Genomic DNA, 55857 nt, shown 5'->3' on the forward strand with positions numbered 1-55857 from the left:
AACAGTGCTCAGAGAGGGGTGAGACAGCCTGGGTTTTCTCCCCTGGGACATCTCATCCCCCATAACCTCCTATTAAGCAGACCCTACAATCTGGCCGTCACGGAGGAACATGAAAGCCAGTGAGGTTACTTCTTCATTCTGGATAATAACACCGCAAGAGGGAATGTTCACATTAAAATAATATAAGGCCAGTAGCTTTCAAAGTTCAATGCTCATAAGTGTTTCTTAGATGAGCTTACCTTAAATGAAGATTCCTGGTCTCCAAACCCTGACATTCTTATTCAGTAAGGCAAGAATCTGCATTTTTATCAAGAGCCCCAGGATCCTGAGAGAGGTAGTCCTGTGGCCCATGAGTTTCCATACATGGCCTGCAAGAATGTACAGGACCTTGAAATAAGAGTCCTGCTTAAGAATTGACATTCATTTTAAAAAGCTGTTTGGCCTCAGGCAACTCAAGAATCCCAGAAAAGGGGTATGTTCACAAAGTGGAATACTGGATTTATGAAACATGATATAGAAGATTGAATGATATGTTATTTGTTATACATTGCATTAAGAAAGGTTACTAGATTTGCGTGCTTTCTTGTACCATGTCGTATGTCGATGAAAAGTTTTATAGAAAAGAAAATTATCAAATAAATGTGACAGCATCCTGCCTTATCTGCATGTATTTATTAATATATATTTACATGTAAATGTGTAGCTAAATAAAACGAATGAAGAACACTAAAATATACTCAGGGCTTACTATTACCTGACAGATTCATGGAGAATTCTTAAATTTTCTTCTTTTACCTTGATTTTTCCCTGAATTTTGGGCAATTAACATGTGCTATGTTTGTAAAAAATAATGAACAATTTGAGGCAATACCTGATAAAGATCAGTCTTGAAAGATAAGCCCAACCAGTAGTCATTTCACCATATAAATGAAGTCTTAGGAAAAGATTCCATTTGGTAGCTTTTTACAAAATTCCGTGTTTTCTCATTGCATGTATAAATGAATACTATTTGTGTTCCATATACTTGTATGATTACTGTAAAATTGAAGACATTAGCTGTCAGGTTGTCTTCTAGGCTGGGAGCTCCTTCAGGGAGTTTTGGCCTACTGGGCACTGACAAGGTGCACCTTGTGTCTCGATGCCACTGAACCTGATGGAGGTGAGGAAGGTGCCGCTGCTCCAAGTTGTAGGGACACGAGCAGGGCAGGGAATTGCCTCCAGTTCATGGGACATCAAAGCCCAGGGGTGGACCGGAGGGCCCCAAGCAGATCTGAAACCTAAGAGGTACTATAAAACAATACTTGCTGCCTTAATAAATAAATGGAACTGCACCCAACCCAAGCTTTTCTTCTGTTGAAGATGGATAGAGTTAATGTGCACTGATTGACCGTTTCAAAGGAGACATCTGAGGATGTGAATGTATTTTTACATTTATATATTTTATATTTACAATACATATATTTTCTAGAAAGTGAAAGCATCTTTTAAAGACACCCCCACCCCTAAAAGCGTTTTGGCTTGTCTGGCTTCTGGCAAGTGCCAACACAGCCTTCCATTGGGGAGGCTTTCCTTTGCTAAGGGTCCCATCTGGCTATATCACTGGGTAGTTCCTAGTATACTGGGAAGACCACAGCAGGGCTGGATCTGGGTCTGGCTTGTGTGGTTTTGGGGCACTTTGTGACCAACCGAGACACTTCATCAAGCGTTCACAAGTGAAGCCAACAGGAGACGCCCTCAGCTGAGCGACCTGGAAGGACACTGCCAGGACACTGCCCTCTGTATCCCCGTCAGGCCTCCGAAGCTCCTCATCTGAAAAAAAGAAAAAAAAGTGGGAAGAACAACTCTATTTCCTTCACAAGGTTTTTGTAAACCTTACAGGAAATAATTCATGTGAAGTGCTGAGCATACACTTGACTCAGGAGAGGTGCAATTAATGTTTTGTTAATGCTGCTGCCGAAAATATGTTATCAGTGAATAAATGAATAAAACAGAGGAAATGTTTGATCAAAGGACTTTGCCAGAAGATTTAGGCCCTGTGGTTGTCTAGCCGCTGGGTCCTAAGGGACCAGGGAGGGGAAAGTATTTGGGCAGTGCTAGCCCACAACTTCTGGTCTCATTCCATGCCTTTCCCAGCCCATGTCTTCTCTCAGTGGGCTCCCCACAAAACCTGGTGGGCTGATTTTGCAAAGCCTACCAGCAGGTTCTAGCATCAACTCCCATTTTAGCTTTCTCTTCCCCCTCTCTAGTTTGTGTCACCCCCTACTTGCTGGGCAGGATTCCCCTGTAGGCCAGGATCAAAGATTGTGGGAAAGGGGCTTTGATGTTCACAGGTGGACCTACACCCCATCTGGCAGGCGATGTGGAAAAGTCAGTGGTGTGTGAATGGCAAACAGAGCTGGGGAGAAGAGGAAAAGGAACCCCCACTATCCTCCCGCAGCGAAGGGAACTGGCAAAGCACATGTGAACCTCACAGGGCCACAGAAGCTGATGTACTGGAATTACCTCAGGACAAAACAAACATAAAGAAAAAAGGAAAGAACTGTGTAAAAGTGACTAAGCTATGTCAGTCACGGCACAACTGGGAGAAAAATTCTAGGTTTTCTGATTTTAAAAAAAGAAAAGTAACTATTCCTTCCATTCTGCGCTGAGGGAGGTTGCATTTCATTTACCAACGAATACAAAAATAAACTTTAAAGAAAAAAAAAGGCACTCTAGAAGCATGAATGAGGTCAAGCCCCACTTCCAAGGGAAGCCCTTCCTCACTGCAGAGCCGAGAGACAGTGGTGGCTAAGATGGATTCCCCACCATGAGAGAGGAGGGTCCTTCTGAGAGGCGGTTGGCTCTTCTCTGCTCAGTCAAGAGGCCTTTGCTCCAAGAAAGCAGGGCCAATCCCTTAATGCAGAAAAGTTTCAGTGGTGGAGAACTAAAGCGAAGGAAATAGCATCTTATAGAAAGATGTGTTCTGTTGGCACAAGCCAGAATACTGTGATTGAGAGATCCTCAGGCAGCTTTAGACATTAGTGAAATCATTAACCTGAAAGAAAAATTTATCTAAGAGGTCCTGTTTCCAGGGAAGTATCCTCCCCTCACAGACAGGTTTCCACACATTTCTGACATTTAAGTTTCAGAAATCTGTTTTTTCTTGTTTTTAGGAAACAGTTCTGCTGTAGGTTGAATTGTGCACTCTCTCCCCCAAAAACGATATCATGAAGTCCTAACCTCTGGCACTTCAGAATGTGACCTTAACTGGAAACAGGGCCTTTACAGATGTTATCAAGTTACAATGAGGTCATGCGGGTAGCAAATCCACTATGACTGGTATTGCTATAAAAGGGGAGATTTGGACACAGACGTGCACCAAGGAGGACGCCACATGAAGATGAAGGTGGAGATTGGGGTGATGGATCTACAAGCCAAAGAACGCCCAAGACTGCCAGCAAACCACCAGAAGCTAGGGGAGAGGCTGGCCCAGATCCTCCCTCACGGTCCTTAGAAAGGACCAGTCTTGCTTGTCTTGACCTTGGGCTTCCAGCCTCTAGAACCGGAAGACAACGGTCTGTGAGAGTGATACTTTGTTCTTGCAGGCCTAGGAAACCAATACAACTTCGTTCAACTTTTGCTGTTGTAACAATAATGTACGCTCTTCGTAAAACATTTCAGAAAATGAGAAAAAGTACAGGGGAGAAAAATGAACATTACCAAGGCTCCCATCATCACGGAGATAGTCAGGTGAGGGGCTACACCCCAGAGCAAGGCGTAAGGCAACACCTGTGCTCCGAGAGCCAGCAACAAGCAGAGAAGTCAATCAATAAACATGCAGCAAAAAGCCAGGGTGTGGTCGATGTTGTGCGGAAAAATAAAATAAGAGTGGGAATAGATTACTGGCTATGGCAGTAACAGTTTAGCTTGGTAGTTCAGGAAAGGTTTCTCTGGAGAAATGCCATTTGAGGGAGGAAACTTGAAGGAAAGGAGAGGATGAGCTATGTGAGGTTTTTTGTTTTTTGGTTTTTTTTAGATTTTATTTATTTATTTGACACACACAGAGAGAGAGAGAGAGCTGGAGAGGGAACACAAGCATGGGGAGTGGGAGAGGGAGAAGCAGGCTTCCCGCAGAGCAGGGAGCCAGATGCAGGGCTCGATCCCAGGATCCTGGGATCATGAGCTGAGCCAAAGGCAGATGCTTAACGACTGAGCCACCCAGGTGCCCCGAGCCATGTGAATTTTTGAGAGAAAAGCATCAAGGGTGAAGATTGCCTTGGCGTGTTCAAGAAACAGCGAGAACTCCTGTCCTGGAAAGAACAGAAGGGAGGTCACTGAGGTAGGTGAGGTCACATTTTGTTCTCTTTGTGACAAGAAGTCACTGGAATGTGAGGAAGGGACTGAGGGGTCCTGGCTACCAAGGCTCCCCCTGGCTGCTGGAGGAGAACAAGCTGGGCGGTGAAGGGGGTCCCCAGGAGACACAGCAGGAGGTGCTACGAAGACAGTACAGACAAGAAGAGATGCCCACAGAGCTGGAACTGCCCACTCTCTGGATAAACAGGTTAAAAGACTGGGGCACCCTTATCCCTTAATATTTGGTACACAAATGGTCTTCTAGAAGTATATCATTTTAATTATCTTTTTTAGAAACAAAAATTGGGGTTCCTACTATATATGCAGGATCATGTTATGTGGTTTATTTGGTTTGGGTTTGGGCTGGTATGACTTTTTTGGTGCCTGCTTCCTTGCTTCTGACGATCTTGCCTTCCTTTTCCTTTCCTTTCCTTCCTTCCTTCTTTCCTTCCTTCTTCCTCTCCTCCTTCTCCTCCTTCTTCTTTACTTTTTCTTGTTTATTAGTAAAACGTACACACAGTAAAGTTCTTAAATTTTGAGTACGTCGCTCAGTGTGGGCTTACCTCTGTGTCCACCTGTTTAGTCACTATCCAGGCCAACACATTAAACATTTCCATCACCCAGTGGCTTCCCGTGTGCCTCACCCGGCCCCACCCAGCTTCTGTGTCTTGATTTGTTGAGATTTAGGAATAGATCGCAAATATCTCTCAGGTCAGTCCATACAGACCTCCAAAATTATTTTCAGTTTTTGTATGGTATTCCATTTTATTTAATGGATGTTTCACCATTTCCATACCTGCTGGTATATTTAGATTCTTTCCAATTTTTAAGGTTTTGTAAATCACCCTGTAATGGCCATTCTCACAAATACATCTTATCTCAATTGTCTATTCCCTCCAGGAGGTAGGATTGCTGAATCAAAGGAAGGCACACTTTTTCAAAAAAAAAAAAAAGATTTTATTTATTTATTTGAGCACAAGCAGGGGGGACAGCAGAGGGAGAAGCAGACTCCCTGCTGAGCAGGGAGCAGGATGCAGGACTCCATCCCAGGATCATGACCTGCGTGGAAGGCAGATGTTTAACCGATTAAGCCACCCAGGTTTCCCTAATATTTTTGAAAGGAGGTTTGAGAGTCCTTTAGAGAGAGCATTTCAAAGAGACTGCTAGACAGATGAAGGGAGAGAAAGCACCACCTGCTCTTGTGGAGGGGCTCTTCAGATAGGGAGCGCAGGCTGAAGGAGCCACAGTGATAGCAGGCCTTTACACAGACACTTGTGAAACAAGCAACATTGTCATTGTCATTCCTATTATTGTTCCTGGTATTATTATCCTCATAGACAAATGAGAAAAAATTTAAAAGGGATAGAATTAGAGTTGACCAGTTGTCTCAAATGAAATACTCTGCCATTTACAGAGTCAGCACTTAAACCCAGATAGTCTGACTTGTGCCCCAGAGCTTTTTCCAGTTAAGCTGAGGGCCTTTGTTCACTTTTTATTTGTTTCCTCCTTTCTTCCCTGGTCTGTGATTTATTAGGTTCTAGGGTGAGTGGGTGTGAATGAACCTGGATTATCTTCCTGAGACAAGAAGGAAGACTTGGCTTGACTTCTCCAGTTAAGTCAGAAAAGTTCCCTATGGAAGTGAAAGTTCCCATCGACCAAAAGATGGTTTGAGTAACAAGGAATCTTATAGCATTGGATGGAAACACTTTAAAACTGTCTACATCTACAAATTCAAAAGGATACTAAAAACAGCAATGATAACACCGTTGTTGGTCACCTTCAGAGCTAGGGACCCACATTTTATTGTCAAGATTAGCAAATAAAAGAAAGAATTGGGTATTTATTTTTCCATTCCAGTATGAACTATTGTACTGGGTAACCAGAGAGGGACAAGCGGAGGCTTCTATTTACAAAGTATTCCAGCTAATAAATGAAGAAAACAAGGTAGAATATTAGCACTGTGTGACCCTTATATGGGCTCTAGTTAAGAAGTGTCAATGGCTGATAAATAAACAAAAAATAAGCAGACAGTGTGAACGTACACACCACCACCTGTGAAGTATTCTTGCCCAAAATGTAAAGCTTAAATTTGATCCCACATCGAAATCTAACCACTGATTTTCTGAAAGTATAGGGGAAAGGGGAAACTTGCTAAGTGACATTACGTGGGGCAGCCGTGAGAAACGTTACCGGCTTTCTTCACCAAAAATTTGCAAAAAGAAAAAGAAATGGAAGGGAAGTTTATGGATTAAAAGAAAAATAAGTTGGTGAGTTTTATGTTGTACAAGTTATACCTCAATCACGCTGCTCTAAAAAACGAATTAAGAAGTTTATCAGCCAAGAGACATATAGATCTTTTTTGGATCCTAATTTGAAGAAGAAACTGCACAAAAAAAAATTACAGTTCTGTGAGACAATCAAGAATTTGAACACTGTTCATTTGATAATATTAGGAAATTAATGTTTAAAATGATTTTAGGTGTAATGTTGGTATTACAGTTATATTTTAAAAGAAGAATCTTATCTCTTAGTGACACATACTTGAAATATTTATGGATGAAATGATATTATTTTTAGGATTTGCTTCAGTATAATTGGGAGGGGAAGTAGGTGGGGTATAAATGGAACAAGACCTGCTCCTGGATGGTAATTGAAGAATTTGGATTTAATACATGGACAGTCATTGTACTATTCTGTGTTTGCGTATTTGAACATTTCATGATAAAAACTTTTTAAAAGTCAGTATTTAGGTATGCAAATATTTAAAAGAACACTTACCCAACTTTGTTTAAAAATTTTTTTTTAAAGATTTTATTTATTTATTTGACAGAGTGAGACAAAGAGAAAGTGTGGGCAGAGGGAGAGAGAGAAGCAGATCCCCTGCTGAGCACAGAGCCCAGTGTGGGTCTCGATCCCAGGACCCTGAGATCATGACCTGAGCTGAAGGCAGACATTTAACCAGCTGAGCCACCCAGGGGCCCCTGTTTTTAAAATGTTTTTAAAAATTAGAGAAAACCTAAGTGCAGAAAAGTTGATAGTCTTGGTGTCTCTGTGGGATGTAATACTGTGCTTCCGTTACAAATGGAGATGTTCACAATATGTCGTACATGATAAAGCAGCTTATTATAAAGGTAGTTGTAAATTTTTTTTATCATTTTGTTTTTTTCATCATGGTAAGTTTGATCTTTCATTCTCATCCTCTAGCTCCTCCTCCCCTCTCCCCTCTTGTAACCATCAGTTTGTTCCCTATAGTTAAGAGTCTGTGTCTTAGTTTGCCTCTGTCTCTCCTTTTTTGCTCCTTTTCTCATTTCTTTTGTTTCTTAAATTTCACATATGAATGTGATCATATGATATGATCAGTCTTTCCCTGACTGACTTATTTCTCTTTGCATAATACTCTCTAGCTTCATCCATGTCATTGTAAATGGCAAGATTTTATTCTTTTATATGGCTAAGTAATATTCATATATAGATAGATAGATAGATAGACTTATCCATATATGTGCCATCTCTTCTTTAACCATTTATCATCTTTTAACCAGTCCCTATTGATGGACATTTAGGTTTTTATGATTTTTCAGTATTATAAAAAATGCTGTGGTGAGCCTGGGTGGTTTAGTCAGTTAAGCATTTGACTCTTGATTTCAGTTCAGGTCATGATCTCAGGGTAATGTGATCAAGCCCCATGTCAGGCTCTGCACCGAGCGTGGGGACTGCTTAAGATTATCTCTCTCTCCCTCTACCTGTTCCCCCTCTCTTTGTCTCTAAAAACAACAACAACAAAACACTGTAAAACATCTTTATGCATTCATTTTTACTTTGTGTTGTAAGTATTTCTGTAGGATAAATCCCTGGAAATGGGATTCCTGTGCATGCGACCTCATGTCATTGTAAAGTGTCTGTGCATTTGTTCTGTCTGTATAGAGATAGTATTTTGACATATAAACTCATTCTCATTAGTTCCTTTTTATCCCACATTCCCTTCCATCATTAAATCCAGACCATGAGATATGCTTACTGCCTTTGAGAGGGCCGCAACTCAAAAGAGTTGAACGTACTGAGTCGTCAGTTAATTTCATAAAGAAATGAATCACCAAAATGGACTTTTGATGCTCATGACCGAGACAGAAGCTTTGAAAGAAAATTCTTTCTGAGTTACCAAAACGTAGTATGAGCGCCAAACTTTCAAAGTTTATGCCATAAATAAATGATTCAGGAAAATTTGATGGTGATGTAAAAGCAAGTTGTTCTACCCAAGAGGAGATTAAAGGTCACTGGGTGAGGATGAACTTCAGAGAGATGAAGATAAGAATCATGGAGACACACTTTGATGGTGTCTCTGAAAAGCAGCCTCGTTCAGCCTGGATGAAAGCTAATAGTAGCCCTGGAAAACACTGAGGGGATGCCACAGCCCAGGGAAGCCATAAGGCTCTTTGTAGAGCCCCAAGCCCCAGGCCTCTTGAGTCACGAGAGCCTGGATGGGTGAGGCTCCTGAGCAGATGGCCTGAGGATAGCCTCATGTCATCCGGCACATCACAGCACATGAAAGGAATGTGGAGGTGGCTGAGAGAAGAGCCTTAACACAGCGACAAGGAGGACTCCAAAAACACGAACACTTGACCAATGACCACGTGGGACCAGGGCCATCTGTGCTAAGGGCTAGGAATAGAACAGTGAACAAGACTTACACAGGCCTTCCCTTCACAGAACTTGCAGACATCCATGGATGACACAAAATTGCTGGATAATTGTTACATGGGAATGTAACATAATATATTGGAATGTACAGTTTCCTAGAGTAAATGGAAGACTTTATTTTTTTTTCAAAGATTGCATTTATCCATTTGACAGAGAGAAAGAGAAAGTGAGAGAGGCACACAAGCAGGGGGAGTGGCAGAGGGAGAAGCAGGCTCCCCACCCAGCACGAAGTCCGACGCGGGACTCGATTCCGGGACCCCGGGACCATGACCTGAGCCAAAGGCAGCGCCTAACAACTGAGCCACCCAGGCGCCTCTACACTGAGACTTTAAAAGGGAATAGAAACCTGGTGGGTACAAGGTGTGTAGGATGGTCTTCAAGCTGAGTGAACATTGTGCAAAGGCTCAGAGACAGGAGATAGAATATTTAGGAGCCTGGCTAGAGAGGCGAGTTATGACTGGTAGGTAGAAGGAACCAGTTTCCAAGAACCTAGACCACATTCATCAATTTGTATTTTGTCCTGAAGACACTGGGGAGCCATTGGGAGATAATCTATCTATTTTTATCATCTATTTTTTTGAAGTTCCCTGCTTTATTAATTAACTAAATCTATAGCTAATTTTCTAATGAAAACTGTAAGATATAAAGTAATTATAAAATGTGGGGAACAGACAGCACCATGAGTTATTGTTAAAGCAAGAACCTCACATCATTTAAACTAAAACCCCCAAACCAATCAATTATTTAGGATACGATAATAATAATGTCACTGAGAGTTTAAGATGACTAAGAGGCACCAAATGGTTTGTAGCAGGGAGTGCTATCATTAGTTCTGTGTATTAAACAGAGCACTTGGGGATGCCTGGGTAGTTCAGTCAGTTAAGCACCTGCCTCTAGCTCGTGTTATGACCCCCGGGGTCCTGGGATCGGGTTTCCCATCAAGTTCCCTGCATTTCCCTCTACCCCTTCCCCCTGCTTGTGATCTCTCTCTCTCTTTATCTCTCTCTCTTTCTCTCTCTCAAATAAATAAAATGTTTATTAAAAAAACAAACAAACAGCGGGTGCCTGGGTGGCTCAGTGGGTTGAGCCGCTGCCTTCGGCTCAGGTCATGATCTCAGGGTCCTGGGATCGAGTCCCGCATCGGGCTCTCTGCTCAGCAGGGAGCCTGCTTCCTCCTCTCTCTCTCTGCCTACTTGTAATCTCTCTCTGTCAAATAAATAAATAAAATCTTAAAAAAAAAAAAAAAAGCATACTTGGGCTGTTGTGTGGAGAATGGAACGTAGGGGTCCAACCTGGAAACAGGCAGAACAGGCAGGAGGGCCAGAGACCCAAACCAGGCTAGAAACTAGAGTAACCCTAGAGCCTTATTACCCAGTCCCTGATTTGCCTAAAACCTACCCAAGTTTGTGACTATTGTCATCTCTTGCCATCTGTTGGGGTGCCTTTCACTCTCAAACACAACCTGGTTTGGAGGCTCCAACAGTGGCAGTGGAGTTGGAGAGAAACCAGCTGGGATTTGAGAGCTCTTTGGGACATAGATTAAGCGTGGTGATGGGTCAGATGTAGGGGTGAGGCATGTTGTCTCCCAGGGCTGTGGCATGAGCAGTGCTGGAGACACACAGTGCTTTTCAGAATATAAGGAGCACCTTGTACAGTGCTGGCTCCAAATCTCTTGGATTTGGTACTTCAGCAGCTTCCCACCTAAAGGGATGAGTAAGGGTTGTCTTTGGAGGGAAAGGGAGAGTTTTCCAGCAGAGAGAACAAATACAATAATACAGAGACAAAAGGCAAAATGTCACCTTTAGGGGCAAGTGCAAATATTTCGTTTTACAGTGGTAGGAGGTTCCTTGGTGTGAAGGGGAAGAGGATGGGATAGTCGGGCTCTGGAGGATTTTAGCAAGGGTCTGGGCGTGCGGCCTGAGACTTGCCCATGACTCACTGTGGCTCTGTGTTAGATTCTCACACTGGACTGTAATTGGGAGGGTCATGTACAGTATCTTTAAAAAAAAAAAAACCAGAGGAGGACTTCCCCTATCTCTTTTCTTCTTTTCTTTAGTAGGAAAACATCAACAACCAGAACCTTCACCAAATATAGGATGACAGAGCTGTCCCACAAGCCTGGACCACTATACCTGGATTATTATATGAAAAAGAAAGGAACTTCTGTATTATTCAGGGCTTTGTTTTTCCAAATCTTTTCATTAGAGCAATCTAACCTGTGTACTAAAAAGCAATAGGTATTAATAAACTCATTTAGACATGTTGAATAGAGGTCCCTGCTCTCTGCTGATACGGTACCCTTGAATAATTTTAATCTCTCAGTTCCCAAAGTCCTGGACCCCCAGCTGAAAGCCTGGACTTTTGCTAAACAGTCTAGGGGGTGAGTTCCCCATTGAGAGCTCAGGGAAACCAGGAAACAGAAGGAAGAATCTAATGCTGAGAACTGGCTTGGAGGCCAGAATCAGTCAAATGGGGACCACCCTTCTAAGTGTCTACGGGTTTGCTGAGCCACATTGGGGGAGCCACTGTGGAAAACTGCTCAAGTTTGGGCCTCCCTGTTAAATTCAAAAGACAAATAATTATTAAGTAATGAATGGTGAATGGGCTTCAGGGAGCTCAGGAGAAAAGCACAGATACTCACAGATACCCACTCAGGGTATGTCCCTCCTGCGATGAAAGCCTCGGGGAATAAGAATTTTCTTAAGGGCCCCAACTAGGTATACTCTATTTACTGGGCACAAACTGGATGCCTGGCAATGGATCAGGTATGAAGAAGTACAAAGTTGAATAAAACAATGCCCCTACCATCGAATAGCTAACATCACAGTGGGAAAACAGATGAAGAACCATAATGTGATCCCTAGGAAACTCCACATCTAGGGACAGCCCTTTCATTCCTCCTGATGCACTGATGGAAAGCATCTACTAATGGAATCCCACTCTTGCCTGGAAGGTTACCTACTGGGCTTGTGTGGGACTCAAAGATGAGATCACTACCCCACTCTGTACAGAAAAACCCACTTTTAGTGACAGTGCAGCTCATCTCTCAAATCCAAAGGAACATTACACACAGTCAATACTGGTAGATATGTTGGCTCTGACTTCAGAGAGTTGTGTAAACAAACCCCTGCTCAATTGGAAACTAACCCTCTAATCTTTCCCTGCCCTTCTAACTCATTCAAGTATCAATTCTCAGAGTCTGAGTGTCTCACAAAAATACCTTCTAATGGATCTATCCCATGGTTTTGTTTACTTTGTTTATCAGAAGAACCTCCAATGGTATATTTTTATCCTTAATAGGTCTCCTTTAAGGCAGGTCAATCTTTCAATTCATTTTGGCTTACAGAATTTTTTCTTTTTTCAGAAGGTAGCCAGCCAGTTCGAAAGGCCAAGTTTCTGAGCATGGGGTGTAATTTGTATGGGTCACACCCAGGAGCAGCCTACATTACCAACGCTATGCTTCCATCCTTGGTACCTCCAACCATCAAGGTAAAAGATGTGAAATGCATTAAAAGACCATTTTCTCCCCTTCACTTGTAATGGATAACTAAGAAGTGTAAAAAGGAGAAGGAGGATGCTTATAGAATTTTATGGATATATGTGCATAAAATGTATACATAGAAATAAATACATATACATAAAATGTGTATTTATATACATAGTCTGGCTTTGGTTTCAGAACAATGTCAGCTTCATAATATGAATTGGGAAGTGTTCTATTTGCTGGAAAATTCATCTAGAGTTGACCTTATTTCTTCCTTAAATGGATGAAAGAATGCACAGGTGAAACCATATAGGCCAAGTAGACCTACAGTTTACTGTATGTATTAAAAACATCTCTTCTCTTTTAAGAGGTTTTTATAACCTCCCAAGTGAGTATGGTATTCATCTGCTTACTTAAACATTGACTGAGCTAGAAGTGCTGTGTGCTTTGGGTACACAATGAAGATCTCCAACCTAACAGAACCCAACTGAAGTGACATGTGCTTAACTTCTGAGTCACCTTAAAAAGCTCTTTGGTCTTCAGATTGTTTGTTTTGGGGATGTCTTTGTTATGTAGTTTTATAAATGACATGCAGATTGGCTGAAAGCAGCTATAATTTGACACTCTATAATAGTTTAAAACCAGATGCCTGGCCAAAAAGCACATTAAGAGATGCTCAACATAGCTAATCATTAGGGAAATGCAAACCAAAACCACAGTAAGCTATCACTTCACATCTATTCAGATGGTCACTATTAACCAAATAAGTAAATAAATAAAAACAAAAACAGAAAAGCCTGAGGAGCAGGTTTCAGACTTAGCAGGTGTCTAATGGCCTACAGACCTGTTCTCAAGGAATATAGGCTATAGACACCATCTTGGCACTTTTCTTCTGCCTTTCTCTTTTGGTATCTCCCAAAAAAGAGGTTATACACTCACACAAGGGCCCCAATTTTGTAATTGCAACCCAGAGGACACCTATATATCTCCTGGCTCTGGTGGCCAGTGGGGCTAATGATTGTTATAACTTCAAGACTGTATATATTTGTACACATTTAAAAGCTGATGACTAAGGGTCTTGCTTCCAATCAGCCTCAGTCTAGGTGCTAAGATCTTCCCCTTTGGGAAATTGACAAGTCTGTGTACATATGTAACTACATGGAACTACTAAAAATATAATAGACCGCTTGGACAAAAACAAAGGTTTGAGAGACAAGACAGACCTGGGGGAGGGTTGAACACAAGGTATATCTCCTGCACAAGGGCACTCCTTCATGATTGGGACAGAAATCGCAATACCATAGAAATCAATACAGAGAGTCAAGCAAAATGAAAAAAAATAGAGGAATATGTGCTAAGGGGGGGGGAGAGAAAACTTAAGGAAAAAATAAAAACACCTTAATGAAACAGAGATAATTTATCTGATAAAGACTTCAGAGTCATGGTTATAAAGATGCTCACCAAAATGGGGAGAAGAATAGATGAACAGAGTGAGGACTTCAACAAAGAGATAAAATATAAGAAAGTGCCAAAGAGAGGTCACAGAGTTGAAGAACACAATAACCAAAATGAAAAGTACAGTAGAGGGGTTCAACAGCAGACTAAATGAGGCAGAAGAAAGGATCAGTGAATGTAAAGACAAGGCAGTGGAACTCACCTGATCAGAGCAGCAAATAGGAAAAAGGATGGAAAAGGAAAAAAAAAAAAAAAAAAAAGAAGAAGAAGATAGCCCAAGGAACTTATGGGACAGCATAAAACAGACTAAATTTGTATTATAGTGCTCCCAGAAGGAGAAGTAGAAAAGTGGGAAGAAATTTTATCTGAAGAAATAGTGGCTAAAAACTTCCCTAACCTGGTGGAGGAAAAAGACATCCAGAATGAGGAAGTCTAAAGAATTCCAACAAGAAAATCCACACCAAGACACATTATAGTTAAAATGTCAAAATGTCAAAAATTAAAGAAAAAGAATCCTAAAAGCAGCAAAAGAAAAAAATAAATTGTTAACATACAAAGGAACTCCAATAAAACTATCAGCAAATTTTCTAGCAGAAACCATGAAGGCAGAGGGGATTGGCATGATACAGTCAAAGTGCTGAAAGAAAACACTTCCAACCAAAAAAACTTCCAACCTAGCCTACCTGGCAAACATCATTTAGAATTGAAGGAGAGATAAATAATTTTACAGACAAGCAAAAGGTAAAGGACTAAATCAGGCTTACAAGAAATGTTAAAGAGAATTCTTTAAGCTGAAAAGAAAATATGATAGTAACAAGAGCAGAGAAGAGAATAAGTCTTACTGAACAGGTAAATATATATAAAGTAGCGTACTAACCACATATAAAGCTAGGATGAAAGTCAAAAAATGAAGTAGTAAAAATAAGTATGATTATAATAACTAGTTTCAGGATACAAGAGAAAAAGAGGTAAAATCTGACATTAAAAACAGAAAACGTGGGGAGAAATAGAGTAAAAATTTTGAGCTTTAGGGATATTTGTGGAAAATGGTCCCCTTTGAGATGGCATGGAAGCTTGGAGACCTCTTCCCATACCTTGCCCCATGCATCTCTTCCATCTGGCTGTTCCCGAGTTATCTCCTTTTATAATAGACCCATGATCCAATTGGTTATGTTATGGTGAGCTTCCTAGGAAAAGGTCATGAAGTATTGTAATGAAGCTTCCTTGTGTCTCCACAGTATGTCCAAATTGACCACTTGGAAAGCCCCAAAGGTTCTGACTCCTGACAGCTTCCAAGTGTCAGATTGGCAAAAGCTCTCCTCCATCTGGTGACTCAGGTATCTAGGTTCCTTCCATTTGTCATCTCAACTTTTGTAATATAGCATATCTGGATAGTCACCAACTTCTTGTACCCCAGAATTGCCTACTCTGGGACAAGGCTACTGCAGTGACTCTTGATGCCACACCATGTATCCCCCTCAGTCCACCTGGACTCACCTACAGTTTCTACCTGCATCTCTCTTTACTGCCCAAGGGTTTCTTCTGGTACCGAGGAGAACGGTGTCAGATGTTAACACCCAAGGCCAAACCCTCAACTACTGTGGCAGGAAAATCTCGAATAAATGGTCCAGCCTTCTTAACCTCCAGAGAGACCATTTAGAGATTTTATTTATTTATTTGAGAGAGTGAGTGAGTGACAGCACAAACAAAGGCAGAGGGAAAAGCAGATTCCCCACTGAGCAGGGAACCCAAGATGTGGCTTAACGCAGGGACTCTGAGATCACAACCTAAGTAGAAGACAGACACTTAACCAACTGAGCAACCAGACACCCTGATGCTCTGGCAGTCCATAAGTAAATGTGTTTATCTTGAAAGCACCTGGCAGAGGTGGCATGGACGGAGCTGAGCTGCTAGAAAGACCCTATTTCTCAAACTCAGCTTTCTACATGGGAATTACTCCAAAGGAACCCTTATCAAGCAGACTTCCAGCTCTGGTGTAATCCTTATTCTAAAGTGCCTAATGTTTCCATCATGAATCACCCCTTAGGAATGAAACATGGATATGCCAATGCCTTTGCCAAGAAGGGAACAAACTCTGTAATGTTCACCAATATCCTAGAAAGGAGCTGCTAGTAATAATCCTTCAGAATGTCCTACTGTATGTCAGATATTTGTGTGTGGACATTGTCACTTGTGCCTCATCACACTTCTATATCAAGAACAACAGTTGATATTCTCATATTTCAGAAGATAAACTGAGTTTGAGAGATTTTGACTTGGCTGGACAACTAAGGAGCAGAGGGCGTGAATACAGGACTCAACATAATGACTCTCAGAATCTTAGATGAAAAGTTGATTTACTTCTGAATAGGAGTGCATTAAAATTTTTTTCTTAAGATTTATTTATTTATTTGAGAGAGAGAACACAACGGGGAGGGGCAGAGGGAGAGGGAGAGAGAATCTGAAGCAGACTCCACACTGAGTGTGGAACATAACATGGGGTTATGACCCATGATCTCTTATGACCCTGAGATCACCACCTGAGCTTAACCAAGACTCAGCCACTCAACTGACTGAACCACCCAGGTGCCCTACATTTGAAAAATTAGATTTTGATTATACAGTGGTAAATTTTCATTGTGGAAAAATTAGAAAATGTAAAAGAGCCAGAGAGGAAACTAAACATTGGTTAGACATAATCCCACAAGGCAAAGAGGAATTTATTTTCAATTTTGGATGTATTCTTCTTCTTTTCCATTAGCATTATGGATTTTTAACAAAAATGAGTGAGAATATGTAAAATTTTGTTATGTGAATATATTATTATTTATTTAACAAAAAAATTTTGAGCTTTAGAATATGATCAAAATTAAGTTGTTACCAACTTAAATTATTATAAATATAAGTTCTTACATAAGCCTCATGATAACCACAAGGTAAAGACATATAGTAAACACACAAAAGATAAAGAGAAAGGAATCTAAACACACCACTAAAGAAAGTCATTGAGGGACACCTGGGTGTCTCAGTTGGTTAAATGGCTGACTTTGGCTCAGATCATAATCCCAGAGTCCTGGGATTGAGCACCATGTCTGCTCACTGGGGAGTCTGATTCTTTCTCTCCCTCTGCCTGCCGCTCTGCCTGCTTGTGCTCTCTCTATTAAATAAATAAATAAAATCTTTAAAAGAAAAAAAGTCATTGAGCCACAAAGTAAGGAAGCAAAAGAAGACCAGAGAGGAACTACAAAAACAGTCAGAAAACAATGAACAGAACGGCAAGAAATACATACCTATCAAAAAATGTTATATAAATGGACTAAAGTCTTCAATCAGAATACATAGATTGTTTAGGCATTCATTGCCAGCAACAAATTCACTCTTTTTTTTTTTTTTTAAATTGAAGTCTAGGGGTGCCTGGGTGGCTCAGCCTTCAAGCGTATGCTTTTGGCTTGGGCCCTGATCCCAGGGTCTTAGTAGTCCCTCATTGGGGTCCCTGCTTAGCTGGAGGCCTGCTTCTTCCCACTCCTCCTGTTTGTGTTCCCTCTCTTGCTGTCTCTCTCTGTCAAATACATAAATAAAATCTTTAAAAAAAAAAAAAGAAAAGAAAAGAAATCTTCCTTTTGTTGCTAATTTGGTAAGCATAGCAAAATGTTTACTAACAAACACAAGCGAGTCTCTAAATTTCTCTCTGACTACAATCCTGGACATTTCTCAAGATATATTTTTTAACTAGAAAATAAATAAATGTGATGCTTTAATATGATTTAGAAATTATAAAATGTGATGGGTCAAATTTGATTTCGAACATAAAGAAATGTGGTGTTTAGGCATGACTCCTTCTGGTTGCATGTTACAAAAAGCAAACCAGTAAAAGACCCCAGATCTAGTCACTTACAGACCTATAAAGGTACAGAATGAGGAGGATACATTTTAACCCGTTTCCTGAAGAAAGGGTCCTTGTAGGAGAAAGCTGACAAAAGTAATAAGGCCCAAGTATGTGAGACCAACCAGACCTCAGATTACACTTGGGTATGCTAACAGCCATAATGGGCTTGTCTGTGTGTACTCAGAGTGACAAATCACGTGAGAGTCTAAAATACTTGTAAACTTCCTGATTTATCCAAAGTATGCAGCAAGACATGGTCTGTGATGGGCGGGCTGCAGAGATGTGAGTGGCTGGCCACAACAGCCAGGGCCATCCCCAGCAGGTGGTCAAGCACAGGGGTGCGTTCACATCCAACAGCCTGGGAAGCTGGCACACTGCGTCCCGAAGCCCCTCCATAGTTCCTGAAGCTTCTGCCCCAACAGCCAAGGCTCCTCGCTGGTCAATCACCTTTACGCAATAGGAGGAAAGGGAGCTTTCCTCCAGATCCCTTACCGCCCCCTGCAGGAAAACCATCACAGTCACTGTACTATTTCGGGACAATTACCAGGAGCACAGAGACCAGAGGAGGGGTGCAGAGCTGGGTTTGTGCCATGTGAGCAATTTTATGTTGTCTCTGCAGAGCTTTGACTCTGCAATTAATTATCCCAAAACACCCAAATCTTGCCATTTTGACAGACTGACATCGTACAAGACAGTGGATCTTTCTATTCAACAACATGTTATTAAAGCTGATAAAAAGTCAAAACCATGCTCCCAAAACCGGACCCCCACGACCTTCATGCCAAACACGTATCACTTACAAGCACTCACTAAGTGGCAGACACTGTTGTACGTGCTTTACCAATATCAAGTCATTAAATTTAGTCCTCTTGACAATCTCACAAGGCTGGGACAGAGTTGAAGCATCACATTCAGAACCTGAGGCGAGATGAAAACGACAACGAACATCTGGCAGCCAAGATGGAACTGTGCAGGGGTTCCAAACAGGAAGTGCACCTTGGGTCTTCTCTTTCAGGATGTGGCAGGGTTGAGTGCTGGAGCTTAGAGCCCCTGAGTGAAGACATGCTCTGTGACAGCTCCTGTTGAACCATGTTGCTCCTTTTCTTCTTCTCAATAATCTTGAGAGTTTTATTATCCCAGTATAAGGGTGGGAAAGATTAGTTTTGAAGAGGGCGGGTAATTGGCCAGATTTACACGAGTGGTAGTGATGAAGTGATGCCTCCTGAATGGGCCGCCAGATGCCACACCTAAGGCTTCCATGTGTCCTTGTGTGTGGGGGAGAAGGGGTGAAGGTGAGAAGGACCTGATGTTCACAGCAAAAGCAGAAATTATGGTGCTATTTAACCGTCGTCACTGTTTTCTTTTTTCCACTTCACTCATTGCTGAATTTCTTTTCATTCCCACGTAGTGAATATCATGATCTTGATATAAGGATCATAAACAGATATATTTGTTCAAGTTTATTTAAGTCAATGCAAATAATGTTGAAAGAAGGAAGAATGGGAGCAAAATTAAAATGCCTGGGAATCTCATGTTTGCATTACCTGGATTTGGAGGACAGAGTATGGGAAATGAGCATCATATTTATTCACAGGCTAAAGATCTGAAAAATGCCACATTTGGCATTTCCTGTCACTGCCATGTCACTAAACTCAGCCCTGACCTGCTGGGACCACCACTTACTCTAGGAATGGAGATTATTGGCTGAACTTCCTGTTGGGAAGCAGAGCCCCTGCACCTGGCAGCTGCTCCTCAGGGCTGAGCCCTCCCCATATTTTTAGCGAGGGAATTCCAGCCTTGCCTTAACTCCATGGCAGGCCACCGGAGTGAATCTGGACTGAGGTCAAGACAGAGTCAAATGTTACTGAATATCTGTAATTACTGCTTGTCCCTTTAAATTACCTTTTCTTTTTTTTAAAAAGATTTTATTTATTTGTTTGACAGACAGATCACAAGTAGACAGAGAGGCAGGCAGAGAGAGGAAGGGAAGCAGGTTCCCCGCTGAGCAGAGACCCCCCCTCCCCCCCACCATGCAGGGCTCAATCCCAGGGTCCTGGGATCATGACCTGAGCCGAAGGCAGAGGCCTTAACCCACTTAGCCACCCAAGCGCCCCTTGAACTACCCTTTTAAACAGTAGCATATCTTTTATAGAAAATCCAAACCTAGAGTGGAACCCTCTGAAGATTCCCATTGGAGGTCATTCTATTTCTAAGGTTCTGATGACATCCTGGACTTAGCAATGACAGGTCATGTGTACGTGAAATTTGGAATGTAGACCAAATTCAGGGGATTTTCTACTTTGCTCCTAGTACAAAATGCATCTACAATAACCACCTTTGCTTTATATTTATTTTCCCATATGTTCTTAAATGTATTAGACAGGGCCAATTTGTCCTCACTCACTCATTCATACACACATAACTTCAACCAGCGTTTATTGAATGTTAGAACTCAGGTGCAAGCTGGGCCCTGGGACACAAGGGAAAAATACAGACCTACTGTCTTGGAAGAAGAAAGAAGAGAAATAACACTGGATAAATGTGAGTCAACTCTGTGTTACCGAGTTGGAAAGATAGAAGTGGTAACAAATAATTAAAATAGAATTTGTAAGATTAGAAGAGTAAAGACTTGGGGCTTGGAGAGGCTAACCAGAGCCTCTGTGACTTAAGATTCTGTGGGTGCAGGAGGAAGGGGGAATGAAGTGTCCTTCAGATGGAGGCATCAGCTGGTACCTGCAAACATAGGCAATAGGTTCTCTTTTCTTTCTTTTAATTTGTTAAAAGATTTTTATTTACTTATGTGAGAGAGAGAGGGAGAAAGCACGAGGAGGGAGAGGGGAAAAGGGAGAAGCCGGCTCCTTGCTGAGCAAGGACCCTGATGTGAGACTCCATCCCAGGACCCTGGGATCATGACCTGAGCTGAAGGCAGATTCTTAACAGACTGAGCCGCCCAGGCACCCCAATAGGTTCTCTTTTCTAACTTTGCCTCTGCCATGTGCTCTGATACTATTCTTCCCTCCAATACACAGGTATCTCTCAAGTGTGAGGTGACTATTAACACAAATGACAAACAATTGAGCTAAATCTCAAGTAGAGTCTCAGTTTACTCAGTGAGCTTTGTTTTGCTTGTTTATCTAAAAATTTATTCATTTCTTGGGTGGCTAATGATTCATGTTAACAGGAGTTTGGGAGAGGTTGGTTCCCACCGTCCGGGAGGACTTGGAAGGGTTCAGGGCATCTGTGGAGGCAGTCACTGGAGAGGTGGTGGAAACAGCAAGAGAACTGGAGTTAGAAGTGGGGCGGGAAGATGGGCCCGCACGGCTGCCGTCTCCTGGTCAGACTTGGACGGACGAGGAGCTGCTTCTCGTGGATGAGCCAGGAAAGTGGATTTTTGAGCTGGAAACTGCTCCCGATGGAGATGCCGTGAAGACTATTGAAATGACCACAAAGGATTTAGAATCTTACATCAACTTAGTGAGAAAGCAGCAGCAGGGTTCGAGAGGACGGACTCCAATTTTGAAAGAAGTTTTACTAAGGGTGAACTACTATCAAACAGCATCGCACGGTACAGAGAAATAGTTCACGAAAGGAAGATTCTATCAGTGTGGCAAACCTCATGGTTCTCTTACCTCAAGAAACTGCCGCAGCCACCCCAGCCTTCAGCAAACCCCACCCCAGTCAGTCAGCAGCCATCAACATGGAAGCAGGACCCTCCACTGCAAAAAAATCAGGACTTACTGAAAACTCTCAGGTGATGCTTAGCATTCCTTATCAATACAGTATTTTAAAATTAAGATACATATGTAATTTTTTTAGACATAATGCTATTGCACACTTAACAGACTATAATATAATATAAACATAACTTTTTTTTTTAAGATTTTATTTATTTATTTGACAGAGAGAGATCACAAGTAGGCAGAGAGGCAGGCAGAGAGAGAGGAGGAAGCAGGCTCCCTGCTGAGCAGAGAGCCCGATGCGGGACTCAATCCCAGGACCCTGAGATCATGACCTGAGCTGAAGGCAGCGGCTTAACCCACTGAGCCACCCAGGCACCCTAAACATAACTTTTATATGCACTGGGAAGCCAAAAGAATTTTTGACTCAACTGATATGTGCTTTATTATAGTGGTCTGGAACTGAACCTGTAATATCTCGGAGGTCTGCCCATATATTCACTTGTTTGTTACCATTTCTTCCTTCAAAAGACCATAAAAGTGACTGGAACAGACTTTTTTTTTTTTTCTGGTTTATTGAACACTCAGCCTGTACAGAGCCTGAAACTCAATAAATGTTCATTAATGTTTATTGATAAACCTAATTTTTTTTCTATCAGAATTTTTGTCTTTTTTTTTATGAGTTCTTCACATAGTTAAGATATTAGCCTTTTGTCAATATGCTTTAAGTATTTTCTTAGAATACTTGTCTCCAGTTTTCTTTATGCATTTTCTTACGCTATTGATAATATATTTTGCATACTACATTATAGACTTTCCCAGCTTGTCATGACCATAAACGTTTTCTCGTATCTTTAAAAAATGCTTTAAAATCAGGGCTCCCGGTTGGTAGAAGCTGAAATCTGCTATGTCTGGGCATGTCTTCTGACCCAGAACAATGTGCTGGATGATATGTATGAGAGAGAGGGAACTTCCTTTGAAACAGGGAAATCTGGGGGCGCCTGACTGGCTCAGTGAGTGGAACGTGCAACTCTTGATCTCAGGGTTGTGATTTTGAGCTTCACATTGGGCATAGAGATCATTTAAATAAATACAACTTTAAAACAAAACAAAGAATTCTGAGGAGAGGAGCCAGGTCCAAGGAGCTTGATTTACTATTTTTCACTCATTCTAAGGCATATTTCTTTTCTTTCATTTTAACACTCTGGATCAGGATGTATCTTACAATTGCTGGCATCTTACAATTACAGTTGGCAATGTTTTCCCTGTTAGTGGCCCATAGAATAACAATGTGCCTCACACCCGGTAAGTCTTAGGTTTGAGGAAATACTAAAGGAAGTCTGCGTCGCCTAAGGAGAGTGAGATTGACACCAGAGCAAGCAGTTCTTCCCTCTCTCCCAGCTAACTAATAGCAAAATGGCCATGGACTCATTTTTAATTCAACGGTGAGCAGGGGATGGGGGATAAGAAGTAAAAATGAAGGGCATATTCCAAGTATGAGGGGACGACTGGCACACAAGAGGGATTGTGTGGATTTCCTTATACCATGGTGTGACATTTAGGGGGCTAGGGCAGGATGCACCTTGGCCTGGAACCTTCCTATACATTGGCCTACAGGCAGTCAGGATTATTGGTGATGCTTGGCCAAGCAGACCTCCTCATGGGAGTGTTGGAGACATTCTCTGGAAAGACTTGGGAGGTTGTAAATGGTACAGGTTCCCACCACCATCTTGCAGTCCCCTCAGTGACTAGGTCTCTCTTCTAGAGATTTGAACCTGGGTCACATTTGAACCTGATCCCTGGGGGCTGCTGACTTTGATTACAGTCTGGAAAAAATGAGATGGGTTAGATCTCGAGGAGAATCTACACTCCCTTAAAATGTATTAGCTCAAGAAGAGATTATTCAGGGCATCAAGCAAGGTGGAGTGAGTCTCCTCAGACATATAGGAAAGGCTGCTTCTCCTGGCAAGAAGTAATCAGTGGGGCTGATAGGTTCAGAGCATTCACATCCATCCAAATGCACCCAAATGCCCTCAGTACAATGCACAGGGTACTTCCCTTCAGCCATCAAGTCCCCCAAATTTATAGACCACGGCTGTGGATTCAATGTGTGTTGTAATTCTGAAATCCACAGGTTTGACCTTTGGGCCTTTTGGGGGTAGTTTACTGGTCCTGCAGCCATAAAAAACAAGTTTCTGTTAGAGCGGTTATTGAAAATCTCTGGTTTCCTGACTGTGACTTCAGTTGAAAATGACAAGTCCTAAGCATGAGATTTGAAGCTTTATTTGTTTATTTCAGAAAAAAGAGAGAAAGGCGGGAGAGGGAGAAAGGAAATCTCAAGCAGACTCACCCCTGAGCACAGAATCTGACGTGGTGTTCTATCCTACAGCCGAGACCATGACCTGAGCCGAAATCAAGGGTCACCTGACTGACTGAGCCACCTCAGAACCCCTGAAGTTTTTTCTTTTTTTAAAAAAATTTTCTATATTTATTTGACACAGAGAGATGGTGAGAGAGCGAGCACAAGCAGGGGGAGCAGCAGAGGGAGAGGGAGAAGCAGGTTCCTTGCCAAGCATGGAGCCCAGTGTGGGACTCAATTCCAGGACCCTGCATCATGACCTGAGCTGAAGGCAGACGCTTAACTGACAGAGCCACCCAGACATCCCTGTTTTTTTTTTTTTTTTTTTTTAATAAGCATTCCACGCAGCCACTCTGCAGCCCTTGTAAAGCACCATTCCCACCACTGTGCCCCTCTCAGGGGCCACTGGCACTCAAAGCATTATCTTCATGCCTGACACCCAGGGATATTGGCTGAATTACCCCCTGCAGGTACAGAGTACCCGTGACCACTGAAATGAGGCCATCACCACCTTCCAACCCACTTAGCTTGGACAATGACTCCCAGATCCCCACCTTTGAGGGTCATTTCCTGGAGCAACGTCTGGCACCAAATACTTCATCAGTCAGTGTTTTATCGAAAAAACAGACACTATTCCAGATATTTTTTTGAAAAATTTATTTATTTCTTTTGGAGAGAGTGAGCACATACCAGCAGCGGGGCAGCGGGGGAGGGAGCTGGAGGGAGCAGAGGAGAGGCAGAGGGAGAGAATCTCAAGCAGACTCTCTACCGAGCATGGAGTCCAATGTGGGGCTCCATCTCAACCTGAGATTGTGACCCAAGCCAAAATCAAGAGTCTGATGTTTAATCAACTGAGCTACCCAGGCGCCCCCATCACAGGTATTTTAAGCAAAAAGGGATTTGATTTATGGAATCACATACTAAAAAAGATGATGGAAATTCTAAGAGAGCAAAAGTCAAGGGAAACAAACATTCGTTTTCAGATTCGTCCTGCCAGCGGTGGGGCAGAGACTTGGGAATCTGTGGCTGTTTGTTTCCTGATTAGGGAACTCCACCTAAGGTTAGGTTGGAGACCTAGCCGCAGCAGGAGGGGGCCTCCCTAAGGAACCTTGTGGCCATGCAGAGCCTTGGCTGTCAGGATCCACACATCAGCCCACTGCTTCTGGGTCCCTTTGCCTTTCAAGTAGTGCATGAGTGCCTGTTGTGGGAGGATATAAACCCTAGAATGCAGAAGGCTAGGGTTTCTGGGATGTATGGTTTCCAGGCTTCTATGGAAGGTGCTAGTGATAAACAAGGATTGAAGATAAAAAGAGGGAGAGAAAGCTTCACTACGGCTTGCATACCCCGTAAAAATAACCTTTTTTATAATCAGGAACTCAGCTCTCTTAATTAGACTCTCTTCCTGTGGAAAGCTCCTGCCCGGCCCATGACCACTGCTTCTCAATGACTGACCCACAGGCCAACTGCTTCAGGTCAACCAGGGAGCTCCTTGAGCCCCACACAAACCTACTAAGACATACTCCCTGGAAGTGAACTTTCTAGAAGCCTTAGGTATATTTACTGCTAACGCTGGGGGTGGTGGGTGCCCTCTGAGAGTCTTTTGTTTTCCTTCTAGCTGGGAAACCAAGATTTTGAGAGTTTATAACTTTTGAAGAGTCCACAGGACTCACTGACCATGTGTCTGTCCAGGTCCCAAGAGCACTCCGCTTACCCAGAGTGGGCATGGGCTCTGTCCAGAGCCCTGCTGTCCATGGACAGCTTGTGTTGTCAGAAGCAACTGGGGACAGTACAGGCCCTAGTCATCCCAGACTGGCCCAGCCTCCCTGGAAGCCCCAGGGCATGTGTCTGAGTACAAAACAGGAAGTTCCCTTTGTCCTGAAGAATGACAAGTAGTCCACTGTAGGGTTCCGGTTGCTACCCAATCTCACCCAACCCATATCCTCAGTCGATATTATAAATTTACAGTTTCATACTTTTATACCTTAGCAGAGAATAAAATTAGGCTGACCTACAAACCAGATGGATATTAAAATTCTAAAGATGATGGGTATAAAGACAAATATACCATTATAAATGCTCAAGACTTAGCCATTTTTTCTTTTAAGCACAGACAATTAAGCTTTAAGTCCGTAAAGAACAACAACAACAAAAACGGAGGCAAGTTATCTGGTCTACCAAAGTAGATGAAGCAAAAATTAGACCTGGGACTATGTCTTAGAAGTTCTTTGAACTTAGAACTATAGAAATAATGAAGAAGAGGCACCTGAGACACCGGTCACCTTGCAAAGAAATTCTCCAGCCTCTTGAATTCCAAATCTCCTGCTTCCCGAGTCAGAAGCATGAAGCCTGAGTAGTGATTCTCAGTCCTGGCTGCACATAGAAATCCCTTGGGAGCTCTTAGAGGTGCTGAGACCCAGGACTTTCCCTGGAGATTTTGGTTTCAGTGTGTGTACGTCTGGGTGCGTGTGTGTGTGTGTGTGTGTGTGTGTGTGTGTGTTTAAGTTTTCCAAGTGACTCTAATGTGTAGCCAGGATTGGAAACTTCCAATCTGGAGGTTTAAAAAAATACCACCTCCATGTAACACACCCATCACCATTGTTGAAATGATCCAGACGTCTCAATTGTTTTCCTGGTACTACTCTACTGTTACAGCACAGCCAGAAACATCCTGCTATTTCCTGACCCACAATGGTATCATCCTGGACGGATGCCAGGGAAAGTTTTCTTCACCTGGCCTGTCACTGACTCCCTGCTTGCCTCCTTTCGGAAGCCCGGGATTACGGCTGATCCTTGTTCCTGAAAGGCAGTGACTTTCCCTGGGCAAAGCCGTGTGTACACACTCATTCCTGTCTTCTCTTTTGACCAGCCATTTTGAAATGCCTTCTGCATACAAGACAAGCCTACTCATTTGCCTTTTCTCTCTTTTCCTTGTTCAGAATTCAGGATTTTGAAAGAAACTGACTAATATATATATTCTCAGGAACTTGAATCCGTTGCCAAGAATGTGAGTCACACCCCCCATGAGAAGGATTCTCAGTGAGGGGAAAAATTTGCTCCTTCCACCATGACATCCTTTAACAGAGAACATTACCATTGCAATAGGTAAGCAAATGCTTCTATTTTGAGTGTTATGCCTCAATCCGGGACATCTCATATTTTGTAGTATGTCCTAACATTTAGTCTTGGAGTAAGACAATGTTATAACCAACCGTGTGATATTTGTGACATGGGCATGAACAAGAACACCCAGAGCTGTTTTCTTTCTTGCTCAGAAGGAAGAATATGAAGTGGATAATTAACTCAGGGTGTTAGGGAGTTATGCGGGCCTAGTGAAGTTGGGGTCAATGCTTAAAATGCCCCAGGGGTACACTTAAGCAGACACTACCTTTTTGGCAGCCCTATTTTTGGAGCCTCTCTCTTTATTTCCCTCCATGCCAGGCTACCAAAGGAGCTAGAGGACACCAGTGGACACTGGTCTGGGGCTGCAGGTGGTGTGGAGGCAGGCCTGCTGGGTCCACTCTGGCAGCTGCAGCTGTGGTCCCCCACACCAGTGTTGGGAGATGGTCCTGCCTACTCTGCCCGCCTCACTGAGCAGCTGCCCGTTTTCCAAACCTGACTCATCGGGCTTATTGGGGGTGGTCCTGGGAGTTTTCTTTTTTTTTTTTCTTTTTTTATTTTAAAGAGTTTATTTATTTATTTGACAGATAGAGATCACAAGTAGGCAGAGAGGCAGGCAGAGAGAGAGGAAGGGAAGCAGCCTCCCCGCTGAGCAGAGAGCCCTATTTGGGACTCCATCCTAGGACCCTGGGATCATGACCTGAGCCGAAGGCAGAGGCTTTAACCCACTGAGCCACTCAGGCATCCCCTGGGAGTTTTCCAAATTCTTTTCAGTCAATTCCTTTTCTTCAATTGACTGGAGTCTTTTTTTTTTTTTTTTTTTAGTTGCATAAGGCTCCCAACCACTGCAGTTTCCCATTCCAGTCAAAATAAAGTGGAAACTCTTGCGGTAGCCTCCAACAGGTGACTCGGCTCCTGCCCCCCTCCTCGGCCTCATGGGACTCCTTCCTCTGCTCTGTCCTCCCTGCTCCAGCCATCCTGGCTGCTTTCCGTTCTCAGCCCCATGCCGGAGCTCATCTGCCTGGAACCCCATTTTCCAGAACTGCATATCGCTGCTCCTCTTGCCTCTATCAGTAGAACTCAAGAACCTACCGTCCCATGTATTCCTCTGTGAAGGTGTGTGTGTGAGTGCGTGTACGTGCGTCTTCGTTGGTATTCACTTATTTTCGGTCTCCTCTGCCTTATGGTCCCTGTCCACGAAGGCAGGGAAGTCATCCTTCACCGCTGTATGCTCAGTACCTAGGAGAGTGGTAAGTGTATCATGCAGTGAGTGCTCAGTAAATGATTGTTTACATTAGTGAATTGGTTTCCAGCGTCACATTACTTTTATTTGATTTTCACAATAATCCTGTGAAGGAAATGTGTGTCCTAGCGTATCCATTTTTTAGGGAGACCATGAGCCTTGGCTACAATCAGCAACAAAAAGGGGGAACTACTATGCTCCTATTAATTTAGATTTCATTACTTTTATATACCCTTATGGAAAACATCTGATCTTCTTTACACCATAACATACTTTACAAACATTTAAAAGACCCAGTGAAAAGATACTACTTTTTCCTTCAAAATGGAAACTTCTTAGCAAAATACCTAAGCACTCATCCTAATGTAAATAAAAACAATGCCATTTGTATAAGCCATATGTTTTGGGACCTGCCCATTCATTAGATTAAAATAATGACAGCAGAGGGGCGCCTGGGTGGCTCAGGGGGTTAAGCCGCTGCCTTCGGCTCGGGTCATGATCTCAGGGTCCCGCATCGGGTTCTCTGCTCCGCAGGGAGCCTGCTTCCCTCTCTCTCTCTCTCTCTGCCTGCCTCTCTGCCTACTTGTGATCTCTGTCTGTCAAATAAATAAATAAAAATCTTTAAAAAAATAATGACAGCAGATATGGAAGGAAGTAAAGGGATTTGAAAACGAAGGGCAGGACCAGCATGGCTTGCTGATACATTGCACACAGAAGATGAAACATGAAAGGGAGGCATCCAGGCAGTCCTAACTAGGAGAGTTAGTACCTGCACCTTGGCAGTAATTTGGGACTTTGGTCTGAATCATGACTTGGCGGATTCTTGGTTTTTGTTTGTTTGTTTTTTCATAACAGCAGGTAAGTTCTGAAGACCATCAAAACTCTCAGCTCTTGCCTTTGTGATCCTAATACTTTCCGTGTGGAAGAGATCTCATGTCAAATGCTTAGTTGCAAAAACAAGTAAGTGAAGGCTTTATATTAAAGCAATGGAATATTTTTTGCCCGATGATTTCAGATTGTAATGGTATTGACCTCACTTTAAACTGAGTGTCCTTATACTGGCATTATGATTATATAGGAGATCAAATAAATTTTGAGATACTTGTAACATTTAAAAAATACATGTATGTAAGTCACAGTAAACATGCAGTAAACATGTAAACAGTAAAAATTTTGGGGGCTCCTGTGTGGTTCAGTGGGTTAAGGCCTCTGCCTTCAGCTCAGGTCATGGTCCTGGAGTCCTGGGATCGAGCCCCACGTCGGGACTCAGTGTGGAGCCTGCTTCCCTTCCTTTCTCTCTGCCTGCCTCTCTGCCTACTTGTGATCTCTGTCAAATAAATAAATAAAATCTTAAAAAAAAAATTCTTACTGTACAATTCTTGTCTTAAAACCCAAAGTGGAATCATGATAAGTACTAGCAGTTAAAGTTCACAATTAATTAATTATTAAAGATTTTATTTATTTATTTGGCAGAGAGAGAGAGCACAAGCAGGCAGAGCAGCAGAGGGAGAGGGAGAAGGAGGCTCCCCACTGAGCAGAGAGCCTGATGCTGCAAGGTCCCAGAACCCTGGGATCATAACCTGAGCCGAAGGCAGCCACTTAATCACCTGAGCCACCCAGGTGCCCCAAAGTTCACAATTTAGTGAAATTCACAATACAAATTATACTTTGTGTAATATTTAGCAAAGAAATTTGATTCAGCACATATACTGGTGAATAACCTGAATGCTTATGATTTCTTCCCCCTTATAAAATTGAACTGCTTTGAAAGATATAAAATGAGCCGTTTCTGTTTCAGTATTTTATATAAGTTTCATAAAAAATTTCTTTAGAAATTTTCTGCCCTTGGGGAACCTGGCAGGCTCAGTCAGTACAGCATGCAACTCTTGATCTTGGAGTTGTCTGTGGAATACCTAAAAACAGCTGCAACACTTAAACAGGTGTGTTTTATAGAGAGAATGACAATCCACATCAGTGAATTCCAGTTGCAAATTCTGGCCACAAGTCTTAATTTTATAACTTTGTAATTCTTGGTTTGTCAGCCTACCAGGAAAAAGCATTCAGTAGTTTGCCTGATCATGTGATTTTAAGGTATGATATTGAATCTGCCTTTTGTGGACTTTGAGGTCCAGCATGAGGTTCTCCATGAGAGAATTAGGCAATTAGTGCTATGACTGCTTTGAGCTATTGGAGACTATTTAGGAACCATTTAGTAAACTGTATAAAGGTAAAACATTGAGATGTTTTGCCTAGACATCTAATTAATTACCAGGATCTAGATCAGACATCAAGTAGAACTTAGTCAGTTTAGGGTTTTGTGAAAGTAGAACAAAATAAAACTAGAGTAAAAAATAGAGATTTACTTTTTAAAATGTAGTTATAATTTTTATTAATCACTTTTGGTTTTTTTTCCAGGGAGTTGAGGACTCTTGATCTGAATAATAACTATATTAGTTTAAGAAACAATAAGTGACCAAATATAAAATTTTCTACAAGGGGCCCTTACCAGTTTGCAGGATGTTTACCATTAGTGAAATTATCAGGGTAAGATCCGAGATGTTCCACATCAGAATGGTGAAAAATGGGGAAAATAGTGAGATAAGAAAATTATCAGATATACACGATGATGAACACATAAATGAAAATACAACCTGAAGGGAATAATGTAAAGACTAACTTTTCATCCAAAGATGAGAGTCACAACTTTGAAAATCTCACTAAACATTTTTTAATAGACTTCATTTTTTAGAGTAATTTTAGGTTCACTTCACAATTGAGCAGAAAATACAGAGTATCCTTATTTCCCCCATCCCCAGCTATGCATAACCTCCTCCACTGTCAACATCCCCCACCATAGTGGTATGTTTGTTATGACTGAGGAACCTACATTGACATGACCTAATCACCCAAAGTCTATGGGTTTCATGGGGGTTCACTCTTGGGTGTTGTACATTCTATGGGTTCAGACAAATTTATAATAGAATATATCCACCCTATAGCATCATACAGAATAGTCTCACTATCCTAAATATCCTTTGTGATGTGCCTTTTCATCACTTCCTTCTCCCAATCCCTGACAACCATTGACCTTTTCTTGCCTCCTTAGTTTTGCCTTTTCTAGAATTTCATATAGGTGAAATCATATGATATGTAGCTTTTCCAAATTGGCTTCTTGCACTTTGCAATATGTATTTAAGTTTTCTCCATGGCTTTTCATGGTTTGATAGCTAGCAATGAGTAATAGTTCATTGCCTGAATTTACGCATCCATCTACTGAAGGACATCGTGTTTTTCCCCAAGTTTTGGCAATTATGAATAGAACTGCTATAAATATCCATGAGTAGGTTTTTGTGTGGACATAAGTTTTTAAGTCCTATGAGCATTATTACTGGATCCTCTGTAAAGAATATGTTTCATTTTGTGAGAGACTTCCAAACTGTGTTTCAAAGTAACTGTATTGTTTTGCATTCCCACCAGCAGCGAATGACCATTCTAATTGCTCCACACCCTTGTCAGCATTTGGTGTTGTCAGTATTTTGGATTTATCTACATAACCAATTATGTCATCTATGAACTAGAACAGTTCTATTTCTTCCATCCCAATCTGTATGTCTATAACTTCCTTTTCTTGTCTTGTTGCATTAGTTAGGACTTCCAGTATGAAGCTGAGTAAGAGTGGTGAGAGGGAACAATCGTGGTTTTTTCCTGATCTTAGTAAAGCTTTGATTTTCTCACCATTATAATATTTATAATATAATATTTATAATATTTCTCACCAGTATAGTAGTAGCTGTAAGTTTTTTGTAGATGTTCTTTATCAGATTCAGAAGTTCCCCTCTAATCTAGCTTTTTAAGGGTCATTACCATAAATGGGTATTGGATCTTGATAAATGCTTTTACTGCATCTATTGATATGATCATATGATCTTTCTTCTTTAGCCTGATGATGTGATGGATTACATTAATTAAAATTTTAAATGTTAATTTTTAAATGTTGAACCAGCCTTGTTTGCCTGGGACAAACCCCACTTGATCATAGTTTATGACTCTTTTTATACATTGTTGGATTTGATTTGCTAATATTTGTTGAGAATTTTTACATCCAATGCATGAAAAATATCAGTTTGTAGTTTACAATTCTTGAAATTTCTTTGGCTGGTTTGGATATTAGAGAAATGCTGGGCTCAGAGAGTGAGTTAAGAAGTATTCTCTCTGCTTCTACTTTCTTGAAGAGGTTGTAGAGATTTGTTATGATTTCTTCCTTAAATCTTTGGTAGAATTCACCAGTAAACTCATGTGGGTCTGTTGCTTGTGTTCTGAGAAGTTATTTATTACTGGCTCCACTCCTTTGATAGATATAGGGCTATTCAGATAATCTATATCTTCTTGTGTGAGGTTTGCTAGATTTACCTTTTTCATTTTTTAGTTTTTTTAATGATTTATTTATTTGAGAGAGAGAAAGAGGTGTGAGAGGGGCAGAAGGAAAGAGAGAGAATCTCAAGCACACTCCCCACTGAGTATGGAGCCCAAAGTGGGGCTCGATCTTACAACCCTGCAATCATGACCAAAATCAAGAATCAGATGCCCAACTAACTGAGCCACCCAGGCGCCCCAGAGATTTACTTTTTAAAACATTACTTTTAATTTCTGAAAGTAAATATATACTTACTATGAAAAATGTAGAAAATACAAGAAATAGGAATCACAGTTATTCATTATCTTCTAACTCAGAGAATGTTATTAATATTTGTTAGTATTGCCCTCCAGGATGCTTGCATGTGTGTACATGTTTTTTAAAAATATAATGGAATTATTTTATAATATTCTGTCATTCTTTTAAACATAACATTCCATTATTAGCATGACTTTACTCACTAATTCCTTCATTATAAATGTTAAATTACATATCTGTTCAGTTTTCTCATTTGTTTTTTTTTTTTTTTTTTAAAGATTTTATTTATTTATTTGACAAAGAGAGATCACAAGTAGGCAGAGAGGCAGGCAGAGAGAGAGAGAGGAGGAAGCAGGCTCCCTGCCGAGCAGAGAGCCCGATGTGGGACTCGATCCCAGGACCCTGAGATCATGACCTGAGCCGAAGGCAGCGGCTTAACCCACTGAGCCACCCAGGCGCCCCGAGTTTTCTCATTTGTAAGGTGGGTTTCATTCATTCCAAAGAATGTTGTGAAATTAAAAAATGCATGCAAAATATATAGCAAAGTGCCTAGCAATGTAGATTGTAAAAAACAAAAACAAACAGCCACAAATTCCTTACTAATGTGCATGCCCCTTTGTAGGGTGTCTTGGCCACAACTCTGACCAAGAAGTGAAGTCTATTTCTCTACTTTCTTCATTCTTGGCATAGCCTTGTGACTTGCTTTGACCAAGAGAATGTGGCCAAAGTGAAGTAGTGTAGCTCATAAGCCAACTCTTCGAGATGGCTGGAAGCTTCTGCTCTCACTCTTTTGGAATCTTGAGGCTATAATTAGCCTGGATTAGCCTGGTAAAGACACATGACCCAGCCCACAGCCAGCATCATCACCTACAGAGGAGGCAAAGTCATCTTAGAGCATCCTAACCCCTTACCTCCAAGTTGAGTGATCAGATAACTCCAGTTGCTTGAGGGAAGCCAGGTGAGACCCAAGACACTGCCCAGTTGAGTTCAGCCCTAATAAAAGGCATGTTGTCTTAAGCTTCTTAGTTTTCAGGTGGTTGTTACACAGCACTAAAAAGGTAACTGACACAGTGAGCAACAGATCTAAACTGATATTATTACCTTATGAATCTAAAAGGTGATAATATGATAATGAGATGTTACCTAAGCACTTTACAATGTATTTAATCATACATATTTTAGTCTTAGACATACAGAAAGGAGGATGTTAAATTTTATTTATGCTATGATGGTCTCAGTACCACAAGGACATCTATTAAATGCATTTCCTAATTTCAAAGAACTAGTAAGTTATCAAAGATCCTTCTTCATGTACCACCTTGGAATCAGGGCCAGAAGAGCCACCCTGAGTCTCCCAAAATACCAATCATTCCAGATTTGATAGTTAAATACCTAAGCCAAATAACTTTCTTAGCTGCTCTTTTATTTTCAGGTGAATAAACACACTCTCAGTTTTTTGCAGTGATTAGTACATAACTATTTGAATGTACATGATAATGAGTTGGCGAAGATTTATAATTAAAGAATCATGACAGCAATGCTGTTTTTTCCATTGAAATTTTCATAGAATCTGCTACCCTTCAAAATTGAGGGAAATTGACAGGGAATTAGCCTCTTAATCTGCCCCCTTGCCTCCTTGCAAAAGGAGATGCAGTCTACGAGATGATGATTTTAAGTGGCTCACATTCATTGAGCAGACACTGTGCCAACAGTTTTAGTTATATTTATTCCTTATAAGGGAATGTTTGATATTTTATTATCCTAATTTATGGATTGGGACTCTGTAGTTCAGAACAATTAAGTGATTCAAGATTAACCAGCTAGCAAGTGCTAAGGTAAAGTTTAAATTTAAAATCCATCTAAATTCAAAGCCCAAGATTTTTCAACCATTAATTAAACTTTTTGGTTGCCCTCTATAGCTTGCTTCTGGGGAATATGTTGGTGGCACTGCAGACTCTTGAAGAAGAGGATGTCTTTAAAAACCATTATCAAGGGGCGCCTGGGTGGTTCAGTGGGTTAAGCCGCTGCCTTCGGCTCAGGTCATGATCTCAGGGTCCTGGGATCGAGCCGCATCGGGCTCTCTGCTCAGCAGGGAGCCTGCTTCCCTCTCTCTCTCTCTCTCGATGCCTGCCTCTCCATCTACTTGTGATTTCTCTCTGTCAAATAAATAAATAAATAAATCTTTAAAAAAAAAAACCATTATCAATCTAATTATTTAAATGCATAAAATAGGGGTCGAAAGTGAGAGATATTTCCATTCTCTGAAAAACCAGTGTGTCCTCATTCTGTTCCAATGGCTTAAAATGTACTGTAAATGAGTTGTTCTCAGAACAACCCGAGAAGCTGGTTAAAAAGTGGATTCCTGGGGCACCGGGCTGGCTCAGTCAGTGGAGCATGTGACTCTTGATCTCAGGGTTCAAAACCCACCCTGGGTGTAGAGATTACTTAAAAAACCTTTAATTTAAAAAAAAAAAGTTGATTCCCAGAACCATACCTTAGAGAACATTTTAGTGGGAGCAGCCTTTAAAAACACTGCTTCTCTGGCTATAGTGTGAGGAAGGGGTAACACAAAGAGACCAGTTGGGAGCATCAGGATTGGCTCACAGCAGCATTGCTTTCAGTGCTAATGCCGAACAGGCATGTATGCTCACTTGTAAAAATACAGTTCTTACGGTAATATAAAGCAATGTATCTTCTAAGTAGTAATTATATTGTCTCTAGGCTTAACTTTTCTAGGAATGATTATGGAAATACACATTTTTCTACTCTTGGTAATAAGCAGATGCTTAAATGAGAGTATTTACATACACTATTTTTTGAAAAAAGAACCCATAATATTGTGCTTATAAATGCTGTACACCTAGTCTCCCACAGATACATCTGAAAGAATTTGAAAAGGTTTAAAAACCTCCCAAAATATCCAAATTTACAACCCACAACTTTTGTAAAAGGAATCACAAAATTCTACAAATAATACATTCTATTAAACCTTTTCCAGAAACACAGTTTGTACATGTTTATGAATATGTTTTCTTGCCATGAGAAAGCTGTCTTTCTGAACCTCAGAAGAAAAAAACAAAAAACATGCACTTGCAGTGACTGACTGAGGCATATTTTGTAAAACTTCACATTACATATTTCTGATTTTTTAATTAGGGCAATCTACTTTCCCCAATTCAAAATGCCATAGGATTCAAATGATTCAGAATGCCAGAACATCTTAAAGAGAGAGAAAATAGCAGGTAGAGAGAGTTTGATGAGATATTTTCAGAGTTCACATACTTCAAATGTTCATTCATTTTAAAAATGTTTATTGTGGGGGCACTTGGGTGGCTCAGTCGGTTAAGCCTCTGTCTTCAGCACAGGTCATGATCCCAGGATCCTGGGATCCAGCCCCACATCAGGTTCCCTGCTCAGCGGGGAGCCTGCTTCTTCCCCTCCCTGCCCCCCACTTGTGGTCTCTCTTGTACTCTCTCTCCAATAAATAAATTTAAAATATCCTTAAAAAATAAAAAATAGGGGCACCTGCTTGGCTCAGTGGGTTAAGCCTCTGTCTTCAGCTCAGGTCATGATCTTAGGGTTCTGGGATAGAGCCCCGCATCAGGCTCTCTGCTCAGCGGGGAGTCTGCATCCCTGCCCCTCTCTTCCTGCCTGCCTCTCTGCCTGCTTGTGATCTCTCTCTCTCTGTCAAATAAATAAATAAAATCTTTGAAAAATAAAAAATAAAAATAAATAAAAATATTTATTGTGGTAAAATATATATAACATGAAATTTATCATTTCAACCATTCTTAGGTTTAAAATTCAGGGACATTAAGTATATTCACAATTTGTGCAATCATTACCATTGTTCATCTCCAGAATTTTTTCATTGGCACAGATAGGAACTCCGTATCATGAAACAATAATTCCGCATTCCTTTCTCTGTCCCCAGGCCCAGGTAACCTCTTTTATTTTTTTTTTTTTAGGAATTTATTTATTATTTGACAGAGACAGAGAGATTGCAAGTAGGCAGAGAGACAGGCAGAGAAAGAGGGAGAATTAGGCTCCCTGCCAAGCAGAGAGCCTGATGCAGGGATGCAGGGCTTGATCCCAAGACCCTGAGACCATAGCCTGAGCTGCAGGCAGAGGTTTAACCCACTGAACTACCCAGCAACCCCCCCCCCCAGGTAACCTCTTTTCTACTTTCTGTCTCTCTGAATTTGCCTATTATAAGTGCCTCATATGAGTGGAATCATACGATGTTTGCTCTGTTGTGTCTGGCTTATTTCATTTGGCAGAATGTTTTCAAGGTTTGTCCTTGTTGGCGTGTATAGGTACTTCATTATTTTTTAAGTCTGAATAAAATTTCATTATAGGTATATCAATTCACTAGTTGAGAGACAGTTGGTAGTTTTCGCTTTTTGACTACTATGACTAATGCTGATATGAACATTGGTGTTCAAATACCTGTTGGACGGATGAATGGATAAGGAAGATGTGGTCCATACACTATGGAGTATTATGCCTCCATCAGAAAGGATGAATACCCAACTTTTGTAGCAACATGGATGGGACTGGAAGAGATTATGCTGAGTGAAATAAGTTAAGCAGAGAGAGTCAATTATCATATGGTTTCACTGATTTGTGGAGCATAACAAATAGCATGGAGGACAGGGGGTGTTAGAGAGGAGAATGGAGTTAGGAGAAATTGGAAGGGGAGGTGAATCATGAGAGACTATGGACTCTGAAAAACAATCTGAGGGGTTTGAAGTGGCGGGGGGGGTGGGAGGTCGGGATACCAGGTGGTGGGTATTATAGAGGGCACGGATTGCACGGAGCACTGGGTGTGGTGAAAAAATAATGATACTGTTATGCTGAAAATAAATAAATGAAAACAAAAAACAAAAAACAAAAAACAAATACCTGTTGGAGTCCCTGCTTTCAGTTCTCTGGGGAATATACCTACAAGTGTAATATTCATGTGTGTAAATTCTAAAGGATGCATATACTTAAATATTATAATTTGTGTTCAGGGCTGGACCTAGAAGCCCAGGTACATGGACTGAGGGATGCTGAAGATCTACCTTAACTATGCAGTTCCACTGCCTCAGGGTATTGGAAAACTCTGTTTTGATTAAAGCTTGTCATTTGTAAAGCTCCAAAGGACAGCTTATGTGTAAGAAACGAAACCTCCCCAATAATAGCAATAACACACTGTGAAGTTCTTCATTTTCCCAGTTTCAATGTTGTCCCTTTAACTGATTGGTTAGAGTGCCCTCATGTGTCTGTATTTTTGTGCTATGAAAGTTTTGAAAAAGATTTGGTATTAGAATCATAGAGGGTGTGGGGGGATGGGAGAAATAGATGATAAGGAGTAAGGCATGCACTTGGGATGAGCACAGGGTGATGTATGAAATCACTATATTGTACACCTAAAACTAATATTTCATTGTATGTCAACTGGAATTAGAAGAAAAACTTAAATAAAAAAATAAAATTTAATTTAAAAAATAGAATCATAGAACTGGAGAAGAAATTTAAATGCCTTTTAAAAAGCTGAATAATGTCTACATACAAGGACCCATTTCTAAGCAGTTAAAAAAAATCTTTTTTAACAGAGCTCTAAATCATACACACCAGTATTTATAATGTATAGCTACAATGTAGCCAGTTAAAAACCATACCTCCTCTAGTGAGAAAGAGTACTTATTAGTCCCTAATAAGCTCCCTGGATGCCCTTCATAAATTATATTGCCCTAGCTTACTGTCAGAGGTAACACTATCCTGAATATAGTGTTAATCATTGCCTTGTTTCTCTAAGCTTTACCACTTAGTGTTTGTTTCCCTAAACAGTATTTGGGGGAAGAGAGAGAGAAAATTCCTATTTTTAAACTTTCCATAAATTGAATCCTATTGTACTGTGACTTGCTTTTTTTAAGTCTACCTTTTAAAAAAGCATATTGATTCATATTTTCAAATCTTTATGGAATTTCATTTTATGAATATATTCTTGGTAGACATTCAGCTTTTTCTAGTTATTAAGAATAAGTGTTTGAACCTGTTGCCTGGGGCCCATGTGTAACAGTTTCTCTGGGTGTTCAAGTAGGAGTGGAATAGTGGGTCCTCAGGTATGCACACATCCAGTCTCTCTAGATAACACCAGTGTTTCTACAGTGGATGAGAGTGGTCTACGGCAATTCCATTTTCTCCATATCCTTGCCCATACTTGTTAGGTTTTTACATTTTGACCAATCTGAGTGAAATGTTACCTTGTTGTGGATTAAATGTGCATTTCTATGATTATTTATGAGATTGGGCATTTTTCATGTTTATATGTAATTTGTGTTTTTTCTTCTATGAAATACCTATCACAACTTGTGCTCACTTTTCTATTGGAGTGTATGTTTTTTATAAACTGATAGTCATTCTTGCGGGGGGCTTTTTTTAAATAGCAAGATACAGCTTTCATACAGAGAGTGTAAAACATAAACACACTGCTTAATGAATGATTTAAAAACTGTGCAACCACCACAGAGGTAAAAGAATGTTGCCAACACTCGAGCAACACCTCCTTTGCGCTCCCCTATCCTCATCACCATCTTTTCTCAGAGGTAATTGTCATTCTGACTTTTGTGGCAATTACTTCATTACTTTTCTTTTTATAGACTTATCACCTGGGAATGTCTCCGGAACAGTATAGTTTAGTATTGCCTGCTTTTGAACGTTATAAAAATTGATTCCCAGAGTCAATTCATGCTGTTTCATATAGTTGCAGTTTCATGTAGCTGTAGTTTGTTCATTTTTGTTGCTGTATAGTATTCCATTGCTGTTTGGTACTTTTGTTTTTGTATAGTACAGCACGATTCTTGGAATTATTGTCTTCATGATGGAACTGGGGTTGTTTTGAGCTTTTTGTTCTTACAAAATGGCTAAGAACATTCTTATAATGTCTCTGGATACCCTTGATCAAGATCTCCTATCTCTAGGGTATATACCAAGCAGTGAGATTATTGGATCTAATGTATATATATATCTTCAACTTTATTAAATAATCCTAAACTACTTTCCAAAGTGGGTATACCAGTTTCTGCATTCACCACAAGTATTAGAGAATTCCCTTTAGTCTACCAACAAATATCAGTTTCTAATTTTTGCCAAGCTAGTGAGTATAGTTTGTTACAAACCAATCAATTAAAGCCAATCACTATGGCTTTAATGCATTCCCTGGTTGGTAATGAGTTTGAGTACCTTATATGTTTATTGGTCATTTGGATTTTTTCATTTTAGAAGTATTTATTCAATTATTTTACCCATTTTCTTTTCTTTTTTTTTTAAAGATTTTATTTATTTATTTGACAGACAGAGATCACAGGCAGGCAGAGAGAGAGAGAGAGAGAGAGGAGGAAGCAGGCTTCCTGCTGAGCAGAGAGCCCGATGTGGGACTCGATCCCAGGACCTTGAGATCATGACCTGAGCCGAAGGCAGCGGCTTAACCCACTGAGCCACCCAGGCGCCCCTATTTTACCCATTTTCTATTGGGATTTCTGTCCTTTTCCTTATATATCCTGGATACTAGCTTTTGTCAATCACATGCATCATAGATATTTTTTCCCACTCTGTGGTTTTTGTCTTTCTTTCTTTAAGGTGTATTTTGAAGGTCAGGTTGTGTGTGTGTGTGTGTGTGTGTGTATTTTCAATTTAAATCTAGTCAAATTTATCAATCTTTCCTGGTTAGTGCTTTTTATAGCATGTGTTCCTTTATTTATTTACTTTTTTAAACTTGGGATTTGCTTTTTATTGATTGATTTTTTTTTCTTGGTGCTCCAATCCATTGATCATGAAGATAGTTTATGATGTTATATCCACAAAGTTCTAGTTTTGCTGTTCACATTTCGGTCTTTGCTCCACTGTGGTGCGGGAAGAGTCCAATTCACTTTCCCCCCGTTCAGATCACTAATTATTTCGTGAGCACTTACTGCAGGGCATTTTGTCTTCCCCTCAGCTTTGCAAAGCGTCTTCTGTCTTCACTCAAGGGTCCACATACACGGGTGCATTTCAGAGCTTGTTTTTCCTTTATAAAAAGTAGGATACTTTGCTAATAAAGATATGCTTTTGCTTACTCACTTACCTCCTGTACCACTCTTAAGAGTGGTTAACTTATTCATTGCGCAGGAAAAATGCCTCCGCAAGCTCGTGTGGCTTGTGCTCATCCCTGGTGATCACGTCCCAGACCACCAAAGACCCACCAAGTCGAGTATCCCTCAGAAGCTCCGCCCCGCGGACGCCAACGCCCGCCTTTTTCTGAGGACGCAACCCGCAAGCGCGGCCGGGCCCGGGCTCAGGCGCCGCACAATGAACTGCGCCTGCGCCAGCGAACGCCCCTCCCCTCCTCCCCCGGTCTTCTATAAAGCCTCGACTTTCTCCTCGCGAGAGAGTTCGTTCTCATGCTCGCTGCAGGGGTCGGAGGTCAGACGGAACGTCTCGCGGGCCGTAGGAGGAAGATGGCGGTGGAGTCGCGCGTTACCCAGGAGGAAATTAAGAAGGAGCCGGAGAAACCGATCGATCGGGAGAAAGTATGGGGTCCGGAAAGAGGTGGAGGTGGGCCCGGCGGGGCGGAGAGCGCGGCCTGTGTGCGGAGGGCGGCGGTGTTTTGCTCCCCGGGCAGTTCGGAGGCCCTGGCATCTCCGGAAGGAAAGGGAGCTCCGAACTCAGTCGTTTTCTTTAACTTCTGCCCTTCCTTTTCCTCCTCTCGCTCTCAGACGTGCCCGCTGCTGCTGCGTGTTTTCACCACCAATAACGGCCGCCACCACCGAATGGACGAGTTTTCCCGCGGAAATGTACCGTCCAGCGAGCTGCAGATCTACACCTGGTGAGGGCGCGGGGGTGGTGGGGGGCGCGGCCGCTGGGGGTTGGGAGGGGCCGGCAGTAACATTAAATAATTCCCTGTGCTAGTGGAGAAATAGCCTCTCGACTTTGCTTTCTGTCACTCGGGGTCTTTGGGCCCAGCTCCCGGAAAGTTAGAGATTTTAGCTGGTAGGTAAAAGGCGATTCACGCCATCTGGTAATACTGTTAGGTTTAATGTTCAAAAGTTGTGGGTTGTGAAGAATTGATACCCCCAAGATGGCTATCACTGTTGTGGCTGCCTGGTACAAATACAATATGTAGATAAATAAAATGCAATAGCTCCCGTTAAGGGGCTCATAAATAAGTGGTACTGGAATAACATGCTAAGGAGGACTCATGGGATATTTATCATCAAGAGCATTTCTGTGTAATACTAGGCCTTGGGTGCATTAAAAAAAATAAAAATAACCAATTGGTTTCTGATCTGGTGCTTAATGGAAAAGCTTTTGATGTGTGTTTCCTGAAGACCTGCCCCTTAAAGTTTATCTCTTACCTGTACCTTCTATACCCCCAAGTCTGTCTAGGGCCATTACATATTACAAGCGTATCTTTAGAGCTGCATATATTTCCTGAGTTTGACATCATAATAGCTGTTAGTAGCAGTGAAAGGTTAATAAGGTTTAAAAATATGTCTTGTGGTAGAATTGCATTCACATTTGTGTAACCGTTACTTATTACCAAAACTTTTTCTTTTACCCCCTGGCAGAAGTTTTGTGCCCAGTAAACAATAACTCCCCATTTCTTTCTTGCCCCTGTTAGACTCTAATTTAGTTTATATCTATATGAATTTGCCTGTTCTAGATATTTGTGTCCACTTGTGTAGTGGACTCACAGTATTTGTTGTGTCTGGCTTATTTCACTTAGTATAATATTTACAGGGTTCATCCATGTTGTAGCATGTAACACAACTTCATTCTTTTTTATGGATGAATATTCAGTGTGTATCAACGTACCACATTTTGTCTATCCACTTTTTTGTTGATAGGTACCTGAGTTTTCATTTTTTGGCTTTGTGAATAACGCTGCTATGAACTGGGTATACAAGTATCTGTTTTGAGTCCTTGATTTCAGTTATTTTGGGTATAGACCTAGAAATGGGATTGCTGGATCATACTGTTATTGTATGTTTAACTTTCTGAGGAACTGCCAAACTGCTTTTCACAGGAGCTGCACCATTTTACAGCCCCAGAAAGGTGTGTAATTTTAAACTGTGAGCCCAGCATAGTAAAACTTGATTCTTTTAAAGATTGGGACCCTATTTGTCTTTTGTAGGTACTTGTTAAATTTATGTAGTATGATTTTAGTTCAGCATCATTCCAGGATAAAGTTCCAGAAAGGTTGATTTAACTTAGGAGGAAGAACTGTTACTAATGTATTGATGAAAACCTCTGTTTGGAGATTAAAGTGTATACTTCTTCCAGCAGTAAGAGTTCTGTTTGTTAGGTGCTGTGGTTAGATTCTGAGGGTATGAAGGAAAGAAGGTACTGCCCCTCCCTGCAGTAAGTTCAGTCTGACAGAGAAAGCAATAAATAATAATTAGGTAAATAATAAATAATAATTAGGTAAAACTTTAGGGTGAAGATGGCAGAGTGAGATTGTTCTAGAAGTCCTCTATTCCTAATCCAGGAAAAAAAAATGCAGAAGAAACTCTGCCCTAAATTGCTCTATCCCTAAACTGCAACCAAATAAGGAAAGGCAACCTTATGTTATACCTCAAAGTGATGGCCAGAGACAAAGATCCTAAAAGATTGAGTGGTTGGTGTGACAGCAGAGCCCTGCCCCCTTTTCCAGAAGGAGTATTGAAGGAAGATTAGTCAACAAATCTTGGGAGTTCTCTGTTTGTAGAAGTAGACTGAGAGACTAAATAGGCAGTCCTAAGATAATCAGAGAAAAAGGAGTGAAGTCCAGAGGAGCCTAACAGAAGCAAGTTGAGTTTGCCAAAGTTCAAAGCACTGTGTGGAGTTGGGAGTTGGGGGAACAAGCCAGACACCACAGGAGTGGTCAATCTCCTGTGCTTGGGTGATCATTAAACATGTTATATAGAAAGAGAATTACCTAGGTATCTCTATCAGGGTTCAGCTTGAAAAATGGAACCAGTAGGAGATCTCTATGAAGTGATTTATTGCAGAGAATTGGCTTACATGATTCCGAGGGCTACCTCGATAACTCTTAAGTCCCCAATCTGTGAGGTGAGCTCTAAGGAAGGGCCAGGCAGGAACTTTTTTCTTTCTTTCTTTCTTTTTTTTTTTAAGGTTTTATTTAGTTGACGAGAGGGAACACAAGCAAGGAGAGTGTGAGAGGGAGAAATAGGCTTACTGCCGAGCAGGGAGCCTGATGCCGGGCTTGATCCCCGGACCCTGGGATCATGACCTGAACCGAAGGCAGAGGCTTAACACGGGTGCTTAAGGCTGAGCCTCCCAGGCACCTCCAGGCAGGAACTCTTTTTTTTTCTTCCCCAGGCAGGAACTCTTAAGAGCTAAGGCTCCCCATAGCAGCTTGAATTTCTTCTGCACAGAAGCCTCTGCTTTCCTCGTAAGCCCTTTTCAACTAATAAAATCAGGCCTACTCTGATTGATTGAGTGAGGCTTACTCAGATTAACTGGGGTGATTTAAATTTAAAGCCAACTGGTTATAGACTTTGACCATATACACAAAATACCATCTAGTAACACTTTGTTATTGTGATTGAATAACTGAGGTTGTAGCTTTGCCAAACTGACACAAAACTGAGTCTCAGATTGGCAACACAAAGACTTCAGCCCAAATAGAGCTCTTGCATTCCTCACTGTGTACTCAAGTTTTGGACCAATGGTCAGAAAGCAATACTTGGCACTCCCAACTACTGATCTAGGGAGGTGGTCCTCAGGTTGGAAGCTTGTAGGAGATTCACTGTCAGAACTGATAACAGATGTAAACCAAATTCTGCATGTTCACTAGGAACAAGATGACAATATGGGAAGTGTTTTTAGAAAGGTAAAAAGGACCCTTTCTTGCACATATCATGTAAGGTGTACCATGGAATAGCTGATGCAGAGTAATTAGCATCAGAAGATTGGGTTTAAAAAAATCAGTCTTGCCTCAGACTTAATGGGGACAGAGTTAAAGTAGCCAGGAATTGTTGCAGAACAGAGTAGAACTCTGACAGAATAAATAAGAATTTACAAAATTAGGTGGTGATAGGGGAACTGAATCTTTATTGAAATTTTATAATTCCTTCAATTTTACTTGTTTTTTATTCTGTTAAACTCAAGTAAATGTGAGTTTTATTAAAAATACATGTAATATTTGAAGCATGAATTACACTTATAATTATATAAAATAATTACCTTATTGATAATTGCATTATTCATTATTAATAATAAATAATTACAATTATAATCTTAGTATGTATAATATGCTTGATAATCTTAAGATTTTTTTTCTGTAGTATTGTGTATATGTAAAAAAAGATGCCTACAAGTGATGTTAAATATCACTGGTTATTTTATTTATTTATTTTTTTAAAAGATTTTATTTATTTATTTGACAGACAGAGATCACAAGTAGGCAGAGAGAGAGGAGGAAGCAGGCTCCCTGCTGAGCAGAGAGCCTGATGCAGGGCCCGATCCCAGGACCCTGGGATCATGACCTGAGCCGAAGGCAGAGGTGTTAACCCACTGAGCCACCCAGGTGCCCCTCATTGGTTATTTCTGATTGGTGAAATTTGGGATATAATTTACTACCTTTTTGCATATGGTTTTCTTGCCTCTTTAAGAAACATGAAGATCCGTCAAGTGGAGAAAGGCAGTCATGCACAGCTTCTTACCCCTTCCTTGCATGGCCACGTAAGAGTGACCTGGGGCCCAGAAGGGTCTTTTCATTTGGTTTTTTTGTTCTTGTTTTTGTTTTCAAAGATTTTATTTATTTATTTGATAGAGATCACAAGTAGGTAGAGAGGTGGGGGGGGGGGAGCAGGCTCCCTGCTGAGCAGAGAGCCCAGTGCTGGACTAAATCCCAGGACCCTGAGATCATGACCTGAGCCAAAGGCAGAGGCTCAGTCCACTGAGCCACCCAGGCACCCCTGGTTTTTTTTGTTTGTTTGTTTGTTTGTTCTGTTTTTTGCAAATAGTTAAAGAGCTCTCACAACTGTGCTGGGTAAATGTCTTTGGGAGTATCTTTCCCTATTCTGGGTTTGATGTGATCTTTGTTCTGCCTGTGTGCCATTGCATGGGACCTGACCTGCAGTATCTGTTCTCAGGGGTCTTTACCTGCAGCTCAAGAAGGGTACATGCAGACTGTCTGGGCAACAGCTACAGGGGGAGACCTGTAGGTCATGGGGGGGATCCACACTTCATGAAGCATATCTTCTGCTGTCTTTTCTCAGTGCAAGTAAAGCATTGTTCCCTCTGTTGTCTCTGAGTTGTGTCTGTCTTGGCAACCCCAGCACCTGCAAGCTAAGGCAGTAGGTTGATTGCTGCTCCTAGTGGAAGGCATTTTTGGGCTCTTTGCTATCCTCCAGGTGGTTGGTCTCCTCCCTGGGTGGTGGTAACAGGTGTCACTCATGTGACAACAGCTTTACACAGAATCTTTAAAAAACTGAGATGAAGATGAATCAAAGGCAGTTAAATAATGAGGTGTAGAAATCCGTGATGATGAAAAATGGAGAAAATTATATGCTCTGTATTTAGGAGGTAAGAAATAACGGGATGGAGATGGGGAAAACTTTTAGGTTTATGGTCTGAGCAATGACGTGAGTGATAATAAGAGATTTTTTTTTTTTTGTTATTTTTCTTTAAGTAGGCTCCACACCCATTGTGGAACGCCACATGGGGCTCAAACTCAAGACCCTAGCTGAGGTCAAGAGTCAGATGCTCAACCAACTGAGCCATTCAGACGCCCCAGTGATGGTAGTTTTGATGGTACTAGGGGAGAGTCGGGGGATGTTTTGGGGAGAACACTCTTGGAGAGTATCTAGTGTCCCTTGTTTTCATTTTATGGCCCCCTGTAGGCAAAGTTGTTTCAGTTTCACATCATCCATTTCATTCTTTCAGTTGTCATGAAAGAAAACTATAAAAATATACACTATTATAGTTTGTTAACTTTTTCCAAGATGCTCATGTTTAGAAAGATTTTTTTCAGGTTGTGCTATATTAGCTCAAAGGACTGTTTTAAGTTCTGAGTTCAAATAAATATTTGCAGGGCAAGAATATGTACTGTGAAAGGAAACTATGCTTAGTCCTAAAGAAAATTTCATGTTTCATTGATTTTATGGCTCTATCTAATGTAAAACTCTTAGATTCCATCTTAGAAAGAAAAAATACTACATCTTAATGAAAATGCTTTCTTGTCATTGATTCTAAGATGCATTCCAACTTCAGACATGAAAGGTGGAAAAGTACATGCTTTAGAGATAAGGAAATATAATTTAATTGGATTACTTTGGAGTAGTTACTCTTAAAAAAGTAAATCACTATGCCAGTAAGATGTTATATAGCAACGAAAGATAGCAAATGTAATCCCTAAAGTGCCCCCCCCTTTTTGATAGGTATATTTATTTTTTTCTTTTTCTTTTTTTATTATTAATATATAATGTAGTATTTGTTTCAGGGGTACAGGTCTGTGATTCCATCAGTGTTACACAACACACAGGACTCACCACAGTACATTCCCCTCCCCAGTGACCCATCACTCAGCAGCCCCGTCCCAGCCCCCTACACTCAAGCAACCTTTCCTGAGATTAAGAGTCTCTTATGGTTTGTCTCTCTCTCTGGTTTTATCTTGTTTCATTTTTTTCCTCTCTTCCCCTATGATCTTGTTTCTTAAATTCCACATATCTGTGAGATATGATAATTGTCTTTCTCTGACATATTTTGCTTAGCATAATATCTTCTAGTTCCATCCATGTCATTACACATAGCAAGATTTCTCCCTTTTGAGGGCTGTGTATATATACCACATGATCTTTATCCATTCATCTGTCGATGGACATCTGAGCTCTTTCCATAGTTTGGCTATTGTGGTCCTTGTTGCTGTAAACATGGGGTGCGAGGTGCCTGGGTGGCTCAGTGGGTTAAGCCTCCGCCTTCGGCTCAGGTCATGATCTCAGGGTCTTAGGATAGAGCTCTACATTGGGCTGTGTGCTCAGCAGGGAGCCTGCTTCCCCCTGTCTCCAGCTGCCTCCCTGCCTACTTGTGATCTCTCTGTGTCAAATAAATCTTTAGGAAAAAAAAACAAAAAACATTGGGGTGCAGGTGCCTCTTTGGATCACTACATTTGTATCTTTGCGGTTAATAGGGCACTTGTTGATCAACGCTAGCTCTATTTTCAACTTTTTTGAGGAATGTTCATACTGTTTCCCATAGTGGCTGCACCAGCTTGCATTCCCTTTTAGCACTAATAGTCTGACTTTAATGTATTAACATTTCGATCATTGGGGCTGGTACGGGGAGTTTATGGGGGCAGATAGGATTATTAGCTGCTTTATAATCCAGCATGGGGCACCGGGCTGGCTCAGGTAGAGCATGTGACTCGACCTCACTATTGTGATGTGAGCCTCATGTTATGTGTCGGATTACTTAAAAATAAACTCTTAAAAAATAAAGTTAAAGGGGCGCCTGGGTGGCTCAGTGGGTAGGGCCTCTGCATTCGGCTCGGGTCATGGTCCCAGGGTTCTGGGATCGGGCCCCGCCTCCGGCTCTCTGCTCAGCAGGGAGCCTGCTTCCTCCTCTCTCTCTGCCTGCTTTTCTGCCTACTTGTGATCTCTGTCAGATAAATAAATGAAATCTTTTAAAAAAATAAAGAAAGAAAATAAAGTTAAACTATAAGACCTTGACAGCTGTAATTCTAACAGGTCACAATTCACACATAATTAATTAACTCATTGATATCAATATTCTTGTTATGTTATTGTTATATTATTGATTAATCAAATATGTTTTCTTTTAAAAACTCAGGATGGATGCAACTTTGAAAGAACTGACTAGTTTAGTAAAAGAAGTCTACCCAGAAGCTAGAAAGAAGGGCACACACTTCAATTTTGCAATTGTTTTTACAGATCCTAAAAGGCCTGGCTATCGGTAGGTAACTTTTAATTTTTAATTCCTATAATCTCTTTGGTTAATAGATAGGGATAAGCCCTCACCTTTAAATAAGTCTCTGGTTTGGGGGGGGGATATAAATTCTATTGCTCTGGCTTAGTTTAATGCAGTAATTAATTTTTAATTGTGCCATAAGATATGGAGCAAATCCAGTCCCACGTTTACTTTGCAGTGCATATTTAGTTTCATTGACTTGTGATCCATTAACAGTTGGGTCTCCTTTTCCGCAGAGTAAAGGAGATTGGCAGCACCATGTCTGGGAGGAAGGGGACTGATGACTCGATGACCCTGCAGTCGCAGAAGTTCCAAATAGGAGACTATCTGGACATAGCAATCACACCTCCAAATCGGGCACCACCACCTTCGGGGCGCATGAGACCATATTAAATTTTATTTACTATTTCTTGAATTATTTTTCATTCAGTTATGTAAAATAAATTCTTTTTCCTCCCCTTGTCATTGCCATTAAGCCTTTAAAGTCTAAACAAATTGTAATGCATCTATTTAGGAATTAGATTTGGCTGGCTTTGGTATGGATATTAATAGAAAGTCTATATGTTTCTGGTCCTTCCATAGAATACAAAGAAAAGTGCTCTTAGCATTCTTTGTAAAACTGTATTGTTAAATATATGTGTGCAATCAACCAGAGTGTGAAAATTCATAAAGGCACGGGAACAGGGTTTAATGTAGTATTTGGGGTTTATGCTGAGTAATGGAGGATGGTATGTTTAAGCCCAAATGGGGCTGACTAAGAGAGCCTTGGGATGAATTAGAGGGCGAGTTTGTGGCCTGCAGTTAGAATAAGGATGAGGTGGCATTTTGGAATAGCATGAGCTGAGGCAAGTTGAAGACGCTGTGTCTGCTCAAAGAGATGGACCTGCCTAAAACAAGGTACAGTGATGTAAAAAGAGGAAAGTGGGTGCCATGGTGAGGGCTCTTTATGTTTGAAAAATGGGGAGAATAGGGCATTTTGACGACGAACCAGTATAGAGGAAACAAGGGTTAGCACTTAGGATAAGTTGGGAAGGTTTACTTCGAAGGTCTGAAAATGGAGGGACAAAAGAGGAATCCCAAGACCTGGGAGCAGAGCTAGGGATTTGGCGAAGTTGAGTAAATAGAGGCTATCGACACTTGCAGTTACCAGTGCCGGGGATTGGCTTGTATCAGTGTCTGGCGAGTCAGCGTGCGTCGTGCTGAAGACAAGCTGGGCTAAACATTTTTGCACCAGCAGCTTGGCAGCCTTGGACCAGTTACATGAATCTCTTGGTATTTATTTGTAAAATGGAGAGGACAGCCCATGGGATTGTGGTGATTAAATATTTCTAGGGCTTGACCTGTAAGAAACAGTAAATATTAGCTAGTAGCCATAAAGTAGTCAAAGCTGGATCTGAATCTTCTGTGGCTCTATTACATTCGCCTCTTGAAGTTTCTAGAGTGTGGCCAGAGTGTAGTAGCTTAAATTACCATAGTCTGTTACAGTAGGAAATGGAAAACTTATATTCCAAAATGAACAAATAGGTGCTAGCAGTGATTTTCAGTCAGATTCCAGTCATTTTATCTTGTACATACAGAAGCAGCCTTTTAAATGTAATGGTTCTGTGGAATCGATGTCCCTTCAGCAAAGCCCATCACCAGGCGGCAGAGAACCAGCCCAGAACCTAGATGTAGTGCCTCTTCTCTGAAGTTCACCACAAACCCTTAGATTTTTTGCTTTCAGATTAGATAGACTTGAGTTCTGTCAGTCATAAAAGTAATTTAAACCAATTTTTTTTTTTTTTTGAGAAGAGGAACCATGGTTATCTTCCTATTTGTGGGGAAGAAACTGATTTACTATGCAGAGAAGAAGGTAGGAATGAAATACAGGACTTGTAAGCCAGTTTTTTATATGGCATGAACTACAATGAGGGCTCTCCTGTAATCCCAGGTTATTCTCCCAGTAATTTTAAAGTGGTTTATTTGCCTGGTTCCAATATGGAATTTTTCCTTTAAAGATTTCAGTCTTCTACGAAAAGTACAGTTAAAGACTACCTGATGGATTTATTATTGACCATAATGCTAAGAATCAGATGACTTGTACTTAGTCCTTATTTACCTCTGGCTTTGGTAAGTATGGCTTATAGGTAAGTAACTGAGCTGTTTCCTCAAATATAAAATAGAAATAAATGGTCACCGTGACAGTACCATGCTCAGTGCTTAGTGTCCTGACTGCCTTGTTTGCTCAGAAGGTATTTCTGGAGTTGAAATTTTCCCTTCGGAGTATGTGTTCTAGCTCATGTGTTGCCTATAATTTGCCTATCTTTTGAGTTTCCTCATAGTATATGTGAACTTGGTGTTTTGAGTTATTTATCAGATCTTCAGTAGGGAGTCTCGCTGTTAAATTTATATTTGGATTTTACAATATGTGGCTGTGGGACCATTACACCCACAGTAATCGCTGGCTCAGGTGATGTTTGAGATGGTGGCATGTGCACATGTGTGTGAGTGCACACACGCATGTGAGGGGGAAGGAGCTATTACACTGTTAGGTTAGGTTTAGAATTCTAAAAACTTAAAACTGTTCTTCTTCAATAAAGAGCTGAATTCAGCCTGCCTCTTTCTATTCAGTCAAATTCCAGACTTGAGTACTTCTCAGACTCCCAAGAGGGTCACACCCTGAAACAGTTCATCAGAATTAACAGTCAGTGGAGTGCTGGGCTGGGCCTGAGGAACTTGACAGTGTTTCCCCTCAATGAACCTTCCCAACCAAGCTCTAAAGACTAGTTCCCATTTAGAGGTGAGATTGAAGCCTGCTTTAACAGGTCACAAGTGGGTCCATGAACCTAGGTACTGAACAGATGTTGAAATAATACATTTCCAAAAGTGGTGTTCTTTGATGGTCTACTTGATCCTCAACTCTGCACCCTGGCTTCCACCCGCACCCCCCAGGTTACTGTTTGTTTAGGGAAGTTATCCTCTGTAACTGATTTCTGCCAAGGTGCATTGTCCTGAGTATGGACTGGTTTCAGTTTTTATACAAACCAGAACATGTGTCTTAACTGATACAGTCTCTGCTTCCAGTTGGAGGGCCAGAGCTGCCAAAAGAGGTCTGTGTTCAAATTGTGTTCTTTTGCTTGCATACAGGTTGTTTTACCAACAGCTGTAATTTCTTGGGAGCCTGCAGTGGAACAAGCTTGAAGGAAGTATGTTTATTTATGGATTTTCATCCCCCCTATACCAAGCAAATAAGCTAACGTCTAAAAAGCAATTTTAATACTTAATACTAAAAAATAATCTTCCCAAGTTAAAAAGGAACCGGGAATGTTATGCATAATTTACTGTAGAAAGGTGTTCTCATTAGTACCAGCCACAAAGGCTTGTTGGGAGGAGCCGATGAAATGGTGTTGAGTGTGCCTGATGGTGAATATTCAGTGAAGAGCAATTTACAAAGAAGAAAAAAGGCATTTGGTGCTTCCTTGTTTTGTGCTTTCAGCTGTCAGAATTTCCTGTCCAGGCTAGCAGCTCCTAAGAAAATTTCAGATAGGAGTTGATGAGATTAAAGCAGTTTCCACTGTGAATGAATTGAACCTCCTGAGGCATTTTCAAAATCTGTAGCATGACTGTTGGGAACCGTCAGAATTTGTAGGATTCCTGATTAACCCTTTTCGCTTTCCAGTACTGTACCAGGGGATAAAATTTATTTAGAAAGTGCTTCCCGGTAGTACTTTGGGCTTGGTGTGGTACACAGATAAATCTGACCCAGATACAGGTCCTCCTTGGAAAGTCTTACAGTCTAGTCATGGACGTATAAACATGATAAAAGGTGGAGGGGAAAGGGTCATGCCAAAGACAGTTGCTACTGAAGGTGGCATTTGAGCTTGCTGAACTCCTCAGAGAAGTTGGGTTGGATTTATACTCCAGATACAGATCTAGCATGAATAAAGGCAGGAATGTGAAAAAGGAACAGTCCCTAGAGCACTGAAGTACTGTTTTGACTGGAGTTGAGGATAAAAAGGAATGTCTGATGCTACTGCAATAATCTAGGTGAGAATTGCAATGGTGGTAGAGGGAATGGGGGAGGGAACAAGTCCCAGAGATCTTAGGCCGTCAAAAAGATCTGTGGCCAAAATCTGGGGTGGGAAATGGGGCACAGAAAAGTTAAGTCAGCCATTAAAGCCACAGTGTACTCATCCGAAAAGTTGGGACCATAGTACCTACTTCATAAGAGTTGATCTAAGAATTGGTTAATCTGCATAGTGTGCTCTCGGTGTTTGATGTTACCATGAAATGATTCAGGAGCTTAAGTTGCTAAGTATCTGCATAATGAATAAAAGCAAACAAGATCCTTGCCCTTACTGAGTTTTTGGTCCAGTAGTAGAGGAAAAAATTAAAATAAGACATTTTCTAACAAATTCTACTAGGTACTGTGAAGGATAATAGGGAGCTCAGAACTAAGCAGGAGGACCTTTGGGCCAGGGAAAGTTAACAAAGTGACATTTAACCTGAGACCTGAAACAGATCAGCTGAAACTCCTTTCAGATAACAAGGAAACTCCAGCTAGCATAGTACAGTTTAGGAAGCATTTAACTGCGAAGTCTCCAGCTAGCGAGAGCTGGCTGTGGGCCCAGCTAGATGATGAGACTCCAAGTTGTCACACCTCAGCTCACTCTTGCTCTTTTCTGCTCGGGGTCCATTCCCATCATGGTGAGAAGATGGTGGCCAAGAGCTCCAGGTGTGCATCTCTGTGCCCCCAGAAAAGAAGTGGTGTTTCCCAGCAGTTCCCAAAGTCCCAAGAATTGGCTCTCACTGACTTAATGGGTCATATGCTCATCACTGATCACACCAGTCAGGGATGGTGATATTGCTTGGTGGAGCCTGGAGGAGGGCTGTCAGTTCTTCAAGGAAAATAATATTTTTTTCCTTTAAATGGCTAGTAGTGGTGGGCAGACAAACCTCAGGCATCTGGGGGCAGATGGATGAGAGGGTGTTAGCTAAGCAGAGCAGGTAGGGAAAAGTAGCAGTGTGCCTGAAGCCCCGAAGCAGAAAAGGAGGAAAGGAAAGGAAAGTTGGCCTGCGGGGCTGAGCACAAGGTGCAAGAGGACATGGAGAAGTAACCTCAAGGTCAGATTACATAGGATCTTGGATTTCATTCTGAGAGCAATGTGGAGACACTCCAAGGGTTTTAAGCAAGGAACAGGCTTGCAAGATCCTAACTTGATAACCTGGAAGCATCATAGTTACAACAGAAACTAGGATCATAGCAGAAAAGCGGGAAGTGTCAGGGAAAGAAAAGTTTTAGACAACTGGAACTTGGGGGGCCATCACAAAACAATTTGGGGATACTAGCAGACACTACAGCATTATTTATTTCTCATTTTAAAATACCCTTTGCTCTTCATCCCACCCCCCTTTTTTTCAGCCCACTGCAGACCTCTGGTCCTAGGGTCCTTAGTGGACCGAGTGACCTTAGTGCCGTCAATCAGTTTCACCACGTCCAGTGGTCAGTTCTGTTTTTCCACTTAGATTCTCAGCAATATTGACAGAATTGATTACTCTCTGAAATACTTTCTTCCTCCTTCACTGGCCTCTTCTCAACCCCCTTTGCTAGACTGCTCTTCCAAGGTTAGGAGAACTTTGGAAGTTCTTTCCATCTTCCAAAGTTAGGAGAACTCCAGGGTTCAGTCCTGAGTTTGCTTTGAATCTGCCCCTCCCTCCTCAAGCTGTCTCGTCTGCTCTGTGGATCTCCGTGCATGTAGCTATGGAAAACAGCGAACAAGAGTTTGACAGCAATTTGGATTCTGTCATATATAAAGTTGACCAGAGCTTTACCTTGAAAATGATTTGTTTTACACTATAATATTCTAACCACAAAGGAATTCCTAAAACAAAGAGCAAAGTTTTGTTTTAGTGATGATTTTCTGACAAGATGAAAAGCACAATGTGACAGGTTTTCACAATGAACTTCCAAGATACCATCATAACAGAGGGTAGTCTTTATTTATTTTTAGGATTTTATGTATTCATTTGTCAGAGCACAAACAGGGGGAGGAGCAGGCAGAGGGGGACACAGGCTCCCTGCTGGTGAGGAGCCCAAAATGGGACTTGATCCCAGGACTCTGGGATCATGACCTGAGCTGAAGGCCGACCCCTAACCAACAGCCATCCAGGCATCCCAAAAGAGGGTAGTCTTCACTGCAATAGATTTCCCAAACCTAAGCCTTTGAAGCACCTTGTCACAATATTTGCAAACTGTTTCTTTTTAACATTTTAACTGCTCTCTGCAATAGACCAGGTCCTTATTTTCTCTTTGGCTGTAATCTGGAGTTTGCCAATAATACTTGCATGAACTTTGAACTACTTCCTGCTTATACTTAAATGGGAAGGATCCTGGGCTCAATGAACAGGGCAGCCTGAAGCTATCAAAGAGCTCGAGAGGCAAAGGTCTCCCGCCTCCTGGGCTCTCAGGTAACAAGCCACAGAAGGGCACCCAGCCCAGGAAGAGTCATCAGAACCTTCCAGATAGAGGCTCAAGGCTGCTGGGTAGCCGAATTGGAGAGGGCGCTTGGAGAGGTCAGCAGACATGTGACGGAAAGAGCTGATCTGAGAGGATAAAACTGACACGGAGTAAATAGCTGGGAGTAAAAAAAAAAAAAAAAAACACATCCTGACGGGTAGTCTGTTTCCAACTCTCTGAGACTTGCTATACAGTTGTCCAGACCTGCAAATTCCTCCCTTTTCCTCAAGTTATTTGAGCTGTCGTTTGTGGACAGAGAGTCTTAAAAGCACTGCTGAAATAAATGGTGTGAAAGGCTCTGGGGGCAGTTGTGAGAGGAGACAGGACAAGGGCAGAGCCAGAATCAGGGAGGAAGCCCAGCTCCAGCCAACAGCAGCACCACTTCACCATAAGATCAGGGTGGCCCTGCTCGAGTAACAAACATTTTAAATTTTTAAATTATTTGCCCTGCTTCCTGATATTACTCAGCCATTCTGTCAGA

General features: G+C 41.3%; 1 protein-coding gene and 1 long non-coding RNA gene across 4 annotated transcripts; both read left to right on the forward strand.

Annotated features, from left to right (window-relative positions):
- Nucleotides 1–4367: 4367 nt before the first annotated feature.
- On the forward strand, nucleotides 4368–15300 carry LOC101674492. The gene is made up of 3 exons (XR_001176659.2): nucleotides 4368–4540; nucleotides 12395–12519; nucleotides 15208–15300. It is a non-coding gene; the product is annotated as an uncharacterized LOC101674492 (long non-coding RNA).
- An 11640-nt stretch (nucleotides 15301–26940) lies between these two features.
- Nucleotides 26941–49529, forward strand: SAP18 (Sin3A associated protein 18). 3 transcript variants are annotated; one of them, XM_045072393.1, is made up of 5 exons: nucleotides 26941–26993; nucleotides 41053–41503; nucleotides 41665–41774; nucleotides 48743–48865; nucleotides 49117–49529. In XM_045072393.1, exons 1-5 carry the CDS (start codon nucleotides 26956–26958, stop codon nucleotides 49271–49273), a joined length of 879 nt encoding a protein of 292 aa, XP_044928328.1. In that variant the 5' UTR covers nucleotides 26941–26955; the 3' UTR covers nucleotides 49274–49529. The 3 variants fall into 3 exon arrangements, with proteins under 3 accessions (XP_044928328.1, XP_044928329.1, XP_044928330.1); XM_045072394.1 differs by having other exon boundaries at nucleotides 41053–41485; XM_045072395.1 differs by lacking the exon at nucleotides 26941–26993 and having other exon boundaries at nucleotides 41320–41478; nucleotides 49117–49345.
- The last annotated feature ends 6328 nt before the right edge of the window (nucleotides 49530–55857 follow it).

This window comes from Mustela putorius, unplaced genomic scaffold (assembly GCF_011764305.1).
Source record: "Mustela putorius furo isolate JIRA1106 unplaced genomic scaffold, ASM1176430v1.1 tig00004035_pilon_pilon_pilon, whole genome shotgun sequence".
NCBI classification, from domain to species: domain Eukaryota; kingdom Metazoa; phylum Chordata; class Mammalia; order Carnivora; family Mustelidae; genus Mustela; species Mustela putorius.

Excerpts from the sequence above, each read along its gene's own strand:
- SAP18 (XM_045072393.1), top strand. The coding sequence starts at position 26,956 with ATGACATCCTTTAACAGAGAACATTACCATTGCAATAG. Across the intron at positions 41,775-48,742 it reads GAGCTGCAGATCTACACCTG|GATGGATGCAACTTTGAAAG; the intron begins GTGAGGGCGCGG and ends TTAAAAACTCAG. Across the intron at positions 48,866-49,116 it reads CCTAAAAGGCCTGGCTATCG|AGTAAAGGAGATTGGCAGCA; the intron begins GTAGGTAACTTT and ends CCTTTTCCGCAG.